Here is a 71,645-nt window from a genome sequence, read left to right as displayed (position 1 = left end):
CATGATCATCAACCTATAGAAAAAATAAAAAATAGAAATTTAACATAGATAAGTGAAAATTGGGTTGCCTCCCAACAAGCGCTTCTTTAATGTCAATAGCTTGACAGTGGCTCTCATGGAGCCTCACAGATGTTCGGAGCAATGTTGGAACCTCCCAACACCAAACTTAGAGTTTGAATGTGGGGGTTCAACACCAAACTTAAAGTTTGGTTGTGGCCTCTCAACACCAAACTTAGAGTTTGATTGTGAGGGCTCTGTTTGACTTTGTATTGAGAAAAGCTCTTCATGCTTCCTCTCCATGATTACAGAGGGATATCCTTGAGCTTTAAACACAAGGGAGTCTTCATTCACTTGAATGATTAATTTTCCTCTGTCAACATCAATCACAGCTTTTGCTGTGGCTAGGAAGGGTCTGCCAAGGATGATAGATTCATCCATACACTTCCCAGTCTCTAGGATTATGAAGTCAGCAGGGATGTAATGGCCTTCAACTTTTACCAAGACATCCTCTACAAGTCCATAAGCCTATTTCTTTGAATTGTCTGCCATCTCCAGTGAGATTCTTGCAGCTTGTACCTCTATGATCCCTAGCTTCTCCATTATAGAGAGAGGCATGAGGTTTATGCTTGACCCCATATCACACAGAGCCTTTTCAAAGGTCATGGTGCCTATGGTACAAGGTATTGAGAACTTTCCAGGATCTTGTCTCTTCAGAGGTAATCTCTGCCTAGTCAAGTCATCCAGTTCTTTGATGAGCAATGGAGGTTCATCCTCCCAAGTCTCATTACCAAACAACCTGGCATTTAGCTTTATGATTGCTCCAAGGTACTTAGCAACTTGCTCTTCAGTAACATCTTCATCCTCTTCAGAGGAAGAATACTCATCAGAGCTCATGAATGGCAAAAATAAATTCAATGGAATCTCTATGGTCTCAGTGTGAGCCTCAGATTCCCATGGTTCATCATTAGGGAACTCCTTGGAGGTCAGCGGATGTCCATTGAGGTCTTCCTCAGTGGAGATCACTGCCTCTTCCTCCTCTCCAGGTTTGGCCATGTGAGACGTGTTTATGGCCTTGCACTCTTTCTTTGGATTCTCTTCTGTATTGCTTGGGAGAGTACTAGGAGGGAGTTCAATAATTTTCTTACTCAGCTGACCCACTTGTGCTTCCAAATTTCTAATGGAGGACCTTGTTTCAGTCATGAAACTTTGAGTGGTTTTAATTAGATCAGAGACAATGATTGCTAAGTCAGAGTGGCTTTGCTTAGAATTCTCTGTCTGTTGCTGAGAAGATGATGGAAAAGGCTTGCTATTGCTAAACCTGTTTCTTCCACCATTATTGTTGTTGAAACCTTGTTGAGGTCTCTGTTGATCCTTCCATGAGAGATTTGGATGATTTCTCCATGAAGGATTATAGGTGTTTCCATAGGGTTCTCCCATGTAATTCACCTCTTCCATTGCTGGGTTCTCAGGATCATAAGCTTCTTCTTCAGAGGAAGCTTCCTTAGTACTGCCTATTGCTGCTTACATTCTAGACAGACTTTGAGAAATCATATTGACTTGTTGGGTCAATATTTTATTCTGAGCCAATATGGCATTCAGAGTATCAATCTCAAGAACTCCTTTCTTCTGAGTTGTCCCATTACTCACAGGGTTCCTTTCAGAAGTGTACATTAATTAGTTATTTACAACCATTTCAATGAGTTCCTGAGCTTCTGCAGGCGTCTTCTTCAGATGAAGAGATCCTCCAGCAGAGCTGTCCAATGACATCTTGGACAGTTCAGACAGACCATCATAGAAGATTCCTATGATACTCCATTCTGAAAGCATGTCAGAAGGGCAACTTCTGATCAATTGCTTGTATCTTTCCCAAGCTTCATAGAGGGATTCACCTACCTTCTATCTGAAGGTTTGGACTTCCATTCTAAGCTTGCTCAATTTTTGAGGTGGAAAGAACTTTGCCAAGAAGGCATTGAGTAGCTTTTCTCAAGAGTTCAGGCTTTCTTTAGGTTGTGAATCCAACCATGTCCTAACTCTGTCTCTTACAGCAAAAGAAAAGAGCATAAGTCTGTAGACTTCAGGGTCAACCCCATTGGTCTTGACAGTGTCACAGATTTGCAAGAATTCAGCTAAGAACTGATGAGGATCTTCCAATGGAAGTCCATGAAACTTGCAATTCTGTTGCATTAGAGAAACTAATTGAGGCTTAAGCTCAAAGTTGTTTGCTCCAATGGCAGGGATTGAGATGCTTCTCCCATAGAAGTCGGGAGTAGGTGCAGTAAAGTCACCAAGCACCTTCCTTGCATTGTTGGCATTGTTGTTTTTGGCTGCCATGGTTTCTTCTTCCTTGAAAAGCTCTGTTAGGCCCTCTAAAGAGAATTGTTCTTTAGCTTCTCTTAGCTTTCTCTTCAAGGTCCTTTCAGGTTCAGGATCAGTTTGAACAAGTATGCCTTTATCTTTGTTCCTGCTCATATGAAAGAGAAGAGAACAAGAAAGTAGGGAATCCTCTATGTCACAGTATAGAGATTCCTTGAGGTGTCAGAGGAAAAGAAGAATAGAAGGAGGAGGTAGATAGAAGAGAATTCGAACATATAAAGAAGGATAGAGTTCGAATTGCACCTTGAAGAGGAGTGTTAGTCCCTTAAATAGAAGGATGTGAGAAGAGGGGAAGAATTTTCGAAAATAAATTAAAAAGATTTTGAAATAATAAAAAGAAATTTTAAAAATTTGATTGAGATTTTCGAAAATTAAGATTGGGAAGGAAATTAAGTGATTTTTGAAAAAGATTTTGAAATTAGAAATCAAAAAGATATGATTGAGAGTTAATTTTGAAAAAGATGTGATTGAAAAGATATGATTGAGAAGATATGATTGAGAAGATATGATTGAAAATCAAACTAAAAAGAGAAAGTTTTAAAATTAAAGTTGATTACTTGACTAACAAGAAATTAGAAGATATGATTCTAGAATTAAAACTTTTGATCCTTTCTTAATAGGCAAGTAACAACTAGAAAATTTTGAAGTAAATCATTAATTATAACAAGGATTTTCAAAAATAATAAAAAATGGAAAGAAATTGATTTTGAAGAGATATGATTGAAAAGATATGATTTGAAAAAGATTTGATTTTGAAAAATTATGAAGATTTGAAAAAAAATTTGAATTAAAAACAAAATTTTCCCTCTAGTGTCATCCTAGCGTTAAACGCCCAAAATGGCATCCATTCTGGCATTTAACGCCCAAAATGCTACCCTTTTGGGCGTTAAATGCCCAGCCAGGTACCCTGGCTGGCGTTTAAACGCCAGTTTTCCTTCTTCACTGGGCGTTTTGAACGCCCAGCTTTTTCTGTTTGATTCCTCTGCTGAATATTCTGAATCTTCAATTCTTTATATTATTGACTTGAAAAGACACAATTTTTGAAAATATTTTTGGATTTTTAATGATGAGAAACAATAAAAATTGCAACTAAGATCAAATAAACAATGCATGCAAGACACCAAACTTAAAAAATTTTCATATAAGAGATACTAACAAATTGAGAATGCATATGAGAAACAACAAAACACACAAAACAAGAGAATTTAAAGATCAGAGCAATGAAATCATCAAGAACAACTTGAAGATTAATGAAGAACATATTGCATATTTTCGAAAAATGCAAGAAGAATGCAATTGACACCAAACTTAAAAATTGACACTAGACTCAAACAAGAAACATAAAATATTTTTTATTTTTAAAATTTTTTTGTGATTTTCAAAACTTATATGGAAAAGAAAATAAAGGGATTCAAAACTTTTAATAAGAATTCTAGGAATCATGCAATGTTAGTCTAAAGCTTCAGTCTAAAAAGATTAGACATGGTTGGCCAAGCTTCAGCAGGACATTACATTCAGTAGCTGAATTGATGAGAATCAATAAGCTTTTGTGATGATAAGAACATCACCTTGAAACTCTAGAATTCATTCTTAAAAATTCTGAAAAATAAAAAGAAAAGTACCTAATCTAAGCAACAAGATGAACCGTCAGTTGTCCAAACTCGAACAATCCCCGACAACGGCGCCAAAAACTTGGTGCACAAAATTGTGATCATCAACAATGGCGCCAAAGGACTTGGAGCTCTTAAATGTGAATCACACTTTGTCACAATTCCACACAACTAACCAGTAAGTGCACTGGGTCGTCCAAGTAATAAACCTTACGTGAGTAAGGGTCGATCCCACGGAGACTGTCGGCTTGAAGCAAGCTATGGTCACCTTGTAAATCTCAGTCAGGCGAATTCAGATGGTGATAGAGAATTGATAATTAAAAGATAAATAAAACATAAAATAAGATAAAGATAGAGATACTTATGTAATTCATCAGTAGGAATTTCAGATAAGCGTATGAAGATGCTTTGTTCCTCCTGAACCTCTGCTTTCCTATTTCCTTCTTCCAATCATTCATATTCCTTTCCATGGCAAGCTTTATGTTGGGCATCACCGTTGTCAATGGCTACTTCCCATCCTCTCAGTGAAAACGTTCCAAATGCGCTGTCACCGCACGGTTAATCATCTGTCGGTTCTCGATCATGCTGGAATAGGACCCATTGATCCTTTTGCGTCTGTCACACGCCCAACAATCGCGAGTTTAAAGCTCGTCATAGTCATCCCTTCCCAGATCCTACTCAGAATACCACAGACAAGGTTTAGACATTCCGGATCTCAGGAATGGCCGCCAATAATTCTAGCCTATACCACGAAGGTTCCAATCTTAGATTAGAAACCCAAGAGATACACATTCAAGCTTGTTTGCATGTAGAACGGAAGTGGTTGTCAATCACGCGTTCATAGGTGAGAATGGTGATGAGTGTCACATAATCATCACATTCATCATGTTCTTGGGTGCGAATGAATATCTTGGAGAAGAAATAGACTTGAGTTGAATAGAAAAACAATAGTACTTGTATTAATTCATGAAGAACAGCAGAGCTCCACACCTTAATCTATGGTGTGTAGAAACTCCACCGTTGAGAATACATAAGAACAAAAGGTCTAGGCATGGCCGAATGGCCAGCCTCCCAAAGAGGTTTCAATCATCAAAACATGATTCAAAGATGAAAATACTATAGCAAAAGGTCCTATTTATAGAAAACTAATAGCCTAGGGTTTACAGAAATCAGTAATTAATGCAGAAATCTTCTTCTGGGCCCACTTGGTGTGTGCTTAGGCTGAGCATTGAAGCTTCCATGTGTAGAGACTTTTCTTGGAGTTAAACGCCAGCTTTTGTGCCAGTTTGGGCGTTTAACTCCAGCTTTTGTGCCAGTTCCGGCGTTAAACGCCAGAATTCTTGAGCTGACTTAGAACGCCTATTTGGGCCATCAAATCTCAAGCAAAGTATGAACTATTATATATTTCTGGAAAACCCAGGATGTCTACTTTCTAACGCAATTGAGAGCGTGCCAATTGGGCTTCTGTAGCTCCAGAAAATCCACTTCGAATGCAGGGAGGTCAGAATCCAACAGCATCTGCAGTCCTTTTTCAGCCTCTGAATATGATTTTTGCTCAGGTCCCTCAATTTCAGCCAGAAAATATCTGAAATCACAGAAAAACACACAAACTCATAGTAAAGTCCAGAAGAGTGATTTTTATTTAAAAACTAATAAAAATATAATAAAAACTAACTAAAATATACTAAAAACATACTAAAAACAATGCCAGAAAGCGTATAAAATATCCGCTCATCAGGCATCTTAGAATTGTACTCAGGAGCCTTAGGCAATGTCGGATGAGTGTCAAGAGAGACTAGGAAGGGATTGTCTGCACGCCTAGGAGGGGCATGTACTACTGTGTCTTCAGTCTGCTCTAGAGCTTCTTTTTCAACCGGCTCCTCAGTAACTTGTGCTTCCATACCTGCCACTTGTTTACTTATCAAGGTAATAGCCTTGCACTCCTCTCTTAGATTTGGAATTGTGTTACCAGGAAGGCTATTAGTAGTCCTTTGATCAATTTCATTAACTTTTGTGGCTAATTGACCTATCTGAACCTCCAAGTTTTTTATTGATGCTCTAGTTTTCTGTATAAAGCTTACCATTAGTGCTTCCAAATCAGTGTTCTTCTGAGACTGAGGAGTTGCTTGCTGAGATGACTAAAACCGGTGGTTATTGAAATTGTTCTGATGGAAACCGCCTTGAGAATTATTATTAAAATTCTGTGGCCTCTGAGGTTGCTCTCTCCACCCTAAATTTGGGTGATTTCTCCACCCCTGATTATAGGTCTTAGCACATGGATCATTATTGGGGTTTCTAAGAGCATTTTTCATGTAATTGACTTGTTCATAACAAGATTGAGTATAATCATAATTCTCACCTTGCATAGAGCTACTAGTCATGTCATAAGGAGCTTCTTGAGGTGCATTATGAGTGTTGACAGCTGAAACCTGCATCTCACTCAATTGTTGAGTAATCAAATTCATCTGCTGAGACAAAATTTTGTTCTGAGCAAGAAGAGCATCAAAAGCCTCTACTTCCAAAATGCCTTTTTTCTGAGGGGTCCCAGAGTTTACAGGATTCCTGTTAGATGAGTATAAATATTGGTTGTTAGCAACCAACTCAATAAGATCAATAGTCTCCTCCGGTGTCTTCTTCATGTGAAATGAACCACCTGCAGAATTATCCAAACACATTTTGGACATTTCACACAAGCCCTCATAAAAGATATCCAACTGAGTCCATTTAGAAAATATGTCTGGAGGGCATTGCCTGGTCAGTAGCTTGAATCTCTCCCAGGCTTCATAAAGGGTCTCACCATCTTTCTGTCTGAAGGTCTGAACCACCACTCTTAGCTTAGTCAGCTTTTATGGTCAGAAAAATTTAGTCAGAAATCCAGTGACCACCTTATCCCAAGTGTCCAGGCGCTCCTTGGGTTGAGAATCTAGCCACAACATTGCTCTATTCCTCACAGGAAATGGGAAGAGCATGAGTTTGTAAACCTCAGGATTCATTCTATTTGTCTTCATAGTATCACAAATCTGCAGGAAATTAGCAATAAATTGATTTGGGTCTTCCTGAGAAAGTCCATAATACTGACAATTTTATTGCACAAGAGTGACTAGCTGAGGCTTCAGTTCAAAGTTGTTTGCAGCTATAGGAGGCACCACAATACCTTTCCCATAGAGATCTGTATTGGGGGTAGTGTATGAGCCAAGCACTTTTCTAGGTTGTTCATTGTAACACTCTAATTAGCCTAAGCTTTACCTCGCGTCATAAAGCAAAGGTTAATCAAAGGTTATGACAGTTCTAAGCTCATACATATACTATATAGAAAGAATTAATATAATCTAGAAGCCCGATGAAGAATACAGCTCAAAAACAGGATTTGAAAAGTGCAAAACGTATTAACGGAGCTACTAATTTAAAGCACAAGATATGGATATAATATAACAAAAGATAGGAGTAGAATATCATAAGAATCTAGCCACGGCTCGCGGAGTTTAAGTCGGCTTGTCATGTATACAGACAAAACAGAATCTGAAGTTTAAAAATAGCTTATACAAGTTTTTCTATCTCAATACAAGCCTCTAGGCAAAATCAAGATACAAAAGTGAGAGATGTATAAACAGAATAATCAAAAGACTCTAAAAAGTGTCATGATCCTCCACTTCTGTCACCATCCAAGCAACTCACCGTGGTGGGTTGTGACCTACATCTGAAAAATAACAACAGAATATGGTATGAGAACCGGAGATTCTCAGTATGGTAACAGTGTCCAGTGATGTAAGATATAAGATCCCAGGACGCCAAAGGCAATCCTAGACTTCATATCCATCACAAGATTTATCTTAAGCATACTAAAACAGTAAAGCATATATGAAACCTTAACATAACTAAAAGGGCATTCTAACTTAAGGGATTTTCTAGTCTAACAATTCTCTGCTGTCCCACAGCCTTCACCAACCTATCCTCCATGCGATCCCGTCGCCACCGCCTTTCGAGCCTCCTCAATCCCAGCAGAAAGCACAATTATATACAATGCAAGTAAAACACAAGTATTGGCATATAAGGCAAGTAATTCAAATATACAATTAGGCATGTTATACAATTAGGCATACAATTACAAGTCGGCAAAGCAATCAAACAGATAGAAGATGCATATGATGAATGCCTATCCTATTGGATGTAATATCACATTGTCGGTTCAACTAACAACTCGACACATCTACATGGAGATGTCGCACTTCGGAATCATCATTGGGAACCCCCGAGATATGGTGCTCAGATCACCGTCCAGGATTTTGTGCCTGCACACTCTATTGATCCGAAGAGATGCGAACAGGATACTCTTGCCACAGACCTCACATCTCAATGTAAGTGGGATTAACCACCGTCTTTACACCGCTGCCGCTACCTCGACAGGCGGGATTAACCACCGTCCCTATCGGGCGCATAGCGTCTCATCATCTTAGTATAAAATGATACATCAGTGGTTTTCAAAAAATATTTTCAGTATATCATGGATCCGTCATCTCATTTCGAGTCATCGACTCATCTCAACCACTGTCAATTCAATATTTTTATTCCGAACTCATTAGTTCGTCACTTTCTCAATCCATACATCTTTTCCCTTCTCAATCCACCAAACCCATCCTCAGTATACCAGAAACCTAAGCCTCCGTTCTCTAATTTTCAAGGAAAAACCAACTAATTTCTCCTAAGACCCTTCCCATATTTCAATGCCCAAAAATAAGCCCAGGAGCCTTAAAATGGTGTCACAGAAGCTTACAAACTTGTTGGGAAAGTGAAATAGTTTAAAAACAAAGTTTAAGTTATAAAACAGGGCGTGTGCGTACGCACAGGAATGTGCGTGCGCACGCCCAAGAGAATTTTTAAACGTGTGCGTACACATAGGGGTGTGTGTATGCACAAGTACAAATTTTCACAATTCTGTTCGCCCGCACAAGCTGTGCTAGCGCCCCCAACAAACAGCCTTTCCCAACGTGTGCGTGCGCACAAGGCTGTGCGTGCGCACAGGTTGTAATTCTTCATTGGTTATGTGCGCGCACAAGCTGTGCTAGCGCTCTAAACAGGAAGCCTTCCCCTACGTATAGGGCTGTGCATGCGCACAGGTTTAAATTTTCACAGGGGTGTGCGTGCGCACAAGGCTGTGCGTACGCACATACCAAAAATCACAAAATTCTATAACTTTCTAGAATTTCAGACTTTTAACACCAAACTTTAAATGATCATAACTCCATCTATAGAAATTCAAATTTTGCAAACTTTATATCAATTTGAAGAGATTTCAACGAATTTTAATTCTAAATAAGTTTCAACCAATTTCAAAGATTGAGACATAAGTTATGATCAGACAAAGTTCACCAAAATTCCCTTTTTACCAAAAGCCACAAGTACTCAATTCTTCCAAATTCTCAAACCACATCCAACCAAAACAATACCAAACTCCCATTTATAGCCCAATCTACCCTCTTGGGTCACTTTCCACAATTCATACCAATTTTTCCATCACACTTCATCATTTCAATCTCAATTATCAAATATATATAACATTACAAGCACATACCCACCAATATATTCACCAATCATCATTCTATCACTATCAATCTTCATCATCAAACTCAACCATGCTTCATATTAACAATTAATAATATTCATTCATCCAAATCCATCATACCTCAACATCATCATTTAACAACATCAACAATATCAATTCATTAAGCGTCATCAACCAACCAATCATCAACAACATATCAATTTCAATCCTATCTTATGGGTCACTAGCCTAAGTGTCCATGAATATTATATACTACATAGAGGTTACCGAAACCATACCTTGGCCGATTTTCAATATGAACCAAAACCCCAACTTGAGCACAAACATGCTTTCAACCACAATCCAAGCCACCAACAATCACCAACGAGCTCCAACAATATCCAATAATCACAACTTCAAGCTATAACACACATAATTCACAACAAATCAACCTAGGGCTCATTATAATCAAAATTTCACAAGGGTTCAAGAGCAACTCACCTTACCCAACAGTTTTGGATGCCAAATCCAGTGTCAATCAAAGGCTAGAGTGCACCTAAACACCCAAAATTACAAAATTTCACTTAATCAAAAGCCCTAGATTTTCGAAATTTTGAAGAGAAGAACTGAGAAGATTTTTTGGTTACCTCACCAATTTCTTGGATGAGTTTTGTAGAGCTCTTCACGAGAAATGTGTGGCCGCAAACGGTGCGGCGTTCGGAGCTCCGTAGCTCAAGATATGAGCTTGAGAAGATGAGAGTGAATAGTGTTTTCTCTTCTCATCTCCCTCTTCTCTTTCAGCTGGATGGGTGTGTTTGTGAGAGTGTTATGATGAAATGAGTTCATTAATGAACCTATTTATATGTTGGACTTGGGCCCAACTTGGACCCGGTCTAACCCGTTAGCGTTTTTAGCCTGTTGGGCCAAACCTTTAAAATTAACGCACGGTTTTCTATTTCTATTATTTTTCTAAGGTTTTCGACCGTTTTCACTCTTTCTCATATAGTACCGAGCAGACTTAAACCAGTTCGACCGGTTCGGTTGCCGATTTACAATTTTTCTCAGTTTTTCATAGAAGATACATTGTCTGACTCAGAAAAATCTATTGAGTTCAAAAATCACATTTAGATCCTCCAATTTTCATTCTAAATTGCCGGATCCTATTTTGGGCAATTAATTATCTAATTAGGCGGTTAATTAGTCGCGGTTCTTACATTCATTCTCATTCGGAATTGCCACATTAGCATTAATAGCCCGATTATGATCCATAGTGGACTCTGCAGCTTTCTTTTCAAAAGTCTCACTCAGATTTTCACTAGCCTTGTAAAGTCTAGCTTGTTGCAAGCACCGCCTCAAAGTCCTTTCAGGTTCATGATCAAAATCAAGAAGGAGCTCTTTATCCCTGTTCCTGCTCATAAACAAAAAAAAATAAAGGAAAGTGGGAATCTCTACATCAGAGTATAGAGAATTCCCAATGACGTGACCTGTGTAAAAGAAATAAAATAACGCAACTAAATAAATAAGAAGTAAAAACTTCGAAATTTATATATAAAAAAACAAACAGGAAAATTAAAAATAAAAATAACTAGGGGACACCAAACTTAATTTCAGAAATTAAAAAGAAAAGAAAAAATAATTGAGCAACAATTCAAGAATTAAAGCAAAATTTTTTTTATAATATTAGTGAACTAGAAAAATAAAAATAAAGAAAAAAAAGTGGATAAGGAAAATGAAAATAAAATGAAATGAATAAAATATATAAAAAAAGGACGGAACGAAAGAAAGTAAAAAAAAAATATAAAAAAAATTGACGTTAAAGAAACAAAAAAAAAGGGGACAGGGTGTAGGGAACATGCTAACGGAAAGAAAAATAAAGGAGAAAAAAAAGAAAATAAAAAAATAAATAAAAATTAATTAAAAGAAAAATTATCTAATCTAAGCAATCAAACAACTAATAGTTGTCAATCACAGTCAATCCCTGACAAGGGCGCCAAAAACTTAGTGCGGAATTCATAACCACAAACTAACCAGCAAGTGCATCGGGTCATACCAAGTAGTACCTCAAGTGAATGAGGGTCGATCCCACGAGGATTGATGGACTAAGCAACAATGATTGCGTGATATACTTAGTTAGACAAACAGAAAATGATGTTTTGAGAGTTCAATTGCATCAAACAATAATTCAAAGAATCAGAAAACACGCAATAAATTGAGGTGAAATATATATGGAGAAAACAGTTAAGGCTTCAGAGATATCTATCTTCCGGATTGACTTTTCTTACTAACTATTTTAATCATGCAAGATTCAATTCATGGTAAACTATATGTGACTAAACCCAAATTCCTTAGACCTTTTTAGTCTCCTCTAACCTTCATCAACCGCCAATTCCTCGGTCACTTGATTCCAATCAGAGGGTTAAGTTCAATTCTAGCTTATATGCCACAGAAACCCTAATTACCCAAATATAAAAGGATTATATGTCACGTATCCCGTTAAGTCCAGATAATTAGAAATTTAGGAGAATTTGTTTTCAAGCTGTTGTTCCAATAAAGAGCTTTTTCCAAGTAATACAAGAACTCAATTAGAACAAGGGTCATACTTCCGTTCCACCCAAATTCATAAAATAAAGAATGAAAACAATTCTTGAAACAGAAATCAGTACATGAATTAAAATAGAAAAGTAATAGTATCAATCAAAATAATAGACAGAGCTCCTAACCTTAACAATGGATATTTAGTTGCTCATGGTTCAGAGAGAAAACAAGGAATCACATGCTGGCTCGTTAGGGAGAAGGGGACCACTCCAAACTCCAAAGCTGGTGCCTAACTTTACAAAAGTGAAGTTAGGTGTGGGTGATGCAGCACCAAGGAAAAGGTATGTGTTTCTTCCAGCGCCTAACTTGGAGAATCCCAAGTTAGACGCCACCAAGACCATACAGATGGAAAAAAGTGTATACTATTATATATCGTTAGAAAGCTTTGGAAGTTAGCTTTTCAATGCCACTAAAATCATGTCAATTGGACCTCTGTAACTCAAGTTATTTTTGTTTGAGTACAAGGAGGTCAGGGTTAACAGCATCATCCACTTTCTTCTCTTCTTCTACAAAAACTCTGTCAAATCTATACGAATGCTACATGAAATAAACAGAATTGCATACGATGCATTCATAGCGGCTAAAAGATATTTAAATCTTGATTAAACTCAACAATTTGAATGCAAATTCACTAGGAAAAGATAGGAAAGATGCTCATGCATCAACTGTCAGAAACAGGGTAAATTATCCCGGCTTCCCAAAGCTTCATAACCTCTTTTTGAACCAGTTATTTCATAGTTGGATTAAGCCGCCTTTGTGATTACACTACCGGTTTAGCATCTTCCTCAAGTAGAATATTGTGCATACACTTAGCTGGACTAATCCCTTTCAAGTCACTGATGGTCCACCCAAGAGCCATTTTATGACTCTTGAGTACTTGTAACAATGCTTCCTCTTCTTCATGCCTCAAAGAAGAACTAATAATCACTGGATAAAAATCATGCTCGCCTAGGAATGCATACTTCAAAGAGGGAAGCAAGGGCTTCCACTCAAGCTTTGGAAGCCCTTCCTCTTTGCTAGTGGCATGTGATTCCCTCTCTTGAGGTGATGAATTATCAATCTCAAGCAAACTATCCTCTAGAGAGGGTTCAAAGACACCATTAAGCTCTTCAGCTTCAAAAACCTCTTGAATTAGTGGCTCAATAAGATCAACTCTCTTACACCCCTAAAAATCAATAGGATGTTACAGAGCCTCAAGTATATTAAGGACAACCTCTTCTTATTGACCCTTAAAGTCAATTCACCCTTTTGCACATCAAAAAGGACTTTTTTTGTAGCTAAAAAGGGTCTTTCCAAAATAATAGAGGCATTTTTTTCCTCTTCCATATCCAGTATTACAAAATCAGCATGAAAAATAAATGGTCCTACTATCACAAGTAAATTCTTAACAACTCCCAAAGGAAACTTAATTGAACGGTCAGCAAGTTAAAGAGAAATACGAGTAAATTTTACCTCATCAATTTGAAGCTTTCTCATCAAGGAAAGTGGCATGAGGTTGATGCTAGCTCCAAGATCACGTAATGCCCTCTGAATGGTAATATCACCAATGGTGCAAGGAATCAAAAAGCTTCCCGGATCACATAATCCTTCTGAATAATAGCACTACATTCCTTTGTAAGCACCACGGTTTCACTCTCCTTCCAATTCTTTTTGTTAGCCAATAATTCCTTCATGAATTTAGCATAAAGAGGCTCAAGGGCCTCTGCAAACAGAATGTTGATTTAAAACTTTTTGAAAACCTCTAAAAATTTGGAACACTGCTTGTCTTTGGAGGCCTACTGAAGTATCTGAGGATGTGTCATCTTAGCTTGTACTCAGGTGCCTTAGGATTTGCTAGATATTTCTCAAGATCAACCGAAAAGGGGTTATCCAGATGTCTTGGAGGGGCGTGTTCTTCTTGGCTCTTAGCCTCCTCTGGAGCTTCTTTTTCAATCGGCTCCTCAATAAGTTTTGCTTCTAAATCGGCTATCTTACCACTTCTCAAATGTATGGCATTGTATCACTGGGGAAGATGTTAGGAGGCCTCTCAGGTGCTTGCTTGCTCAACTAACCTACTTGAATCTCCAAGTTCTGGTTTCCTGCTTAAACTATGAGTGCTCTTGGAGAGTTCTGCAACTATAGATTCCAAGTTAGATGATTTCTAGAATGAGAAGGTGCTTGTTGTGGTTAAGAGGGCTAAAACTGACGGTTGTTGAAGTTGTTCTAATTAAAAATTGCCCTGAAAATTGTTTTTGAAACTCTGTTGCCTCTGTGGTTGATTTCCTTAACCAAAATTTGGGTGATTCTTCCACTCCGGATTATAAGTCTTAGAGAAGGGATCATTATTGGGGAGGTCTAGAGGAATTGTCCATGTAATTAACCTGTTCAGGAGAAAATTGACCATAATCATAACTCTCACCTTGAGGAAAGCCACCACTCATGTCATAGGAAGCATCTTGTGTATTGATGGATGAGACTTGCAATCCATTCAAGTGTTAAGTAATAGCACTAATCTGTTGGAACATAGCCTTGTTCTGAGCTAGAATTGTGTCCAAAGCATCCAATTTCATGACTCCTTTCCTCACAGAGATCTTCTCAGAAGAATATAGATATTGGTTGTTAGCAACCATCTCAATCAAATCCAAAGCCTCCTCAGGAGTCTTTTTCATGTGAAGAGATTTGCCTGTAGAATTATCCAAAGACATTTTGGTGGCCTTAGTAACTCCATCATAGAAAATCTGTAACTAGATCAAGTCAGAAATCATGTCAGGAGGACATTTTCTGAGCATCAATTTGTACTTCTCCCAAGCTTCATAGAGAGATTCACCCTCTCTTTGCCTGAGAGTTTGAACATCAGTCCTCAGCTTAGTCAGTTTCTGAGGTAGAAAGAATTTGGTTAAAACTTTATTGATCAACTTGTCCCATGTATCCAAGCTCTCCTTGGGTTGTGTGTCAAGTCACTCCTTGGCTCTGTCCCGTACAGCAAATGAAAAGAGCAACAACCTATAGAGATCAAGATGAACTTCATTGTTCTTCACTGTATCACAGATTTGTAGAAACTTGGAGATGAATAAGTTTTGGTCTTCTTGCGGGAGTCTATGAAACTGACAGTTTTGTTGCACCAAAGTGATGAGTTAAGGCTTCAACTTAAATTTGTTAGCAGCCACAGGAGGTACAACAATACTATTGCCATAGAAGGTAGTGCTAGGAGCAGTGTATGAGCCAAGTGTCCTTCTAGGTTGTTCAGGCATATTAGGAGCATTGAGAGCATTAGGATTAACAACATTATCGTTGATGTTTGGATCCATAGTAGACTCTTCAGTTTCATTCTCAAAATTATCCTTGAGATTCTCAGTAGCTTTGTAAGCTCTAGCCTGCTGTAAATGCCTTCTTAAAGTCCTATCAATCTCAGGATCAAATTTCAGAAGAGTGAGAATCTCTATGTCAGAATGAAGAGAATTCCTTGTGAAGTACCTTGAGTAAAAGAAATAAAACAAAATAAACTAAATAAATAGAGCAAAAATTTTCAAAAATGAATAAGAAAAATAGAACAAAAAAATTGAAAACAATGAACAGAATAAATAGAAAAAATAAAATAACTAAACTAAGAAAACACTAAACTTAATTTCAAAATTAACGGGAAAATTTTTAAACAACTTAAAACCAAAATTTTGAAAAAAAATTAAGGGAGAAAAATAAACAAAATTAAAACAAAAAAATCTCTAATCTAAGCAATTAAACAACGGGTAGTTGTCAATCACAGTCAATCTCCAGTAACGGCGCCAAAAATTTGGGTGCGGATTTCTGAAACCACAAACCCAAGTAATACCTCAGGTGAGTGAGGATCGATCCCACGAGGATTAATAGATCAAGCAAAAATAATTGAGTGATTTGCTTAGTCAGACAAGCACAAAGGAATGTTTTTAGCTCAATTGCATTAAACAGTAATTCAAAAAATTAAGAAAGTAAATAGTAAATTGATTGTGAAAAATATGTGAGAAAATAGTTAAGGTTTCATAGATATTTATTTTTTCGGATTAACAATTCTTACCAACTACTTTAATCATGCAAGATTCAATTCATGCCAAGCTTTAATTGATTAAATCCTAATTCTTTAGTGATTTAATCTCCTTTAACCTAATCAACCGCCAATTCTTTGGTCACTTAATTTAGATTAAAGGGTTAAGTCCAATTCTAGCTTATTAGCCACACAAACCCTAAATACTCAAAGATAAGGTGATTATATGTCACGTATCACGTTAAGTCAAAGTAATTAGAGAATTATGAGGAATTACTATCAAACTGTTATTCAAGTGAGTTAACTTTTCCAAGATTTAACAAGAATTCAAGTAGAAAAAGAGTTATCTTCCAATATGCTCTAATTCCTAGGATGAATAACGAAAGTAATCCTTGAATTTAAATCAATAGATTAATCAAAGTAGAAAGACAATAGTGTTCATCCATAGAATACACAGAGCTTCTAACCTTAACAAAGCAGGTTTAGTTGCTCATGGCTCAGAGAAAAACTAGGGTTCCAAAAGTGTGCAAGGTACGGAATGAGCAAGAGGGAAGAGAAGAAAAGAGAGCCTGAAGAGCTGAATCTCTTTCCCTTTTATATCTAACTTAATTGATTTGGAACTAAAATAAAAATAATAAAATCTAAACCCTAAAGATGATGTTTTGTTTTAATAATAATGAAAAAAAATAAAATAACGAAATAAACTAAAGCTACGAGCCATTCTTCATATTCCAAATACGCGCCTGGCATTTAGCGCTGCTAAGGCAGAAAGGATTTGTGGAGCTACTGTTTTCCTGGTGCTAAACACCAGGCTCGGCGTATAGCGCCACTAGCGTGTGGTTCTGGCACATTTTACGAAGCACCTGGCGCTAAACTCTGGGTCGTGGCATCTAACGCCAACTCAACAGAAGGCTTGCACACAGCACGAGGTGCCTAGCACCAAATGCCAGGAGCGGCGTTTAGCGCCAGCTTAACAGAGTCAGAATTTCTCCTTTTTCTTCTGTACGAACTCTATCAAATTCGCTTGAATTTTTTCTGAAATAAATAAAACCACAATGCACCTCAAAGTAGTATCCAAATAGGCTTCAAACACTAAAATCTCAATAAATTCACATCTAAAATACTAAAAAAATATAGAAAAGATGCTCACACATCACCAACTATTCCACAACCTTCCAACATATAAATTCATCGATTTCATTCAACAATTCCTATTAAATTCAACTTTTTCATTGAATTCAACAAATCCTCTAGTTTTTTCCCAAATTGCTTAACTCGAAATCAATCAAACCCTAACCACAACCATACCAATTACTCTTAACCTTTATCATAAGCTTCTCAATCACTTTACAAATACAATAGCACCTAATTCATCAATTAAATCCATAATTTCTACACATAATTACTGTAAGACCCAAAACTTTTGAAAAATCTCATTACGAGACAATTTCAAATTATTTATTTCTTAAGAATTTTAATTTCAGAAATTATTTTATTAAGACTGATTAAATCAAGTGTTGATAATTAAATTTGGATTTTTATCTAATTTCATAATTATTGGATAATTTTCATATTTAAATTATAAAATTTAGTAATGGTAAAATAATAAAGATTTTATAATTTACTTGAAATAATTAAGATTTTAGAATTTAATACTTTAATTTTTATGAATAAAGAAAATTAATTATATTATCTCTAATTATTGAATTAGAGCATTTCTTTGAAAATTAATTTGAAATTTATGATTAAATAATATTTTCTTTAAAAGTAATTTTGTTGAATTAAAATTTGTTTATAATTACTCTATTACACCCTAATCTTATTAAAAAATTACCTAAACTACCCCTAACCAAACCCTAATTTTCTAAAAATGAAATCCAACCCTAGCCCTCTCACCACACTCAGCTGCAACCCTTCATTCGTTCAGCAAACCCATCAGAAAAAATAAAAGAAAGAAAGAAAGGGGGAAGCAGAGGGAAGCAGGGAGAATGGAGGAGAAGGGGAGGAAGAGAGACACGAGCTAGCGTCGGTGGGCCTCGCCGTCGCTGCCAAGCTGCTCGCCGCTCGTCGCCATCACGAGGAAGGCCAGAACCGAGCAAGGGGGGAGAAGCCACGCGGCAGAGGAGAGAAGGAGGGAAGCTCACCGCCGCCATACGAGGAGCTTCCATGGCCACTGTTGTCAAGCTCGTAGGTGAGAGAAACAGAGACGACGCGAGGAAGAAGGAGAGCCATCGCGCTCTGTCGCTGCTAGCTCCGTTGCCTCCTGCGCCGCCGAGGGTCCTGTTCTTGTCAGATCCGTCGCCGTCCAACCATTGCTACGAGCTTGCTACTGTCGAGAAGGGAGTGAAGCCATCGCCACCGTTGTCGCACTCTGCTGCTGCCGCGTCTCACCAAGCCGTCGCTAGAAGAGGAGGGCTCGCCAGTTTTGCCTCTGCTTCTAGTTTATGGAATCTGAGAAGACGTCACCGTCGCTCCTGGAACTATTGTCGTTGTTGCTCTAACCTTGCTCTAGATCCATTCTGAGCCATAATCATCGCCGTTAGGCTGATTCTAAGGCTTTCCACTCCCACCAGAGCTGCTCAGAACCACCACTGTGGCTGCCGTGGGAACAGAACGGGTATCCGAATCTGACAACGCCACTACCATCGATCAGAGATACCAAAACTGCCGCCGCTGCTTACTGTTCTGAGCTGCTGCACCGTTATTGCTGTCGTTCTGATCATCGGGTGTAGCAAGGTTGTTTCCGGAACGACCGTTGGGGCTACCGCTGCTTGATTCAGCCGTTCTTTCTTAGTTTCGGTAAGCGTTTTCGTTTCGAAAGCCCATTAGTTACTGTTCTATTATCTTACGCTGAGATTTTACGGCATTAATTGCTATAAGATTGAGTTTCGGTTGTTATATGTCGCGATTAGTGTTGCTGTGGTTACCGCGAAAGTGGCTTGGAGCTGAGGTTGCGGTTGTCGATGATTTTGGGTTGTGAGAGAAGGTTCCTGTGACGCGTTTGGGTTATGGTTTCGACGAGTTGAGGTAGGTGCCTTTTTAGAAAAAGCATATTTTATATATTGAGATTATTATATATGGATATTATATGGTAAAATTGTAGCCTTGAGTGATAGTATAAGTCTTATGTGATGTTGGTTGTCTTGGATGAATATAAATGCTTGTGTGACTGGATTATTGGTTTTGTAAAGCAGACTGTTATTGAAGTGCTTCTTTAAAATTGTTTCTTAAAAAGTTGTTGAAATCAAGTTTAATCTGTTGTAAAGGAATTGAGTCCGAATTTATTTTTCTTGAAAGATGAGAATGATATGAATTTTCGGAATCGGTCTGATTTGAAATTCATTTGGTTTTGAACCTGTGGAATGGTTTGGTTGGGACCCGGAAAGGGTGGCAAAGTCCAAGTTTTAGGGGGGGTACTGCTGAAATTTCTATAAAAACTTTAGACTTTGTTTGAAAAGTTATTTAGAAAGGCTTGGGATTTGAGAAATTGTATTATTTGATTTATTAAGAAAATAGTTATGTTTTTGAGTTTCATTTATTTGAGAAAACTATACGTCTTGAGTTTGATTTACTTAGAAAGGAATTACTTTACCATTTTGAATCACTGAAGAAAAGTTCTATGTTCTAATATTGATTTTTAATATAAAAAGGGCTTACGCTTTTAGTGAGACTTAAGGATTTCGTTTAGAGGAGCTTTTAGTGATTTTGAAGAAAATTGGATTCTTGATTGAATAATTGCGTTTGTGACATTTTGGAAGAAGTCAGAGAATTGGTTTTAAGGAGTTACCTAAATGTGGTTTTGATTTAAATGAATCGGTTCCATTTCAAGTGAATTGGCTTTGGATTGGGTTGGGACTTGTGACTTTATATGATCCGGTTTTATAATAAATTTTGTTTTTATTTACTTAAACCAAGAATCTATGATTTTAAGAGTTTCAATGAATTTTTAAGAAATTGAGATAGGTTGTCCTTCCCTAAAGTCTTGAGACTCTGCTGAGAAATTTCTATTACCAAATTCAGTTTTGAGATGATTGATTTTTGGAGCTTTCATAAGAGGTTTTTAATTTGGCCTAGTTGCAGAATTGTTTGGAAGTTTTAGAAGGATGTTGTCGAAATGTGGCCAATTTCGAAAGAGAAAATTTCTTTTGAGAAAGATGGCTTATAAGCTAGAAGTGATTTGAGAATGCGGATTTTGAAGTTAAGACTGAGATTAATTGAATTTGATTTTCAAAGAAAAGTGCTTTGAGAAAAGTGATTTATGGCTTGAATGATAATTTTATGAGTTTTATGATGTTGGATGGTGGAAGTGCTATTATGTTATGAGCCGGAATGGCTGTATATGATAATGAATTATGACTGTTTGTGGAATATGTTATGAGCCGGAATGGCTGTATATGATAATGAATCATGGCTGGTTGTGGAATATGTTATGATTCGGATGGCTGAGTATGAATATGAATGATTATTGAATTGATAAAGTGATTGTTGCACTTCCAATTATCTGAGATACGAGTTTCCCTGGGTAAAAGCAGTGGCTAGCCACCACGTGCTCCAGGTTGAGACTCGATACTCTGCTGACCCTATGTCGTAAGTGTGGCCGAACACTGTGAAAGTTCCGGATGAGCTCGCCCCGTGAATATACACCAGTGAGGGTGTTGGATGTGAACTATGATTATGACTGTGAATAACTCGAGTTGGGGATGCACGACAGAGGGACAGTTCAACGGTTAGCTACCAGAACTTGTCGGGCTGGCTTTATAACCGACAGATGAGAATCATCAGCCACTAGGACAGGCATTCATCATATGCATTTATGTGACATTGTTTGGGTGTACATATTGTACTTGGTTTGCCTTTGTGATTAATTGTGGTTAACTGCTAATTGTTCTACTTTAAGTAATTGTTTGTTTGTGCTTGAACTTTCATACTTGTGCTTGCGACTAGGACTCTGTTGGACTGTGGTAACTGGTTGTTTGGATTGTTTGGGCATAGGGCCATGGTTTATCATAAGGTGGGCCGAAGGCCATGTCTCGTTGATGTTTCTGGTTTAGAAAAGTATGAAAAACTAATCTGGTTCAGCATAGATAAACCTCTTGAAAAGCTTTTGAATTTTAAGAAATGAACAGTTTCCTCTTTCAGAAAAGATTTCAGATTTTTCTTTTTATAGTAAACCTTTGCTTTTGAAAAGATGCATAAGGCGGTTAGTAATCACTGTAACGGTTTTACCTTTACGTATCCTATTATAGTAATTCTCAAAAACCCTCTACTGAGAACCCTTTTGAGGATGATGTTCTCACCCCTCTACAAATTTCCCTTTTCAGGATATGGACACAGAAGTCATGAAGAGTTTATCTAGTTGTTATCATAATATTTTGTATTGCTTTAGTTACTATTTATTGTTCCCTCGCTTTTATCTTTATACATTCTGTAAGAGGGATAAGAATTGTATTAGTTAATGCTTTTAAAATTATTTAATATATATACATATATATGTACTCTTTGTGAGTTTTCTAAGTTGTATGGTATGTGTGGATATACGTTACCTAACAAAAGTATTTTGGAGCGCTATTGCGGTTTAAAGTTTTAAACAGGCTCATATTTTAGTATGAAATATTATAAGGGTCGTCGTAATACCCGAGCTATCAGAGTGGCGCAACCGGAACCGTGACATTTTGATAGTTAGGGTGTTAAATTATGGTATCAGAGCAGTCTTTCCTGTAGAGCCTGAGGAATGGACTGACTATGCTTCAGTTGCATACTCTGAGTGTCTGTCATGCAATAGTCTTATCGAATGACGAGAATTAGAGCTTTATGCACATGACGGTCTATTGCTTAACGCTGTTAGTCTTGCATTGTATACTTCTTGGTATTATGTTTGGTCGGCTTAATACTAGTGAATTATGTATATGAAAGCACTAATTACTATTGCTTTCATTTAAATCACTATTTTTGTATTCAAATCATCTCAAATAAAGTTTTCAATTGTCTAACTAGAATAATATGTTAACCATTGCTTGCTTAATCCATTAATTCTCGTGAAAATGATAACCCACTTTCGTGGTATTACTTGATACGATTCGGTACACTTACCAAGTTTTGAAAATCTACCATCACAACTCGGTGCACCTCAAATCTAGGTTCACAACACTAACCCAATTTGAATTCCACATCCAAACTTATTTCCTCTTCTTCTCCCAGTTCTCTCATGGTCTTTTCTCTCTCCCCTACACCCAACCATGACCATCGCAAAAGGTCTTTTACTACGTTTGCCACTGCCCCAAGGTTCGGTCGTACCATGTAAAGCAGGCGATGGTGGATATGTAGCAATTTTATGAAAAGATATGAGTTTTGATTAAAAAAAATGAAAAATAATAAATTTGGGTTTTGATTGTCATGTCCTAGATCTAATAAGTTCAAGATTTAATTAAATACAATTTTAGGTTTGGAAATCTTAGGATTTCTTAATTTGGGAGATGGTGGAGATGGTGGATCTATTGGTGATGATAACGGCGAAAATTGTTAGGGAATTTCATAGGAAGAGATAGAAGAAAAGGAAGAGATACATGATAATTTTATTAATAGTATTTTTTAACAAAATTAACCTATGATTAACACTTTTAGTTAATATTGTCAAATAGATTTTATTTTTCATGTGTTTTAAATTAATTTCAACATGTCATGATTAATTTTACCAACGCTCACATCTTTAATGGTTAAAAATAATAATTTACTCTTTATTTTATTTCCCAATTGTTTCTTTTATGTCACCTAAAATTATTTTAAAGCAAACTCTAATTCTAAATAGTTTTTTTAAATATAAAATAAGGGTTAAGTACTGTTTTCGTCCCTAAGGTCTGGGGTGAAAATCAAATTTGTCCCTGACCTTTTTTTATTATTAAAATCATCCACAACGTTACAAAATGTTATAAAATCGTCCTTTTGTCCATAAATAAAATTTTTTGGACAATTTTGCCCTTAAACAAAAATAAAAAAGTAGGAGCCTGAAAGGAAAAAAAAAGTAATATACAAAATTAGAATCAGAACAATACAGAAAGAAAATATGAGAGAAGAGGGGAAAGGACACAAGCCTAAAAATGATAAATAAAGGAAAGCCGATCACATTGCTTAAGCTGCATCTCTGAATTAAAGATGGTTGAAAAGAGAGTATTGCCTGTAAATGCAATCAATATTTGTTTCTATCATTTACAATGGTTAATCTACTTTCTTTAACTAATCCATCTTACGAGTCCTAATAAATTATCAATTTGCAGCAACTAGCACCAAAAAGTGTGCATTGGCCATTAAGAAATACCAAATAAATGGCGTGTTAAACCCTCAAGGCATTTCTTTAAGTCAGCTGCTGCAAATGATGTGCCATCAGATTCAGATGCCTCCCATTCCTCTGGAGCAAAAACACGAAATCCTTCCATCTACAAAAAATTAAAAGTAAAAAGAGGAAATTTTATAAAGTTGATAATTAGAAAAAACCAGCTGCAGTGTAGGGAAGCATACCTGACGGAAGACAGGACAATGAGCTGAATCAATTGAGTCCATACGATAAACATCACTGGTAACAAGGAAATGAGTGTAACCACTTCTCAATAATTCAGCCTGATGAGCACTCATCACATTCTTTTGTCACATGAAATTAGAAGTTGGGCAAGAAGGAACTGGCACATCAATAACCCCTTCAAGCATGAGCACAACACTCAGAAACTAGCCCTAATTGCACAAACAAAACTTAGAAATTGTCACGAATAAAACAAAAAAATTGAAATTTTTTATGAATCCAGATCTATGAACCCAGATCACAATTGCCACCACTGGCCACTGGTCTTCGAAATGGTCGTTGGAGAAGGGAGGAAAGGAGATATGAACCCGAGAAAAGGGAGATCCAAAATTGGAAAATGCGAGAAGGGCGAGGGCGAGGCGCGTTGCTACGACGGCAAGTCGCGGTGCTAGCGAGGGGGAGTCACGATGCTGCAAGGGTGACGGTGAGTCGCAACGGTGACGGCCAGGCGCGGCGAGGCTTCCTTCTCTCTGAGTCTCTGCTTCTCTTCCTCTGAGTCTCTAGTTTTCTTCGTTTCTTGCTCTCCCTCCTCTCTGTTTGTGTTGTGGAAAGAAAAAGAAGAAATGAAGGTAAATGATGAAATTAAGATGAAGAGTAGTTTTGTCCAAAAATTAGGGAAAAGACAATTTTATAACGTTTTGTAATGTTGAGGATGATTTTAATAACAAAAAAAGGTCGGGGACGAATTTGATTTTCACCTCATACCTTAAGGACGAAAACAGTACTTAACCCTATAAAATAATGAAACAGCCCTTTCAGTGGCTAATTTTTCTTATAGGAAAGTGATGTATTTCTTTTGAACTGACGGGTGAAATAATTAGACCGTCTGATTTCTTTGAGGGGAGAGAGTGGCACATAAATCGGATGGTCCGATTTGTGGGCAGGAGAAAATGATCATGATTGGTGCATGTAGAAATCAGTGGGTCCGATTTCATGCATGTGAAACTTTTTAAATTTTGTGTGAATGCTAATCGGATGGTCCAATTTGAGTTCTTTAAGAAATTCAAACGGTCAAAAGGCGGTTGGGCCGTCTGATTTGTTTGGTTATATATAAACCAACTTAGCTGAAGTCTCTTCCCTTCTTCTTCTTCATCTCTAAATTTTCAGCCACTGAAACTCATTTTCTCATTCTTCTTCTCCATTGTTTCTCTCTTTTTCTTCTACATTGTTTCAAACAACTTAGCTGAGAGTGTTCATTGTGAGTATATTATCATGGATGATAGAGTTATGTTAAAAGTATATTATCATGGACAGATTCTGTTACAAACATCTCAAGGAGTAAAATTTGTATGTGACAATCCATTAGATATTGTTATTCTATTCACATTGTCATTTGAAGAACTAAAGGGTGTGATTTGTGAGAAAATAGATTCTCAAATATCTAGGAGAGTGTCATGTATTTTGTACAGATATCATGTATCTGTGTTTGGTGGGTTTGTTCAATTTCAAACCAAATCCGTAACAGATGAAGCGAGCATGCAAGAAATATTTTCAGTGTATATTGAAACTCGGTCCCGAGTATCGTTCATCGAGCTGTATATTGAGTTTGAGCAATCTGAAGCGGACCGAGATATTGAATTAGAAGATTATAATAGTGAAAGCGAGGAGGAGTTTGAAAGTAACTATCAGGTCGTTGATCCGGATGTAGACGAAGATCAAACTGACAGCACTATGGAGGCAGATGTGGCGGATGTAGCAAATGCACTAGTAAACCAGCATCCGTTTGAGGAGCCTACTTTCATGCGCTCGTTGGACTTGGATGCCATGCATACACTTGAGTTTTCTCAATATATAAATGCAGGTATGTAATTTGCAGATTTGTATGATAGATTAATATTGTAAATCAATTAGGGTATAGGATCAACATATGTGATATGTACCTATCAAAATACAACACATGTAACAAAATTCGATAAGGAAGTGGTCAAAATAGACCAACTAATGAATCCAAATAGACTATAAGAAAGTGTTCTAACAAAAGTCGATAAGGAAGTATTTTAAAAAAATTCGAGAGATCAAATAGACCAACTAATCAATCCAAATAGACTATAAGGAGGTTTCTAACAAAATTCGATAACTCAAATAAATTACTTTACCTACACTAGACGCTGGAGCATCGCCACGGTCTTCATCCTCCTCATCATCATCTTCATCTTCATCCTCATCTGGATGGTCTACTAGGTAGTCATCAACCTCATCCTCACCTGCCTTATTGCTCTCCTAAATTAGATCTATCGAAATATACCATGGGTTCCCGCTCTATATGATCCCTCCCGTGGCATCATCACTCCTACTCGAGTCAACAGAAAGTCTACCTCCAGAATTTTTAGAGAAAGTGTAATGTCGAGGCCTTGAATCCAAGGACCTCCTACCTGAAGCAATACCTCGGGTGTGCCTTTTGGTCGGTGGGAATGTCTCCGTAATTACCTGAAAGTGGGTAACCTTGCACTGGAGCCATGAACCCAAGCAGCTGGCTAAACGAAGCTTGATCCCCTATATCAAACTGTGGAACACTCCAATACTGTTGATGTAATAGGACAAATGGTGTAAAATAATCCGTGGAATGCGTCTAAGGAATATATGGTGTAAAATGCTCAGGCGCTTGTTCTGCTTGCGCCTATGAATGTTGCGGTCCTGATTCTCCTGAAATACGAGGTCTGACAAATCCAAGTGGGCTCCATATGTACCTCAATACCAATACATATAAATTTCCATAGGATGCTGTGAAGGAACCAGGGGCTATCGAAGAACATGACTATACCGATTCATCCATTGCATAACCCAGAAAGAGTGGGTAACGGACCAATCTTGATTCTTAGGACCAGTCAATACTTCGTCGTGTGATTCATCTAGATCCCGCTCTTGATGAGGAACACCTTGGGACAAACCAAACTGTCTCATCAATCTATTGAACACATGCCACTCAACGCATTCGAAAGATATTAGCGGCACTGTGGCACTCCAAATAACCGAATGTTGATGGATGTCAATGAGAATCACGTCTGCCTCAATACAATCAACACCATATTCCTCCCAAACAAACTGCACATATTGAAAGTAAAAGAGGATTACACACCTAATAATAGTATGGTTAAACAAAAACAGATACTCATTTATTACAACATACTTGTCCTTCTTGCAAATCATCCAACGACCTCCTAAAGTAAGCAAGAGACTGAAATCTATAAGGCCGATTAGCACGCTCCCAATTACGCCACCTGACGTAAGACAATCCATTAATTAACTTTTATGGTAAAAATACAATACAATGTGCTACACTATTTCAAAGCAGAAAGTAATTAATTTTACCTATTTGCAATCAAGAGCCAAGGATTACTGGGAATCGATGCAAGAAACAGTAGACGGATCTAAGCCCAGGTAAGCAAAAGTGTCAGTGGACCATCGATCTCCTTGCAGTCAACACGAGATGCCTTACACAATGCTCTATACAGGTGTGTCAAGCATGCCGATCCCCAACTAAATTCTATGATACCAGGGAAGTTACGGAGCAACGGCAGAAACTTCAAGTGAACCGTTGCTCCAGACTTGTCTCCAAACAGAATGGTCCCAAATAATAAAATTATGTGGCACTTTACGTACCTCTGAATGTGAATATCATCAGTCAAGACTAAATGATCTTTCAATCCCAGAAACTATGTCAACTTTATGACGCTTCCTCTATAATTTGTCTTCCTAGGTGCAATACTAAATTGGTGCAAGCATTCGGTCTCTAAGACCTCATAACTACTCAAGATCGATCCTGGAACTGGAAGACCATTTGTCAAAAGACCAAGAATTATCGCCACATCCTCCAATGTCACAGCACACTCACCAACTAGAAAATAAAATGTTTGAGTCTCAGGCTGCCATCTCTCGATTAAAGTATTAATCAGTACTGACTGACATTGGACGACTCCAATTTGGGAAACATGATGAAAACTAGTGTAACACCCTACCACACAAAGCCTTATGCTTAAGTCATAAGACAGGGGTGGCGAGGTATTACAACCTCTAAATTAAAAGTTTAGTACATATAGTAGTGTGAAAAATGTTTATAACTAGGAGCCTTTGAATGAAAAGGGGTAAAACAAAATCGTTAACTTGAAAAGCACAACACTCCGATCGATAACGTAACGAAATAGATAAAGGATAAACCACGCGACTACATAAACAAGAGAGGGCCAAAGGTATGAATATCAAAACTCAAGACCCGGTTTGCGAAGGTAACCGGCCCAAGCATAAAAGTACATATATATATATATATATATATATAAACATAAAGTAAGAAACCCAAGGGAAACCCCAAGGACAAACTACCAAAACCTGTTCTCCAAAACAACCTCTAAGAGGAGTCACACAGTATATAATTATTTAGTGGAGATACTAAGTATCTACATAAAACCAAAATAAAGTCTCGAGAACCAAGGATCTTCGCCAATCCAGAAGTCTCCAGCATGCCTCAGCGAGAAGCCTCACGACCTGCATCTGAAAATCACAAAATTCGCATGGGTGAGAACTGGAGGTTCTCAGTATGGTAACAGTACCCACATATCTAACATGTAATGTCCTGGGAAAGCCGAAGGCAATCCTAGAACTTCCAACAGATAATCAAAGCTTATAAACAGACTAAATCATAAATGGCAACTAACTAAAGGTCTTCAGTCTAACTAACACTCCCCTTTCCAAATCCTGCAGACCTCCCAACCACCACCGTTAATTTGATATTGCAAACACAATTATATCAACAAGAAAGTGCACAAATAGGAAGCAGATACAGCATTTATACAATTAGCAAGTATTATGCAGTCAATTAGGCATTCCAAACAATTCAAATATAATGCATATGATGTATGCCTGTCCTAATGGCTGATGAGTCTCACCTGTCGGTTATAAAGCCAACCCGACAAATCCTGGTAGTTAACCATTGGACTGTCCCTCTGTCATGCATCTCCAGCTCAAGTTATACTCAATCATAATCATCAATACATATTCACAACACCCACACTGGTGTTTATTATTACTAACATAATTCATTAATTAAATTACACTACCACTAATTATTATTATTATTATTCCTTATTCGACATCGGTTTCATGCAACTATAATAATAATATACCGTAATTACTACTAACTATGAATAATTAATTATTATATTCATCAAATTTTAAAATTTTCATTTCCACTACAATACAATAGAAAAAACATATTAATTAAATATATAACTACCACACAACAACAAATTGTTAATCGTTAATTAAATATCTAAACACTATTTATAACAATAATTAGCTCAATCAAAAAATTTCTAAATTTATTTTATTAAATCTTTAATTAATATCTAAACACTATTTCTAACAATAAATAATTAAATATCTAAACACTATTTCTAACAATAAAAAATAATATTATACATACAATAATATTTCTTCTTAAATCTATATACATCATTACTATTTTTAATAAATCAAAATATTTAATAATAAAAACTTACATAATTCCAAGATAATTAACAAATGAAACTCCAGTTGATTAACTTCTTTTATTTTTGGTCCTCTAGGCATTGTTTTTGAATTGTTGATGGTGTTTTTGGTGGTCCAAACAATGGAAGAAATGAAGGGAGAAGTGGTGTTGGGGTGGGTTTCGGATAGTGAGAAGGGTGAGAGTGAAAGTGATGGTGGAAAAGAGTGTAACGAAGCTTAAGGAGTGTGATGCACTGGGGAGAGCTGCATGCGCGCCACGTCTTCGGTACGCAAATCGGTCCAATTTGTGCACCCGCCGATTTCAGTAATCGGACCATCCGATTACTTCCCCTCTCATCGGACCGTCCGATTTGTTTGACACCTCCATCACAGCGGCGTGAAGCACCATAGACCCCATAACCATGCGATACACCACCTGCTACCCCATATCAAAATTAAAAAAGTGCCTTTCAGTTTGTAGGTTCAGGACTGCACAAAATGTATACAACCTTTTTTATGAAAAAGGCTTGCATATAAGTTACTCTTAACAAAGATATCAACTAAATAGAATACATACAATAATCTTCCGAAATCCAACTCAGTAATTGTTTTCTAGTACATGCCTAGAGCTAGAAGGGAAAAGCCTCAAAAGAAACGTCATCAATGACCAAATGCACAAAATCGCCAGTGCTTGGAAGGTTACCATCATTGCAAATAAAGCTCCAGTTCGTTCCAGCACTTCTGGTGTCAAAGCAAGTCCCTTCAAAGAGAACATCAACCTCTCCGCAAAATTAGCTGCCCTTGTAAGCTGATACAGTCTGAATAACTGTCAAACCAATTGATCAATGTTAGCTAAAAATCAATGTGAAAATTGCAAGAGAGCGCACGCACACATATATAAATAAATAAATAAACCTCGAAGATAATTGGGACTAGGGGCCAGCATGATGTCCGACGCTTGTCCAAAAATCTCTCAAATGCAATTTGAGCAACACAGCCGACTAAAAAGGGGGTTATAGCCACAACAGTTGCCATGGGAATCACTGGTGAAGTCATCCACAGAAGAGCGAGAGGAACAACAATCTTCAAACCCATTGTGAAGGCGGCAGAGTGACGGTATCCTCTGAGGCCGGTGATCAGATCCCATCTTTTTGAGCTATACTCCAAATATGGCCTCTGGACGCGATCAGTCACAAGCAGAAATATTGCAAGTCCAATGTAGAATGTGGCCTCAACAAAGAATGAACTCATAACATCTGCAGTTTGTTGGCAGCAGAAATGTGTATAAAGAGATACTTCTCACCAACATCTAACAATTTTCCTACATACAAATCCAGAAAATATAATCCAAAAGAATGTGCAATAACATGTCCACAATCCCATGGGATCAACACTTCACGTATCTTGTGATTTCCTCTTAAGAATTTCTTAGCTATTCAAGTAACTAACTAAACTATCTAAGTTCTTTGACTTTTTCTTCCCCTGATGTTACCTTGACATTGAAGGTTAGGTTATTTATTCATAGTATTTGAAGTTCAAACAGAACTAGAGATTGCATCGGCATTAAGAAATATGATTACTTGAAAGAAATTATGGTTTTTATCTTGGGTTTTCAGCCTGCAACTATATGTCTATATCAGGCCAATAACTATAAACTTCCTGTTGACAGAATCAACACATGAATAATAATATGCAAAGAAAGTAAGAAAAATGCAAAGGTCAAGAAATATACCTACTAGGATCACATCGTTAAAGAAAGTTTCAACTACATTTCCAATAAAGAACTGTGGCAAAATCAAAGAGGATATGAGCACAACAGGAGCTAAAAGCCAGAAGTATGAGCTTTCCTCTTTTTCAAAGGGTGCAGATTCCAACTTCCCTTCTTCAACAGACTGGAATGTAATACCGTAGAACGAAACAGAGCCTGGTTTACCTCGAAATGGTTCTATCCCATTATAACTAGTAACCGCTACACTAGAATTTCGGTTTGGGCGAACCTCCAACCCACCATTTACATTTGAATCAGAAGCGTGCATTAGAAGAGGCCTTTGGAATCTATCCAATTCCAAATATGGAGGCCCTTTACTCACCCATTTCAAACCTGAAATCAAAGAGTTTCTATGCTGAATGATTTTGATGTAAATGCTAAACAACAAATTCAATAGAAAAAAATAATCTTAGAAACTGAAACAGTAGAATGCAGTGAAATTAGTGGGAGAAAGAAGAAGAAGAAGAACGTACATTTGGATGTGTCTGCAAACCGAAATCCGAATGGGGCGCGGGTTCGAAGCGCTTGTGACTGCCAAGAAACGGTGACAAGTGAAAAAAAAATGAGAAAAAAGGAAGAGAAGAGTTGCTATGGAAAGATGAGAAATTGATAGGGAGGCGTGGATTAAGTTTTACAATATGAACGTACTGAGGTTAAACGACGATGATGATTAGAGAATTGGAGAGGCTGAGAGGTAAGACCACAACAAAGGGTTCGAAGTTCCATCCCTTCTTCCACCTTAACCCCTTACCTTACTATCCTCACTCAGTCGTTAGTCCGATACTTTCAAGTTTCAGTTCTAGTGTTTACTAGTACCATTGTAAAACTTTTCTCACCCAACAAATTTTATTAAATTTAAATTAAAAATTATTTATAGTTACTTCAAATAGGGATTTTACTTGTCGATTTTTCGTGCAAAATTTTTAATTTAAATTTGTATGCTTTCAATCATGTTGGTACTAAGAGTTATAGTTCAAATTATATATTTTTTTTATATTTTCTTAGAAATTGCAAATTCAAATTTCATTATTTTTGAAAAAAAAATCATGTTTGTGTTAGAAAATTTTATTATCCTAAAAGATTTCAAAAATAGTAAAAACTTAGGTATAGTAATTTTTAAATAGAGTTAATGATTTAAAATTATTAATTGATAATATAATTAGGTATATTAAATTATTTAATTATTAATTTTATATATTGATTAATTTATCTATTATTTAAAAATAATTAATTTATTTAAAATTTTTTATTACATATTTAATTATTTTATAATAAAATTTATTAAAAATTTATTTAAGTATTAAGAAATATTGACGAAAACCATTTTCAAAAATTTTTAAGATAATAAAAAATTTAATTTTTATAAGACTTTTCTTTTGGGGTGTAGATAATGGACAGAGACGAAAAACAAATTTGCTTTCTTGACATTACTGTGCCCGTGAATTACTTACGGCAAGTGAATGGTGACAGGGGTGAGGGAGTGAGAGGTTTAAGGTGGCAAAGCTCGTTGTTTTCTAAAACCCTAAATTGAAGGGATGGAACTTGGTGCCCTTTGCTGTAGTCTTCCCTCTCAACCTCTCCAATTCTCTAATCGCCGTATTATCTCAGTGAGTAGTAATCCACAAGCGCCTGGAACTCGCACCACATTCAGATTTCAGACACCAAGTTTGAGCTTTGCATGCGCGTCCAAATGTACACCTTTTTTTTTCTCTCTTTTTATTGCATTGCTTATGCGCTGCGTTGAAATAAAATACTAACATAAATAAATAAATGAGCTGAGTTTTTTCTTCTTCTTTTTTTTTTTTTGTAGCGTTTTGGGTCTCCCAAGTCCCAATCATTCATCAAATTTAACATTTTGATTTCAGGTTTGAAGTGGGTAGATACATGGCCTTCAATTTCTCTTATGCATGCATCTGATTCTAATGTATTTGTTACTTCTGATGATGAGGTGGAGCTAGTAAGTGGTAAATCAGGCTCCTGTTCTTTTCATGGGATGACATTCCCGTCGGTAGAAGGAGGAAAATCGAAAAATGCCTCCTTTGAAAAAAAGGACAACTCTTTTTTCTGGCTTTTAGCTCCTGCTGCATTCATATCCTGTTTGATTCTGCCGCGATTTTTTCTCAGGGATGTGGTTGAGGCTTTCATTAAGGATCCGAGACTAGTAGGTAAAAGAACTTTGTGCCTTCTGTTAAATGTGTTTGAGTTAAGACCTATTACCTTTCTGTCTCGTGCTTGAAATTGGGTTGTTTGAAAGTAGAATTGTCACAGTTACTTGATCTTGTTGATAGAAAACTATTGACTGCCATCTCATTATTTCTATTATACTTGTACTCTGGGTTTTGTTTTTTGAAAACTTGTATAGGATGGGAGAGAAGTTTTATTTTATACACATTTGTTAATATGTTGCAGATATTGTGAGTTCATTATTTTCCGAGATCTTGTTCTACATTGGATTTGCTACATTTCTGCTCGTGGCTGATAATGTCCAGAATCCTTATTTGGAGTTTAGCTCAAAAAGATGGGGTCTCATCACTGGCCTCAAAGGATACCTATACTCTGCCATCTTCACAACGGGTCTGAAGATTATTGTTCCTGTCCTTCTGTTGTACATGACCTGGTCAGTGGTTTCCCTGGAAGCTATTGTGACTATAGGTCCATTTTTAGTTGGTTGTGTTGCTCAAATTGCGTTCGAGACATATTTGAACCAACGCGAGTCATCTTGCTGGCCTATAGTCCCAATTATATTTGAGGTTTGTCTGTTTAATGAGATTCCTTTTCTGCCTGATGAGCGGAGAGTATACTTGAAAAATTAAAACCTATTCAATAATCCTTATTGGTGTAATTGCTTTTGAAGATTACATGATAATCAAATTATGTTTGCATATTTTAGCTGAAAAGTAGTTAACATAATCAATTGTGTTTGGAATATATGAAAACTGTTTTCTGAAATGGTATAGTTACAAAAGTAGATATGAAATAATTTTTTATATTATGTAATATGTGATACTTTGGGTCGAAATGGTAAAACCTACAATTTCAAACTAATCAACTTTTGCTTGTTATTGTTAAGTTTCAAAATATTGTTTTTGAATTATAATAGTTTTCATATTATAATATGTTTTTCAATTTTTACCCAAACATGATTATTTTCAAGGAGAGGTCTTATTGCAAGTTTCCCAAACAAGTTCTTTTTCCCGGTAACTGGTTTTATTAACGCTACTTTTTGAATTGATTTGGCAGGTATATAGAATGTATCAGGTTTCAAAAGCGGCTAATTTTGCTGAGATATTGTTGTTTGCTATGAGGGAGCTTCCTTCCACACCAGCAGTGAAGGAACGAAGTGGAGCTCTGTTTGCAATCATGGTGACCTTTCAGTTACTAGGGATGGTGTGCCTTTGGTCATTGATGACATTTCTTGTGAGGCTTTTCCCTTCTAGGCCTGTAGCAGACAATTATTGAGTAGGCTTGTAGAAGAGTATATTGCATGAATTTGCGGGATATCATTATTAATTTATCAATATCAATGAAATCCTTTCCATTAAAAAGTATCCTTGTGCTCTCCTTTCATCTTTAAATTTCTTGTTAAGGTATGTCCTTTTATTCATGCGTAAAAGGTGAATGCATTTTTTTTTTCTCAGAATATGTAAATGCAATCCTTCTTTTCAGAGAATTTCAATTCATCTTTTCTCAAAACCATCGGAGAAAATGTGTCATAACATTAATAACTTGGTTTTCTTTGCAAACAATTAGCATTCTGGATCAGAAGCTAAAGTAGCGACTCCATTAAAGGAAAGAAGGTATATATATCTAAGGACTGATGTGCACATCAAACAATGAATTTTTTGTTTATGTAACAAGAGAGACTTGATTCCTTTCATATATCATATAGCATATAGCATGGGTACAGCAATAGTTCTGTAATGGTATTCAAGTTTTGAGAACTCTTCAATCAACGACTTATATAAGAATAAGACCGCATCATCTATAGAATGCAAATCATTTGTTCCATCTTCAATGCTTCCAACCCGACGATCACATATGGCACATGAGATGATCCATTTGACGGGAAACATTAAGTGCAAACTCTTGGTAAGGAGTCCAATGAGTCGCTCGTATCTTCAACAGCCACTTTCTCATTTCCTGGAAAAAAAGTTGACAATGTTTTTTTTACTAATCAATCCATCAACTAAACCTTGTTTTGTATCACGTAAACCATACGGTTTACTCAGAAATGTATAAGAAATCAAACTACATTGCAAGGAAAAAAATGATTAGACATAAAATAAAAATGGGAAAAATGTATATACACACACGAACCTTTACATGTTGGCTAAAAGGTCTCTCATCTCTGTTATAGAAGGGATTGATTCGGTAGGGTATATCTTACCGACAAGAAAGGCAAAACTTTCATACTTAGCAAGGAAATCTTTCTGCAATAGTTTTGGGGAGACAATAAAAAATTGTTGAGTGTTACATAGTTTTAGGAGAAATGTTCCAAAATCGAAACAAACAAATTTCATTTTCTTAAATGTGAATCAACTTGAGCACAAAAAAAAAAAAAAAAAATAAAAATAATTAAAATAAAGAAGCAAAAAGTGTACTATCTCATTTATACTTTTTTCTTCTTTTATTTTTTCTCTTTTTTGGCTTTTTTCTTTTTTTGAAATAAGAGGAATTTTTATTGGTCTATTTTTAGACAATAAGAGCAAAAAGTGTACCTTGCATTTTTCCCACAAGGAAGGCAGCAGTTCCTCCGAAGTTAAATTTTTTTGCAATTTCTTGTACATTGCAGCTACGGACTTGTCCACCTATATAGGATAGCAAAGATATGATCCACAATTTTGCCAGTTTGAAAGTTTTTTAGAGCAAAGATAGGCCATGTTGTAAGAGGAATAATGTTTTTATTATTTTTGTATACAATTTTTTTGTACATTTTTTTTTAAGTATAATAAACAATTTTTTTAATTTTTATTTCACTTCTTATCAATCACTTTTATTATAAAAAAAGGAAGATATATAAAACATATATGCACAATAGTGATACATATAATATTCCTTATGTGGCAAAGGTACTTTTTAATGGCTTACAGGCTTAGGTATTCGACCTTTTATACAAATATTACAATAAAATAATATCTAAATATAAATTAATATTCATAAAATGTCTAATCTTATAATTAAATTACTCATTTTATGTTTAGTTGAAACAAATTAGTATACAATTCTTTCAAATTATATCTTAATATAGATACTTTTACTCGAATATTATTCAAGTTATATTTGTATATTAATTAATTTATTTTTTCTTTGTAATTTACAATTTTATATAATAGATCTCTTGGAAAAAATTTGCACCCCATATCTGTATTCATATTTGGCACTAGCAATGCAACTTAGAAGATAGGCACCAATTTACCCCAGATAAACTGGCTTTTAGCGTCTTCCGTAGATCTGATTTTGACATCCCAACTTGGAAAGCAATCTGAAATTGATGCAGAACATCAAAGAATTGTCAAATTAGAAAATGAGTTGTCCACGATAGAAATGTAGAGTTTAGTATCAAATTCAAACTACAACTCTCTTTTTTGGAGGGGGTATTTAAATGACAACTTTGGAGATACGGATGTACAACTATGTTCCCTTTAAGCCCATATATATTATGGTGTGCACTAAATCTGATAGCACTCATAAGGGGATAAGAAAATAAAAATAGGATAGATATCAGGTCAATTTGAAGATGATTACAACCATCACATAACAATATTATATTTTTAGGAATTGGATCGCAGAGAAGTGGAAGAGGAGATGACAAATGTATAGCTCAGTGTAGCGGCCTAAATTTTACAAGCTCGCTCATATAAACAGAAAACTACAGACTGATTTGAGCAGTAAGAAGGGAAGGTGATCCATGATGCCGAGAAATTAATGTTTGAACTACCGCAATTAATGTAAGAGATGCTATATAACAAACCTCTTCGAGTTGAACATTATTGCTTATGTGGTCCTCAATCTTTCGAGCAAACTGGAAGAGGCGTTCAAATTGCTTCACAGTGCAAAAAATGGAATGATGAATTGTGTTCTAAAATCCATAATTCATGATCAGCAAAACGATAGAAATAGATAATAAAATCCTTACATAGTAGATAATCATACTAATGTGGCGTGAGCAAGCTTGCTCGTAGGCTTCACTAGCCTGATGGTAAAACTTGGCCAAAGTGGGCACAACATTGGCAAGGTCATACAAACTGGGCAAAAGTGAACAAATAGTGAAAAATGAAAATTGGCTTCTGTTTCCCTGACAAATTCAATATAACGAGAAGAAGGAAAAATTGTATGACAGCCTTGAGCCTCTTCCTGAAAAGAGGGAATGAATCAATGATAAAAGAACTTGCCTGTTTTGAAAGGCGGCATAATTCTCAAAAAGAAATATATCTGCATATTTTGGCTCTGCTTGTGCAACTTTTTCTAAAGTTACAAACATTATGGTGACCTGTCAAGCAACAATCCCACCAGCAAAAGTTATAGCAAATATGTTTTGGATAAAAGAAGAATCTTATCGAGATGAAGAGAAGAAATACACAAGAAATGATACACTCCATAGAAGAATAAAATCAAACGAAAGAGTTTGGAAATAAAATAAATGAAGTTTTAAAAAGATGATTAAATACTTCAAGCGCAGACAAAGAGGGTAATCGGTAAACAATATTCACTATAGTATCTATCAACATGATTACTGAAGAGGACTAGAACTATTGATTCTTCATTTGCAATGAACGCATCAGTATCTAAATCGATAATGAATAAATAAAAAGTACTAGTTTCCAAGGGAAGGAATAGACGAAAATTAAAATTTAGCAAACTAGATCCAAGATGAACAATTTTTTACTTAGAAACTATATCAACTTCTTGTCAAACACAGATCATATGGAAGCATGGTATATCATATGTTAAAAAAAAAAAAAGAAACAGGGTCTATTCCTTGCATGATTTATTGAATTTAACCCCCTTTTTGTAAGGAAAAGGACAAAACTTCTTATACTTTTCTCTATAAAGGAGAAAAAAAAAAACTATACACACGCACACACACAATTAATGTGAAGGAAGACAACGTTTCATATTTAGTTAATCAGCATTCTGATGCTTGTTAAAGGAGAAAAAAGGTGGTGCCAACCATCGTTAAATTTGTAATCGCTGGACTATATACCTCTGCTTGATCTATGCACCTTACTGTTAAATCCAAAATAGTCTAAGCTCTGCCACTTATTTTACTATCAACTTTGGGAAGCAAATGCCTAAGAGAAACCAACTAGATTTCTAGGTTTCTAAGGGAAGTATTATTAGAGTCATCTCAAGAAAGGACAGTGCTCACTTACAAATTTCATGTATGCTTGGTCAACGAGGTCTCTCGACTGTCCTGTGATGTACTGCTCCATCCGTGTTGCAAGGGTTGCAAATCTATGTGCAAAATTAAAAAAGTATTAGTACCTAAGTTGATGTTAGACTTTACAAATTAAATAGAGACTGGAGGTAAATGTGTAGCGGCCTTTAAGGGCTACCTAAACAAAGAGAACATAGGAAGGATGATTTCGTCTTCCAGTTTTGTTCTTAAGAAGAAAAAAACAGAAGTCTAATTTGTTTCACATGATTTCCAACTAAACTAATAGACAATATGGGGTTGTATATGTGCACACGTCTACAGGCATTCCTTACTTGACATAATATTACAGACACATTGCTGGAAAACAGTACCTAATTTTCCGCACCCGTATCTTTGCCATTTTTTCTCTCTCAACCCATTTTCTCTCCACCTCTATGAACACACATAATTGGGTGCTCATAGCTAGTAAATAAGGATGATAACTTAGCCTAATTCCAACTAGCTGGGGTGCATTGATCTGCTAAAATAATGTCGCGAATATTGTTTTTAATCTTGAGGACAGACCTAATTGATTACAGTAAGGCCATATCTAAATTCAGTAAATTGCATACATATTAGTTTAAGTATGAAAGGAAATCAGATGGTAAAAGAACAATTTGGTCATTAAATACTTATTGATTGTTTAATTGATTTCTGATCCTGCAAATTGATTTTGATTCTAAAAAGTAGAATGCAACTACAATAGCTCCAAAAGCACTGACTCTTCATGAAAATCTGAATTTTGAGTTTCATAATTTTAAGTCCGAATTTGGGTGGAACCATTACATTTCCCAAATCCACATAAACTAATGCCTGATGGGCCAATTTGTTGACACCAATACACCATCAACAATGATTCTCTGTAGGCAATGATTCATTAGTTCACCTGGGAATGTAGGGCAAGACACCTGTCTGGCGAGTATTGCGCTCAAACTTTTCAATATGATGGCAAGCTTCATCAACATACTGAAAAACAGAGACCCAAGTTAAATGCTTTAGATTAGCAACTCAATTTTTCAATCGTCTAAACCTCTAAATTCATTAGGCAAAATTGTATTGCTTATAAATCTGCATACACGGCTGAATTGCATAGATATACGAGACTCCAGGTCGCCAAGCAAAATGCGTACAACTCCCGCTGCATCAGCTTTTGGACCAAAGAGATAGCGTTCTGTTATTCCGTGCATTGATATGCAGCGTAGAGGATCGATCTTGAATGCCCAATCTATAACATTATAGAAGTCTTCCTGAAATCATATAAATTAAAAGGAAACTTATTAAACAGCATGAAATTGTATGATAAACATTCAAAAGTGTCCAATTGACCAATTATAGTGAACAACGTTGATAACTACTAGACTTATAAATGAAATATTCAGTGCTGCTCTGGAGAATTCAATTGGCTTTATCACCATATCTTCTTGGATTTTGATCCTAACAGCTATGCTAGACAACAATACAATATATTAAAACACACACATACAGCCACACACACACACACCCAAAATAGGGGAAAAAAAAGGGAAGAAAAATAAAAGAAAGAAAGAAAGAAAGAAAGAAAGGAGAAAGAATATATATATATATATAAGAAGCTTCTTACTATCATGGCTACTATTTAACACGAGAGGATTTACACCCTTTCATCTCAAAATTATCAGAAGCTAAAAATTACATTAAAAAAGATATAGTGCACATTCTGTTCATACTTGCATTCCATCAAGCAAATCTTGAAGTGAATTATTTAGAGCTGCAAGCTCCTCAGGATTTGGAGGATTTGCAGGATTTTTCCCTGTCAGTAAATAAATGGTTAAATCATGGAACAACTGATTACAACAGATGAAAGTCAAACCGTATTTACATAGCATATTTGCTGAAAACAAAGTATATACCAGATTTACCGTCTTTCTCGTCAATGTCCATGATTCCCAAATCATCATCATTATCATCATCTCCATCAACTCCTCCTGGAGGAGCATGTATAGGAACTTCAAAGCACATGAATTGTGCAAAAAATGAACACTGAAAATAAGTTGTGAACAGTTAAACATTCAAAATATTAAACCAGTTTTGAGAATTAGTGAATATCAAGAACTTTCACCTCATCAACCAGAAGTGGAATAAAAACTGTGAGCATTCTTGTGTATGCATCAGAAACTACAGAAGTGTCAGCAGAATTTACGTTCTGACCAGCACCTGCAGGGCTATCAAGCCAAACAGCTACATTTCTAGGCGCTTTGGTATTAGCACGAATTTCATTAGCAAACTCACAGGCCTGGAAAAATATTCATGAGACTTTACTCTGTATGTACTTTATACAAACAAAATAAACAAATAAGTATTTGACCTCGAACACAACTAAAAACTACAAGGCACAAAACACGAATACTGAAGATGCTGATCGGCTCACGTTGATACCAAGGAAGCAAAACTCAAGCTGAAAGCTAATTATAAAACTTAATTTCAATAACATTGCATTCATGAGCACCCCAGTTATACCTAAGCCAGGTCATCCAAATTGCAAAACTAATAATCAGCCATAAGGTGTAAGACTGCCACAGCTTCAGTGGCCTCTCACCTCTTTACCTGAATCAACCTCAAATTTGTTATAACTGCAAGGAGAGATTAAATTGGGATTTTTTTTTTTCCGTCACTGGGTTATTTCACACCTTTCATAATAGTGATGGATTACCCCTTCTTTTTTCCTTTTCTTTTCTTCTTTTTTTCAAATTAGCTGTGTTTAGATCTTGATTATAATACAATAGTCACACCAATGAATATAATTCTACGCCTGCAGCAACTTCTCGGTTAATAGAAATTAAAGTACACATGACAGCAAGAAATTTACAATCAGATGAATAAGAAATAACAAAGAATCAGATCAATGTGGCATGTGATAGATTGTAATCTCAGACCTCCCTGCGAAGAAGTAAGTTCATAGAAGAGCAATAATTTTTCCTCAATTGAAGCAAGCTGTTCTTATCAAGCATCTGCAAGTTTACAGCAAGATAATTTAAGGATAAAAACAAAAAATAATAACCCAACAGGAATATGTGCGCAAAATAAAATTCTTAGAAGGAATTGATTTTCATCCATAATTGAACCTTTAAATGTTGCAAAAGACGTGCATATGTCCTGCACTTGTACCGTAGTTCAGAATGATCTGGTCTTTTCAACTGTCCACGCTGTTTTGAGAAAGCAAACAAAATGAAAACCGAAGATTCCAAGACCTTGAATTTTTTTCAATTCTATAAAGAATTCATGCAAACCATACCTGAGAAAAGTTATTTTTATCCTTTAACAAGAATTCCACAAAATTAGCGAAATAATTTCTTAAGAATGTTGTAACTTTGAAAACAAAAGTAGACTTTAATAGTTGAAGCTCCCCTCGCTTCTCGTGAACCTGTAAGAATAGCAGAAACCACCATCAAAACAGATGACTTTAGGTGCTGTGCTTATTTGCCATGCTAGTCTAAGCCAACACTGCACAATATGACATCTTAAACAGCTTCTTGCACCCATCAAAATTTTACCAAGAATAAAAATCAGTTGTCTTTCACCCTAAATCAAATTCCTTTTACTTTACAAAAACCTAGTCGGATAAGGCTTTGCTGCTGTTGTTGTACTTTATAAAAAAATGCAAACAGTACCATGAATTTCTCAAGATATCAACAGCTTGCTTTTCTATGTTTTGAGCAATTGGAAAGTAAGGAAGAGAACATACAGCTGTCATATTTCCATAAACAGGATCTACTTTAGTTGCAACGATACCACGCATAGCATCACTCAACCACTCCAATGCTCCTGTACTTTGAAGCATTTGTTGTTCTTCAAATTTATCTCCTGTCAAAAATGCTTCATGCTACACCCAAAGAAACATCATTAAAATAAATATCAAGCAAAGTAAGCTTTCATCAAACCCAAATCACAATAGTTAGCAAGTGGAAGGCTTACTTCAGGAGGGATTTTCAATATCTGGAGAAGCCCATCAAGCTCCTCCATGAGACGTCTGTTATTTACTGATTGCAATTCCAACTTGTTATTACGGGTTTCGATCTGAATATCATAAAAGCATTGGATAAAATGCAAGAACTCGGTATTATTTTTAAAAGAAATTCGCTAAAGCATAAAGAGGATAATTATGAAGGGATAGGAAGATAATAAATTCAGCTTATAAATATAAAAAGAAAAACAGAAAACAGAAAGAGAGAAAAGGAAACAACAATGGAGTAAAAGGTACACATCTTCTCAACAAATATGTAACAAAAGCCCTGAATTGACCATGACCTTTGAAACAGAATGCCTAAATCTTATGCAAAAGAAGCTGTTCGGAGCTTGCCAAAGAAATCAACTTCAAGACAGGAGGATTATGCTCCAATCAAATTGTAGAGAGTTTTTTTATTATTATTATTATTGTTTATTTTAAACTAACACAAACTACTCCATTTGGAAAGGACATACCTCAGACTGAGATTCACTAAAAATATCAAACTACATTACTACAGGTAGTATATTCCTGGTGAAAGTGGAAGTTCGAGTGTAAACAATTAAACATGATAAGAGCTATGCATGACACAAATACCAGGGAATATAAGTTTACTTAGCTTGATTCTCCTACTTACTTTTTTCATTTTCACATCACTCTAGGTACTGATTCTGGGAGAAGAATTTTATAACACAAAATAGAAACTATTTAAAAGAACAGTAATGCTGATATTAAAAGGGTTGCCATGCAATGTTACATAATATTTCCCTCAAGTTTTAGAGATGTAGCTATCTGAGTATAACTTATCCTCTTTACATTACATCTCTGATATAATTCCTTTTATGAAAATAAACGCAGAGGTTGGATCAATAATAAAACTACAAAACTGTTGCATGTGTCAGACGGCGTTTTAGACAAGAAACTATGAATGGACGATGAAGAATTAGAGTAAAAAATGACAAGTTAACTAGAGAGTAATTTCTTACTAAGCAAACTGTTCTCCCAACATGAAGTGCTTACCGATTCAATATCCTCCCTCATGTGTCGAAGTTTCACATTGAACATGCCTAACCATTCATCCATGTCTTCCACACAATTCGTTGCTGCCTCAATCCCTTTCAATACCTGAAAGGCACAAATTAGTATGTGCTACATTAAAACATGTTCAAATATACTCCTATCTATAACTAATTTTGAGAAAAATGAATACCCGTAAGACGAAACAGCTGAGATTTTTAAGTGAAAATAGCAACATGAAAGTACAGCTTAAAATACCAGCACTAAGTTTGAAGGTTTAGAAAGGGGACAAAGCAATCGATGAGCAAAATAATTCAACACAAGATGGTGTTTAAACAATTATGATAGCTTAGGCAGAACAAAGGATTTGTTCAGTCTGTAATCTATTAATCAAGTGGTCTTTTTACAGTAACATGCGGTAAATGGTATGGTAATACCAGCAAAAGAAAGGTGATCAACTCAAATAAAAATTATACCTCATCTATTAAAGGTTCAGTTTCTAAAATGGCATGGACATTTGCTGCTTCAAGAGCCTGCAGCTCCCTCTTCAACCTTTCAGTTAATACCTCTGCTTCACCAATTCCCATGACATAACTGCACAGTCATGAACTAAAATAATTTATTGAAAAATAACAGTTATGGCATGGACATAACTGCAAATTGGTATTGAAAAAAGAGTTTTGACTTGACAAAAGCTATTTTAACAATAGAAATATAACAGAACCCCTGTATGTACATAATTTCATTTGAACTTTTCCATTTCTGCCACATTGCAATAAAAGCTTGAATGATGAAGCCTTAGCTCTAATTATGTTCTTAGTCATCTCAAACACTTAACCTCAAAATACAATTTAAGTCAAAGAGATAGCACCTACGTCCCCAAAAGAGCCTCCATGTCCTCTTCCTCTGCCTGGGAGACAAGTTCCTTTTCGACATTGACATTCAGTTCTGTTTCTGTCGTAAAAATAGCAGCAGATTCAACAGGACCATCTACTTCTGTGTGGGTTTGAGTGGAAACTGTGGATGTATTTTCCTATTTCACATTGGTGAAAATAAATAAATAAATAAAATATAAGAAACCAACAGTATACAAAAACTATCAGTAATTTATTCTTGAGTAATAATAATTCATTGCAGTTTAACCATTCTCAACTTGAAATCAAGGACTGCATATGGCCAGTAATGAGTTAAGTCCCAATTCACCCAAACTCCAGAGTAATAAAAGACTAAGTTATTTTCATTAAACATCCATCTAAAAAGGAATGCATCAACAAACAATAGCTGCAGCATGATTGTAAAGCAACTTCTAGTTTAAGAGATTAGAAAATCATTATGCACCTTAGCCCAAAGAGCCATCTCCACAACGTCAATGCCAACAACCTTAGGAATGCGACCTCCAATATCTTTGCAGATATTTAAGATCAAAAGCAGGAGGCGATTCCTAAGAGAAAATTAATAGACATGATGAGCAAAACTCCACTCCTAAGATAAAAACCACATGCTTGGAGTATACATTTCCCTCAATTATACAACCTGTCATCAATATTGCGCATTGTCCACTCCGGAGGAGCCGTTCTCTTGGTTCTCAGGTTATCAAATCCCTAGAAGGCATGAAGTCAATCAGCTCAGAAATATATGATACAGAAAGACATCAAGAAACAAGCTTCAAAACTAAAAATAGTTACATAGATGATACAGCAACAAAGAACATTATCTTTAGAACATATGGATATCTAGGACAGCAGGAAATTATGAACACTACCAGTGTAAATGTACATCCACTGGGATCCTCTCTTACAACTTCCACTTTTGAAAGGTGCTTCAGCTTGTATATCTTAGCAGGCTACACACAGAAAAAAATCTCAGGCACAGCAGGAAAAATATGATGGAAGCTATGAACAAGAGAAATTCAAGGACGAGAACGACTATGCTACCACATATTCTGAATGATCAACCTAGCCAGCTTCAGTTATTTGTTTCTCATACTAACAATAAAAAGGTCTAAGATTGCTTCACTTTTAATGATACACCTGATGGGGAGTAGCTAGATTTAATAAATTATACCTCATGAGTACTTTATGCATTGATGAAGAAAAACAAAAACATGCTTTCCAACTAATATGAATGAGATATCGGGAATAATTCACAACCAAGGGAACTTGGCTAATGATACTACTAAAAGTACGGAGGCCATTTTGTGCCTCAATGACGGTTGAATATTATTTGAATGGACCCAAGCTTCAACAAATTGAGGTGTTAATTCTCCTTCCCCTCACAAATTTTATTCCTCAGATTTCAACCTGAAGTAGCGGTTGGTCAGGGAAATGCTTAATGCTTGAGGATGCATATTAGGTTGCATCCCTAACCTTTCAGCCAGATGATTACCTCGAGAACTCCTCCATTGGAATACTTCAAAACTCGAAGAAACGCTTTCGTCCTGTGACCTTTTTGTTTTGCTGCACAAAATAGCATGTTGTCACCAACAATGCTTCAAAGCTAGAATCAACCAAATCATTACAGTAGTCTCACACAGTGAAGTGATCACATACAATTACCGAACCTGGAATTAAGAAACAAAAAATAAAATAAAAGCACTTCTACTATTTTCCTGCTCATTGTTGGTTCGGAGAATCTAAAGGGGAAAAGAACTTGCAATCACTAATAAAATAATGCTGCGGCGCAGGGAAATGAAAGTGAATGAATATTATACTTCTCTGTTAGTGTCTTCTTAATCAATATTCATACATCAACGACGCAACAAAGTACATACATATATTTGTTCAAGAATATATAAATACCAGCTACCTCGATAACGTACTAACTTTGGGATTGAGATTTAAGGAGAAACGTTGCAATGTTAGTGAGTTATCAATCGTCCAAATTTGGCTCTATACGTGAATGTTATTGGTAACGGCAATATAGATCAAAATTCATAAGGTTCAATAGTGATTCAAGATTTTGTTCATATACGAGTAGCCGCATGCTAAATGGAGAGAGAGAGAGAGAGAGAGAGAGAGAGAGAGAGAGAGAGAGAGAGAGAGAGTACTCGAGAGAGCGAGGACCCTAGGCTTAGCCATTTGGCGGCCAAGCTTGGAAGATTTACCCCATGCAGAGCCCCCGCTTGTCTTTGCAACTCTGATCGAAAGCACCACCTTCTGCTTCCCCTCAATCGCAGCCTCGCATGCTCGCCGGAGCTCAGCATCGTCGGCGCTCGATTTCGCCATTTTTTCTCAAGAGAAGGGGCTTGCGGCGGCTTTGGTTCGGCGACGGAGATGGGTGAATGCTACGGTGGATAAGGCTTGCGCGAGGAGGAGAAAAAGAAGAGAAGAAGGGGGGAAAAGGTGGAACCGTGGCGGCAAGAAGGGTGGCCGGCGGAGAGAACAGACTGACGGGAGGAAAAAGGGAGAGCGCGCGGCAGGGGCTGATTAGCGGCGGCGGTGCTCGGTCAAGGGAGAAGAAGAAAAGATGAGAAGAAGGGGAGGAAGAAAAAGAAGGGAGGAGGGCCGCATTGTTGATCTCTGGTTGCAAGGTGATGGTGATGCGAGGTTATGGTGATGGCGAGGGGTTGGGTATGGCTGCGCTGGGAAGAGGTGAGAAAGAGAGGAAGGGGGACGTTGGCCCTTAAAGCATGCATGTGTTGTGTGCACACCATACTTGTTAGAACCCAACTAGTAATTAAACCGGTACTGAATTACTGATTTAATCCATGGATCACAAATTAAACTGGGTAACTCAATTTTATATAAATAAAAAATATAAAATAATTTAAAATAGGGCAATTTACGTTATTAAATTGTTTCACCTTCAATATTTACGTAAATGCATTGTTTCCAATTTTAATACGCAAATACATTGTTTCACTATTTTATATAAACCGCTACTGGCAGTAGCAGTTTACAGGTGTGCATAAACCGCTACAACCAGCCGCGGTTTATGTGTGTGAGTGTGTGAGTGTAAACTGCTATAGGCTATAGCAGTTTACGTGTAGTGTGCTGCCTATATAAACTGTGGTTGTAGCCACGGATTATGCATTTAGAGGGTTTGTAGAGTTTTTTAGAGAGAGGAAATTCTAGAGAGAGGTCAGAGCAAGTTGAGAGCGGGTCCGAGGTATCTCAGCGGCGACTTCTGGCGAGTTATCATGGCAGGCAGGACCCTGTACCGACTGAACGGTGTTGCGCATATTGCCGGTTCTATTAGTGACGAGGTTAGTTAACATTTATTTTTTTCTAGGCTTTGCATATGTTAGTCAGAAAAATGGTAGGTTAGGTAGACGAATTAGAATTTATAGATTATTCTCTCTAGTTTGAAATTAGGCTTCGCATGCTAGGATGTTAGTTTACTGGTTTTGGTTTAGTATTTTGAGTTTTTCTTGTTAAGTTATAAATATGACTACTTAGCTGAATTTCAAATCCCTTCAATGAATGTTATGCTACATGGTGTTGGTTTAGTTTAGGGAAAGGGATAGTTGACGTTAATGAATTATTTTAGTTTGGTTAGGGCATTTGTATGATATGAAGTTTTAAATTTTAAAGCTTTATAATATTTTAACATTTCTGGCTGTTATTTATTAAAGTATGTGTGTTGTTATTTTTACTATCGTGACTAGGGATTTTTTTATATATAGGAGAATTTGTTGATGGTTTAAGATATTTGTATCCAGTTAGATATGAAAATTTTTTTAAGGATAGGAGAATTTAATTGGACTCTGTATTTCTTTGTTGTTCTGTGCAGCCCACTAGGTGTATATACAGTGTGAGACGGCAATAGAATATGCCCATGCATGAAAGGATCATCCCGTATTTAGAGAGGGCTGGATTGTACCATTTGGCCAGGCTAAACAGCCAATGGTTCTGGTTGGATGAGCCACTGGTTAGTGCGTTCGTTGAGAGGTGGCGTCCTGAGACGCATACGTTCCATATGCCTTTCGGAGAATGCACAGTGACATTGCAGGACGTGGCATTTCAGCTAGGGCTACCCGTGGATGGGGAGGCTGTGAGTGGTTGCCTTGGTGAGTTTGAGAAATACATGGAGGGTGGCCGACCAGCTTGGGAGTGGTTTGAGGACCTATTCAGTGAGCGGCCTCCACCGAATAAGGTCAAGCAGATGACAGTACACTTTACATGGTTTCACGAGAGGTTTAAGGTGCTACCACCAGATGCGAGCGAGGAGACTGTCCGCATCTACGCATGGGCCTACATCATGATGCTGTTATCGACCCAGTTATTTGGGGACAAGAGTGCGAACCGGGTACATATACGGTGGTTGCCATTTGTGGCAAACCTTGATGACATGGGGAGGTATAGCTGGGGGTCGGCCGCTTTGGCATGGCTGTACCGATGCATGTGTCGGGTAGCGAACAGAAATGTGACTAATCTTGTGGGCCCGCTCCAGTTGCTACAGAGTTGGATATTCTGGCGGTTTCCGTCTTTGAGGCCGGCCGGGTTTGAGGTTTTCTCTTTCCCGCTGGCATCCAGGTATGGGTTATGCTTTTTTAATGTTAACAACTTTCTTGGGTGTTTTTTTAAGTTTGTGTCTCATATGACTTAAATTTAGGTGGTCTGCCTACTTACCTCCTAACGATGGAAAGGAGCAGAGGGTCATAAGGTATCGGCTTGCATTGGATCGATTGACCGCTCGTGATGTAAGTTTTATAGCAGTTAGAGTTTCATTTTTGGTTTGCTCTCTAGTCGTGACTAGATATATACTTGTTGTTGTAATGTATGATGAGTTCTGAAATTTCAGATTGTATGGGAGCCCTACTCCGCGCTTGATGTTCTTACCGTGGTCCATCCGGAGATACTTACAGAGGAGCATAGTCGCATATGGCGAGCGGTGACTACTTTGATATACTTTGCGGTCATCGAGTGGCATCAGGTTGACAGGGTTGTTCCACAGCTGGGTGGAGTACAGCATATCTCCGAGGATGCTTTGAACGTAGACTGGCTGCATGCTAAGGACGGGAGGGGAGGGGATAGGTGGTTCCCCCATTACTATCAGGTCTGGCTTTTGCACTGGGGGAACCGACTTGATGCAGTCATTTCCATTGAGCGAGTGGCAGATCCTGGCCCATCTGCTGATTACCTAGATTGGTGGTACCGCGAGGCTCAGCAGTTCCTTAGCCCGAGGACAGCATTCGCGGATCCCAGAGGCACCCAGATACCTCCAGAGGCATTTCAGAGAGGGTCGTCCCAGGTCCCACGCAGATCACAGCTACCTGATATGCCGGATAACCGCCGTGTTGAGAGACGCCGTCGTGTTGGTACTAGGGACACCGGTCGAGAGTGGCGATGGTTACATGATGCGATGCAGGAGGATGATGCAAGCGGAGAGGCTAGAGCTGAGGTCGATCACTGTGTTCGTCGGTCTAGTGCCAGACGTGGGAGAACTCCGGATCCCACACAGTTCGGTGGTGGAGTTAGTGGGACCGCAGCGACTGAGGCTGGAGGGGAGACATTCACCAGCAGATCTTACTCTCCGATGCCAGAGCCCAGCCTGAGACGCCAACGATGACTATGGATTTAGATGATCAGCTGGTGAGTCCACGGTTTTATGCAGAGTTTGCTGATTTGATTAGGGATGATGCTGGCACGTCCAATGTGCAGTTTGGTGGCCAGTCTTACCAGCCCCAGATGCCGGAGGTGCAGTTCGAGACCGCAGCTTACCAGCCACATATGACGGAGATGCATTCCCAGCCACCTGATTATCAGGGTCAGTATGTGGTGGATCTGAACGTGCCTGCAGGTAGCCCGTTGGATACTTGGTTCACCATGGGGGGCACCCCCCCAGTCCGCGATTGGGTTAGACCATCCAGTTGATGACATTGGATAGGTGGCGGCCCGACCAACTCGAGTCAGGCGTCCCGCTCGATGTGGGACAGGATCTCATCTCCTTGGTGACTTTCATGATGCAGCCCGGGATGATAGCGATGATTAGCACCATGTGTTGTTGTTTTCCATTTCTCGTTATGTTGTTTATGTTACGGTTATGGACTTTATGTTTATTCTCATTGGATGACTGTTATTTTGGTTAGTTTTTACTTTATGTTTATGTTGATGGACTTTATGTTTATTCTCGTTGGATGAAAGTTATTTTGGTTAGTTTTTACTTTATGTTTATGTTGATGGACTTTATGTTTATTCTCGTTGGATGAAAGTTATTTTGGTTAGTTTTTACTTTATGTTTATGTTGATGGACTTTATGTTTATTCTCGTTGGATGAATGTTATTTTGGTCAGTTTTTACTTTATGTTTATGTTAATGGACTTTATGTTTGTTGATCGTACAGCTATGACGGAAATAAAGCACGATAAATCTAGAAAAGTGATAAATAACTACTTATATTAACATTAACATTTAAACCAAGAAGACTTAAAACTCATAACTGATACAAACAAACACATTTGTAATCACGAAGACTAACACAAACGAACTAAATCATGATAAATCTAGATGCCGCTAGTAGAACCTCGCTGAGGGCAAACCCTTCGAGTATGACCGGGCAGCCTGGACAGGCGACACCTCATCGACATAAGTGGCCCAATCTAGCCGTGACTGCACACAGCATGCGAGGGCATGGCAACAGGGGTAGTGCAGCGCCTGGAAGTATCCACAATCGCAGGTGCGATCCCTTAGAGAAACCCGATAGCTACCCAAAGAGAATTTGTTGGTGGGTGTCGTCTCAGCCACTGTATAGTCAAGGTGATGTCTATCAAACACAGTCACGGTGAAGCACCTCGAATCCTTCAGGTTACGCTCAATGGCCTTAACTACTGCCTGTGAAAACCGGTGCCCGGACCCTAACTGTGCCTCTACCGTGTGCCCCCGGACAACAAACAACTCCGCCAGCCGGAGGTATGTCGACTTAACAAGAGACGTCACCGGTAGGTTTCTTGTGCCCTTCAAGACAGAGTGCACACACTCAGAAATGTTGGTCGTCATGTGACCATATCTTCTCCCCCCATCCTTGTGCTGTGTCCACCTCTCATACTCCATTCTGTTTGCCCAATCGCACATGGCCGGGTTTTCCGTCCTCATTATATCAAACCAATAGTCGAATTCTGCTTCCGTCTTCGCATACGCGGCATTTACCAGCCACCTCCTCGCATCCTGTCCCTTGAAAGTGAGGGCAAAATTTGCAGCAACATGCCGAATACAAAATGCCCGATAAGCATGGGGAGGTTGCCAACCACTATCGGGGGACTCTAGTGCAGCCTTGATGCCGTTGTGTCTATCAGAGATCACGAGAATACCTTGTTGTGGAGTGACATGCCTTCTAAGGTTCGAAAGAAAGTATGACCAAGACTCTGCATTTTCCCCCTCCACGAGTGCAAACGCAACAAGCAAAATATTCGAGTTACCATCCTGAGCGATCGCCAACAATAATGTCCCGCCATACTTGCCATAGAGGTGCGTTCCGTCGATGCTTACGAGCAGCTTACAGTGGCGGAATGCCTCAATACACGGAGGGAATGTCCAAAACATCCGATGAAAGTAGACTCTATCTTCATCAACTTGGTCACCCACCCTAACCGGGGACGTCTTCAGTAGAGCAACAGAACCTTCCATCGTGCATGTGACCCCAAGGATCCACCGTGGTAGATTAGCATATGACTCCTCCCAATCGCCATATATTTGCGCTACTGCCTTCTGCTTCGCCAACCACACCTTCCGATAACTAGGCTTGAATCCATAAGTCGCCTCCGTTGCCTCTTGCAACACCTTAATCGACACCGACGCATCAGCTCGAACCAATGGATAGATTCTCGCACAGATGACATGATAATCAAGCTGCTTGTGTTCGCTTGATATCGATGTGGCCATACACGTGTGCGGACCGTTGTACCTCCTAACTTTCCATGTGCTCTTCCTTTTCCGCATGACTATCCGAATCAACCACGTGCACCCGTTACCAAACTCCTTGCATCTCCCTTGGTATTTCAGATTGTCGGACTCCATAACCTTGTACTCAACTCCACGCCGAATACTGTAATCTTTTACACTCAACATGGCTTCCTCTTTACTCTGGAACGATTGGCCAATCTGAAATTCAGTCATAGGTATCCCATCATGCATCCCCTGCCCATCGAATGTTGCATCTACATTATGGTGTTGGCCGATGGCTTCCAAGTTCAAAGAAGAGAGGTGGGGAGGGTACTCTTGTGTTCCAGAACCGGAACCTCCATGGGCTGAACGTCCACCTCTTGGAATATCATCATCACTGTCCCCACCAATATCGACAGGCTCCTCATCCGAATCATCATCAAACAGTGCATTCTCAACTCGATCCGGTCCGGCATCGCATTCAAAATCAGGAACAACAGGAGCAATATATGCATGAATAGCCCCAGCTTGTTCGGGCTCAGCATTTGGAACTGCCGCTGCTACCACAGGCATTGATGTTGATGCACTACCAGCTGGGGTCGACTGAGGATTCGGTGTCGATGCCCCAGAGCTATCCACACCATCTTCCAACTTCGCAAGCAGCTCAGGTATCCTCACCTCCGGAAAACTACGCCTGTAGTGAAACAAGACCTGCAAGTCTTCATCCGACCCGATCACGAAGGTCTCATATCTCACACCGATTGACACAACGGCAATGGAAATCTTGTAAAATATTTTTTTTACCCACTTCGTCCCATAGGTACCGAGCTTCCGTAATATGCTTAGCTTAATCTCTGCCAACGTATTCGACGATCGGATAAAAATATTAAGCGGTTCTCTATCTGTGAATTTTACACCATGCCTTTTGCTCTTTTGAATTTTTCCAAAGCAATGAACCAGAGCCACAAAACTATCCTCCCCCTCCATTTGTGAATAACACTCTACCTCTCCAAATTTGGCCCCTCCATGGTTTATATAGGCAGCCCCATTCAGCACACTACACGTAAACCGCTATAGCCTATAGCGGTTTACACTCACACACGCACACACGTAAACTGCTGCTGCTAGCAGCGGTTTACACTCACACACTCACACACATAAACCGCGGCTGGTTGTAGCGGTTTATGCACACATGTAAACCGCTACTGCCAGTAGCGGTTTATATAAAATAGTGAAACAATGTATTTGCGTATTGAAATTGGAAACAGTGCATTTGCGTAATATTGAGGGTGAAACAATTTAATAACGTAAATTGCCCTTTAAAATATATATTTTTATTAATATTTAATAAATATTAAATTTTAAATTCTAAAAATAACTAATACAAAAATAAATATAAAATTTATTAGTATTATTATTTTAATATCTCAATTTAACATAATAAAAATAATAATTTATAGATTATATCTAAAAAGTAATTTTAAAGTCTGAATATCTTTCTTTATTTGATAAATCTAGAACAACATTTTGATTGGTTTCATTCTGATTTACATTTTTTACAGAATTATTATTAACTTCATCATCATTTCAATCATCTTCCAGATTCAATTCATCTAACATTTGAATAATGTTTCACAAATTATATTCAATAATAAGACAAAATATTTGGTTAAAGTATTACAAAATCATCCCTAACAAAAACAAACCTAAATCATCTAAAACTTATTGGAGAAACATATTTGTAAGATCATTTTGTAAAGTATCAACTTCTTCCGAAATTAAAAATGGTAGTTAATCTTTCATTATTCATTTCGAATGATCCTCAAATGTATCAAGATAAATTGGATCATAACTTTGCTTTCTCATTTGGTTCCTATATTATCAATTAACTTGATTATTCTTATGATGACTAAAAATTTAAAATAATGCATTCAAGAAAAAATAATAAAAAAGTATATTTGTTGTAGTCTTAAGTTGTAACAAACATAAATATGATCATTAAGTTTTTTATGCTCTAACATATATTTGTTATATATATATATATTAGTGAATATGTTAAAAAATACTCCAGTTGCTCACAATCCGAAGAACTACAAGTTTGACTCAAAACACGAATCGCTAAATTTTGCAAATTTAGTGCTCCACATCCATAAGATTTCTACCATTGATATTAACATAAAAAGGAAATAATATATCACAATCATAAAAGACTAATTTTAATAAAAAAAAATTTACCTGATATCACTGTGCTTCGCTCACGTATTGCAGACTATCTTCCAAAGTCTTGTTCAACATTTTTAAAAATTCTCATCTCACTTGTCAATTTAGAATTCAAATCTACATCATCGTAAGCATGTCTCTCAATGACATCTAATAGGCTAGAAGTTGTTTGCTTGTGCATTTCAAATTGTCCATCATTAGATCGAAAAGCTAAATTTAACCAATAATCAGTAGTACGAAGGATTTTTCAAAATTGTGAATCCCAATGTGTATCTAAAATCTTCAAATAAGGATTAATAATCCTCTTTCTTTTTTGAAACCTCTTCACCATTTCTTTCATAACCTTATAAATAGCTTGATAAAGAAAATTCATTGCAGCTCTGTCTTCACTATCCACAACACGCAATACATGAACAAGTGGCTCAATAAGTTTAACAATATAAGTGCATTGATTCCACAATACGCACTGCACACGCACAAGGGGTGCGCAGGCACTAATCAGAGGCCATGAAAAAAATATGTGAGCACGCACAAGACTGTGCTCACGCACAAAGACCTTTTTTTTTCAAGACTTACCTAAGCCTATAAAAAGGATTTCCTAGACTAGATTTTAACATTCTAAATTAAGTAAAATTTACTAAAAATTCTAATAAATTTAATAAAAAATAATTAAATTCAGAAAAACTATAAACAAAAGATTTTTTTCATGTATGACCTCTTACAAAATTTTCAACCTCCATAAAGTATTTCCATCACTCAAACATGCAATTAACAATAAAAATCTATCAAATTGAGCTAACAATGAAGAAAAATATTTACAAGAGTGACAAAGTAAGTGAGTTTAGGAATATTTTACCATGGTAAAGTACCTCCTACCTAGTACTTTTATTTATTGTTCTTAAGTTAGATAATTGGTGAAATTTTTGTTATGGAGGCTTGTGCTTGAATTCATCCTTGAATCTCCACCAATGTTTGATCTTAACTTGCTCTTCAGGATTCCAAATTATATACACCAAGCCTTGAAAATTTGTTAAACAAGTATGGAGCTCCCAAAATTGTTGATTATTGAAGTGTATTTTGGGGTCCCAAACTTTATTTTGCCACCCATTTTCTTATTGATCTTCATGCTTCTATTTGGGTGATGCAAAATTAGAATCCTTCTTTAAGCTCAAAATCCTCATTCGAAATCCCATGAATTTAGCCTTGCATATCTTTGGACTCCAAATCTTGATATTCTACCCTTAGTAAACCTTGATTCACGTTGTCACCCATTATCCAATTCCTTTTTACTTAGCATCCCAAGAAGAATTCTAAGTTGACCATCTGTTTCTAACAAAGCATATTAATATGGGTCAAGAAAGTTAAAGGATAAAATTTTTACCCACTCAAATTGTATTTTAAATGGTGAGTTAGGAAAGGAGATTTTGAATAGATGTGCCATGGTTGTTCTTACTCTCTTTGACCTTTCTTCAATAATCTCCATCTCTTGACAAGCTTTTTTGAATTCCATCTCTTGTTCACCAACTTCTTCTAAGTCATCTTCATTGCTTAGGTTGTGTCTTGGATGTTGTGCACATTCCTCCTCAACATCATTTTTATGCCAAACAGAATAAGGTTCAACAAGTTCAATGGGATCATTGATTGTTGCGGAATCATCCTCAATAGTGAAGTTTGTTCCTTGCTCAACTTCTCTTAAACCTTCAACCACTCCTTCCGATTCAATGCACTCAACATCCTCCACTTGTTGTAATTCACACCTAAACTCCTCTTCTTTCTTTTGAGGCTCCAAATTTTCATCCATACCATGTTCTTTGGTTGGAGTTAATTCTTTACATTCATCCATGGAAGTGTCTTGATTTTTGCATGAGTGTAGTGAGGCTAAGCGGGTAAGGCTTCGGCTAAGGTAGCCATGAAGTTTTCTTGCCTCTTTTAGAATTCTTCTTGCTCTTGAAGAATAGATTGAAGATCTTTTTGTTGTTGGATTAATAGTTGGAAAGCTTCTTCTATCGAGAGTTATGGAGAAAAAGAGAGTGGTGCTGAGGATGATGCTGGATCCGACTTCCTCCTCTTTGTTCCCTGATTTGCCAGCTCATCCCACTCGCCATGTCCGCTCGATATCCGAAATATGACATCATCTGGCCTTCTTTCTACTCCGACTGCTGGCCAACCTCATGACGAAAGATGGGAAGGGAATATTAAAGTTCTGCTACTGATTTACCTTCCACATGGATTCCCTTATGAATGGCAGGACAACCATCTTCTTTCCCTCAAGAATTGCTCAAACCAAGATGGCAACATGCATTCAGATATAGGTCGAGTGGGTAGTAGGCAACAAATAGTCAAAAACTATCTGCTGCCACACCCTTGCCTCGGGAGTCAAGTCCGAGAATGCTATGCTTACTGATATAGAGTGATCCCCCGGACTATATTCCAATTAAGCATTAGGGAGCAATCGGTGAAGGTATGGTTTTGATTTCTCATATTTTTGGTACTTAAAGCGTTAGTGGAGCGGTAATGTTGTGACATTCCAGGCATTAGGGAGGAATCGGTGAATGTATGGTTTTGATTTCTCGTAGATAATATATAATGTCATGTGCATAGGCTAGACGACCATAAGATAGGTTGGAGCATGCATGTACGTTGAGGGTTAGGATTCTTAATGAGATTGTTAAGTTATCTTAAAATGAATGTTGATGAATGATGATTTTAATGATGATAAATGAGGATAATGAATGTGATAGTGTGAATGTTGATAACTTGATAATTGTGTTTGTATAAATTGAGAATTTTTGGAAGGAAGTTGTCCAAATTGAGGTATGGTAGGTTGTGATAGAATATGGAGCTGTATTGAATGTATTTGGAGTCATTTTGAGGTATGAAGTTTTTGTTTTGTAAAGGAAGATGGTAAAATAGAGGTTTGGAAATTCTTTGTAAAAACTTGGTTTTTGATCGAACTTTGGCGAGCCATAACTCGGCCTTCGGACCCTCAAACTTTTCCAAAATTGTTTCAATTAAAAATTGGGTCCACGAAGTTTACTCCGTTTGAAGAATAAACTAAAAATAATTTTTAATGAAAGAGTTATGCGCGTCGAAAGTTTGGTGTGTAAAAAGGAATACTGCAGCACTTAACAGCTTTTTACAAAAATTGAGAGAAATGCATACACGACACACACACGCGACACAGACATTTTGCTCTGTCCAAAAGTCTCGCGTATGAGGGCATGTGCATGCGTACTCAAGAGGTAATTTTTCAAGTCCGTGTATGCAGGCAAATGCCACACAACGCGGGATGTCATTGCTGTTTGAGGGGATCGCATACGCAGGGTCGCAGAGGATGGTCATGTACGCGAGTTGGGCGAATTACACCCCCGCGTATGTGAGGTTATGCATGCATACGCGAAACCTTGTTTTTGGAGAAAATGCATTTTTGTGAATTTAAACCCATTTTCTAATCTCTAAACCTCTATTTTTGCTCTCTAAGACCATATAGCTTAATTTCAACCTTGGTGAAGGGGTTAAACCTTGAGTGGGTGATAACTTGGAAGTGAAGGAAGATTGTAGAATGGTGATTCAGGCTTGAGAAGTGCTAAAACATTGAATGTGTGATGAACAATGGCTAAAATGATATTGAATGATTGAATCTGAATGATTATTGAGCTTGTGCACATCTTTTTCTATCTGAGATACGAGTTTTCTTGGGTAGATGCAATGGTTTGCTACCACTTGCTCCAGGTTGAGACTCGATACTCTGTTGACCCTACGTCACAAGATGTGGCCGGACACTTTAACTCCCCGAAAATTCCCCCAATAAGCTGAATTTGATATATGATTGAGAAAAAGCTATGCATAGACTCTTGGGGATGCGCGCACGAGGGACTATCCAGGATTAGCTACCGGACATGTCGGGTTTGGCTTGATAACCAACAGATGAGACTCATCAGCCATAGGGCAAGCATACATCATATGCATATGTTTGTTTTGTTTGGTTGTGCATTAATTGGGTTTGCCTTCATGATCACTATGATTATTTGCTATACTTGCTACCTGCTGTATCTGAATCCTACTTGTGTTTTATTTGTTTGTATTAGTTGTCTGTGCAACTGATATGTCCCTTGTCTAGAGGAGGAGTGAGAGGGCAGTTCCACCGGAGTTTTGGAGGATTGGAGGAAAGGGTGAAATGAGGGATTAAGTTAGAAATTGGATTATAACCTAAGCGCCCTAGATAGATTACCTTGTTATGGTTTTAAATTATAAATTTAAGTTTTAAATTTGAGTGTCAGAGTTCTAGGATCGCCTCTGGCTTTCTTGGGACCTTATATATTATGTATGTTGGCACCATTAGCATGCTGAGAACCCCCGGTTCTCATTCCATACATATATTTGTGATTTTCAGATGCAGGTCGAGAGGCATCTCGCTAGGCGTCTAGAGTTCCTGTCGTAGCGGAGTTAGGATATTGTCTTTTGGGTGTTGTTATTATATGTATATATATGTATAGACTTCTCCTTTTATATGTTTTACTTTTGTCCCTCTTAGAGACTTTTGGAGAACTAGGAGTTTACTTTATGTATTTTGGATTACCTGGGTTGTATATATATGTACACAATACTCTTCGGCCAGCCTTAGCTTCGCAGGTGGAGCCTGGAGCTTGAATATTCTATACCTTGGACACTCTGATCTTATTATATGTATATATTCTTTCTTTTCTTCGTACCCAAGTAATTGTTATCTTGAGTATTGCGCTTTTATTTTTCACGAATTTGCTTAAACCAACCTTCAAGGCTCCTCGAATATTATATTCTTTCAAGTATTGTAAGTAAGTATATTTTATTTTAGAGGTCATAATATCACACCACCTCTGTTTTACGGCTTAAGCATAAACCTCTGTGTGGTAGGGTGTTACATGACCGAACTACTTATTCATCCCAAAAGAATAGAATGGTCACAAGGATGAAGTACTTGTTGAGAGAAAGACATGCTTGATGAGAATCAAGTCAAGGTAAGTCAAGTTATTCAAAACTAACACTAAAAAACAAGTACCTTGTTATGTGACCATATTAATTTCAAAAGCTTGATGAATAAGAAACCTAATTTACTTCACTAAATTAAGTGCACTTACTAAAGAATTCACCCAAAATGCAACAAAATATGAATGTGCAAACTAATTAGGTGTTCATAAATCAAAACAATAAAGAAATGCTTTGATGAATCACTAACTTAATTATCATCAACATCATCTAAAAGTGCATCATTCATGAACAAATTGCCCCAAAAAAAATGTAGTTTAATGAATACGGTAGCTACAACATATGAACTAAAATTATAGCATACACAGGCATTTAATTGAACAGTCGGTAAAGAATTTTTATAAGAATAATCACGTTGTAAGTATAGTTTCTAAATCAACAGAGAATCCATTCGTACAAAAGTTTGGTTGTCACTTAAGTAAACCCAATAAAAATAATAAACCGAAGTATTTAAAGCTCGCGTCATCTCTCAAGGAATTGTAGGGAAGTATGATTTATTATTGGTTATGGAAAAAGTATATTTTGTTTTGGGTTTTTTGAAATAAGGAACAAGTAATTTAAATGGCAAGAAAAATAAATTAATAATTAGAAAAATTCTTGGCAAGGTATAAGAACTGAAAATTCCATCCTAGTTATCCTTATCAGGTGTGATGAGAATTGTTTAGTGCTCCCACTTAGTTAACCCTTACTAAATAAAGAAAAGTCAAGTGGACTAATCAACTTGATTCCTCAAGTCCTAGTCAACTCCTATGGAAAGGCTAGTTTTAGAGGGATCCAAATCAATCAGCAAGATCTAATTTTCAATCAACAGCTGAGTTTGACAACCTAAGTGTCACCAATTACTCAACCAAAGCCAAAAGGAAAAAATCCAAATTATTTATATCATAAATAAAAGAAAGCAGTCATAAATCTGAAATACCTCAATGTGTATTAATTAAGAAAATTAATCCTAACATGGAGTTCATAAACCAATATTGGGAAAATAATTAAATTAAGTGATAAAGTAAATAAAAGTAGAAGAGAAATTAAATTAAAGGAACATTGAACCTGGAATGAAGAAGAAATAACCATAAACTAAGAGAAATCCTAATCCTAAAAACCTAAGAGAGAGGAGAGAGCCTCTCTCTCTAGAAAACTACATCTAAAACCTAAAAATTGTGTATTCCCAATGAATGAATGATGAATGATTTAATTCCCCCATTCTCCAGCCTCTATTCTGTGTTTCTGGGCTTGGATCTGGGCCGAAAAGGGGCCCAGAAATCACTAAGGGCGTTCTCTGCAGATTCCTGCACGTGGCGTCTATCACGCGTTCGCGTGGGTCACACGTGCGCGTCATTTGGAGATTTTCCTTTTCACGCATACGCGTTGCTTGTGTTTTGCGCTAGGCACACGTCCGCGTCGTCCATGCGTGCGCGTCGCTGCCATTTTGCGCTAGGCACGCGTCCGCGTCGTCCATGCGTGCGCGTCGCTGCCATTTTCTTCAAAACTCCATTTTTGCACGTTCCTTCCACTTTGGTATGTTTCCTTTCTGTCCTCTAAGCCATTCCTATCCTTTAAAGCCTGAAAATACTCAACACACAGATTACGGCATCGAATGGTAATAAAGGATAATTAAAATTAACATTTTTAAGGCCTAGGAAACATGTTTTCACATTTATCACAGAATAAGAAAAGAATTGTAAAAACATGCAAATTATATAAATAAGTGGGTGAAAAATTGATAAAAACACTCAATTGAGCACAAGATGAATCATAAAATAGTGGTTTATCAATCTCTCCACACTTAAACATTAGCATGTCCTCATGCTTAGCTCAAGAGAAATTGAAAAAGAGTGAAGGTAGAATGGTGGAATCTATGCAATGCAATCTATCTAAATGCAAGCTACCTAAATAGATTATGCAATTCTAATTACTATCCACTTATATACACATAGAGCTTACATGTGGTTATATTGAGTCAAATTTTTCAAGGAATCATATATGCACAACAAAGGGCCAGGCCATATTAAAATATGTTCACAATTGAGTTGAGTTAACCAAAAGATTTGACAAACTTGCAAGACAAGCAATAATTAAGCATGGATATATGGAATTGAGCTATTGTACACTCTAATCACTCAGTGTTTTAGGGTTAATCACTATATTCTTCTCTAGTCATGCTTTCTAAAACTTTGTTCTTCATCTAACCAATCAACAAATATTTAATGTACACATGCAAACATCATGAGGTCTTTTTCAAGGTTGTAATGGGGCTAAGGTAAAGGTGAGGGCATATATATAAGGCTAAGTGAGCTATAAATTGAATCCTTGATTAGTCTAAGATCTCACCTAACATATACATACTCTATACAATTAAAATTATGCTTAGCTTCCCATAATTTTCCCACTTTCTTATCACATACTCATGCATCAAATTATTTTTAATTTTATCCTATGTGCATTGATCTTTTTACTAAACTCATTATTGGGATAATTTTGTCCCCTTATTTATTTACTTAAATTTTTTTTTCACATAAAATATCAATGCACATGGTACTTTAATTATTTAAGTCTTGCATGAGCATGCACCCAAATTCCAAATAATTTTATCAATTGAATGCCTTTCCTATCATCCTATGTTCCCACAGTTTTCCCACACTTAGTGGATGCAATCTCTATCTTAAGCTAACCAAGGATTCAATTTGGGATATTTAATTTGTTTTTTCGCTTAAGGCTAGTGATGTGGTTATAGAACAGAATAAATGGGGATTAAAAAGCTCAAGGTGGCTAACAATGGTGATGTAAAAGGTAGGCTTATTTGGGATAAGTGAGCAAAAATTCAAATAATGGCCTCAATCATATGCAAGTATGTAAATACATTCTATATTGGACATATAGACTGAAACAAAGTAAAGATTGCAAGCATAGAAAAGAAGGGCGAAACACACAAGAATGAAAACTATGGTTAAATGTAACCATGCAATTAAGCTCAAAAACTCACGGGTTGTGTGTTCTTTGGCTCAAAAACCATATATCAGTTATGTATATCATGCAAGTAGAAATCAAGAGTTTCCATTCAACTCAATGTGAATCTTTGAATGGCTCATATAAAAATAAGTATATTCTTTGAAAAATATTGTCAATTTACCAATATTTATTGCTATATATATATATGGTGGGTGGATTGTTGTGATTCTGAAAAACTAAAAATTCCTAGTTAACTCTTTATTTTCAATTAAACCAATTTGTCATATGCTAAGAGGGTAAACTAAACTAAATAATCAATATTTTCTATATTACAACTAATAAGCTAAGAGTGAAAATTAAGCTAAATATCTAAGATATATATAGCCCAAATGCAAAATGTAATAAAGTATAAATAGACAAAAGTACAGTAAAAGAAAATGTGCAAGTACTGAAAGACAAATAAGATAAGATAAAATAAAATAAAAATACAAAAAATAAACAAAATAGGATAAAAAGAGTCTGAAAGTAGTTCACCAAAATAAGATTCGCCAGAGATGGAGACCTCCTCACACTTAAATAATAGCATCGTCCTCGATGCTCAATCAAGTTGGGTGTGAAGAAGTGTCATCTCCGGAAGGATGTGCTGCTGGTGTCTCTGTGGGCTCTGGTAGTGAGAGTGCCTGAGGCTCTGCCTGTATCGGTGCCTGTGGGTCTGATGGCTGTGTCTGCGGAGGCTCCTCATGCTGGGGCTCTGCCTGCTGGTGCTCTGCCTGCTGGGATGCTGCCTGCTGGTGCTCTGCACGTGCCTCCTCCTCATGATCACCCGCCTCCTCCTCAGATGGCTCCGATGGTGTGTCAGGCTCGGAGGGGATGTTAGGGTTGCCTGACCGGATCATCAGCTTCAGATGCTCATAACGCCACTTGTCGCGACACTCCATCCGATCCAAGCACTCGAAGAGTCTGTGCACAAGGTGGTAGATGGGCTGGGAAGCAGGTGAGGGTGCTGTGGGTGTGGGTGGTGCAGCAGGTGCGGAAGGGGCAACAGAAGACGTGGCTGCATCAGCGGAGGTAGTAAGAAAAGACGGTCTGTAGCCTAGAGCCGTGAACTTCCTGCCATGTGGGATGATCTTCTTGTAGTCGGCTGCTGGTGGTTTCTCATCCTCAGACTCCCAGGGTACCTCAGCTCGGCGGCCTAACTGGGTAATCAGATATGGGAAGGGCAGAGTGCCTCTAACATGGACTTTAGCCATGGAGTGCCTGATGAATCGAGAAAGGTACAGGTCCTTGCCTTCCATCACGCACTAGATAAGAGTAATCATGGCGGCTGGCACCTCAGTCTCGTTAGTGCTCGGCATCACATAGTTGCTCAGAATTTGTTACCAGAGCCGAGCCTCATCATTCAGATAGATGATCTTGATGCCTTTAGGGTTTACTGTCGACTTACCCATAACCCATGGGACTGCACGATCAATAGCTATAGTGCGCTTCACTGCCTCCCAATTAAAACGCATAAATTTCATATCTTCCTCAGCCTGGTGGTAGCCATCTGGTTTATCTGATTTAGGCTGGAAGTTGAGGATGTCCTTGATGGCCTCTTCAGTGACTAAGATCTGTTTTCCTCTTAGTTGTACTACATCCAGGGTCGATTAATAATAGTTGTAGTAAAATTTCCTGACCCAAGATGCATTAACCTCAGTCAAATTCCTTTCCAGAAAGAACCAGCCTCTCTGTTTTATCTGTTCTGTAGTGTACTGTTGTAGTTCAGTTGGAATCCTGAGGGTCTTTTCCAAATATAGGTGCCTGTTAGTCCCAAAGACCTCGTATTTCAGTTTACAGTATCAGTTTGCGAACTTGATCGGATCAGTGGCAGGCACTAGTTGATCGGCCTTTTCTTGTGGAGTAAAATTCTTCTCCCGCTAGGAATCATCATGTAGTATGTCTAAAATAGTGGTAGATGATTCTCCTTTTTTTCTTTTGCCTGTGCCTGCTTTAGCTCTACCTTTTCCTTTTGGATCTGACATCCTAAAAAGCAGAGGTTTCAGGATACAATTTATTAAACTAAAGCAGGAAAAATAGGAAGACAAATAGTATTCAAGCAATACAAGCATAGGTGAGTAAAAGAGGAATGAAGATCAAGGCATGAATTGAGTCAGACAGATGTAGAATTTTGGACTGTATGCAAGACAAAAAATCAAAGAATTCAATTAAAAATCACAATCCAAAAACTGTGAGATGCAGAATGTTTGTTTGTCAGGAACAACAATAAACATGCCTTGAAATGAGTGAAAGTAGTTAGTTGAAAACTAAGAGAGAAGTTAAAAAGTCAATGCAGTTAAGAGTTAAAAAGTGAAGTTAGAGTTAGTGGCATGGTATTGTAGCTCCTGTTTAACAAAAATTACACAAGCTTGAAGAATAAGTAACTCACATTCAAGCCAATATTGCAGATTATTGATGATAAATGATGTAAATAAAAGAAGTGCAAGATGAATAAATTCATCAATAATGCGATTTAACTAAGAAGAGAACTAGAAGGAGTAGGAATGCTAGCCCATCCGTCCATGAATTGGCTTGGAAGAACCAATTAGTACAGAATGCAAAAGTGTCAAAGCAATTTATGAATGGGAGTTGAATGAAACAATTTGCAGAAAAATCGGGCAGCATTCCGGCGAAAAATTGGACGTTCCCGGATAATAAACAGCAACAGAAATTCAGTTCATATGACGTTAAAGTAGTGCATAAAAGAGTGGCAATTAGCAAGTCACATGAATTCAGAATAAACAAACTCAATTTGCTGCAAAAAATGCATTTTGGGTGGAATAATGATAAAACAGCAGTAAACAGTAATGAACAACATATTAGCAGCATCAATAGCAAAGTAATTTCAAAATTGCAAAACAGATAAAGCAAACAGCAAGAACGACGCAATTATCAGACGTAAATCCACTAACCACATCCTAGCTACCTAACCACCTAAAATCCACTACGAACATGCATCTCTAACTATCCTAATTTGAACAGAATTGAAAAATATGCAACCTAACTAACTGGAACAGGAAAGGAATCGGAGTGCAGTGGAACCTGGTGTGCGCAATGAAAGAAATTGAACAAAAAGAGAGGGTGGTGGTGTGGTGGCGTTGGTGGGCGGCACGACAGCGCTGGGATGCGGCACGATGGCGCTGGGAATCCCGTGGTGGTCCTTGGTGGAGGCAGGGGGTGAAAGAGGGAGAGGAAGAGAAGGGAGGAGGGGCGAGGAGGGGAGGGTGGCGTTGGGGTGGTGGTGGCCGGTGATAGGGTGCGGCGGCGGGGTCTGGTTCGGCGATGGGGCAGGGGGCAGTGGGGGTCGAGAGGGGGAAGGAGAAGAGGAAGAGAGGGGGGGAAGAGAGGGGTGAGGGTGGTGCGGCGAGGGGTGGCGACGGCAGTGGCGCAATGGCTGGGTCGGCGGTGGTGGTTGGGGGGTTGGAGGAGAGGAGAAGACTGTAAGGGAGGAGGGCGGAGAAAGGAAGAGAAGGGGGAAAAAAGGGGGGGTAAGGGTGGTGCGGCGAGGGGTGGCAACGGCGGTGGTGCGGTGGCTGGGTCGCCGGTGGTGGTTAGTGGGTTGGAGGAGAGGAGAAGACTGTAAGGGAGGGGGGAAAAGTGAGCACGCGAAGGCTAGGGTTTCCGCGTCAGGGGGGGTTAAGTGATTTCAAATCCACGGGTCGCGCGAACGCGTGGATCGCGTGAAAGCGTGGATGAGGTGGAAGTGCAACGACGCGGAAGCGTCATTGACGCAAATGCGTGAATGAGGGATAATGAAAATGACGCGTACGCATGAAGCATGCATACGCATCGACTAGGATTGTGCTAAACGCACAAATCCAGCGTCGTTTTGGCGCAACTCTCTGTTTCATTTAAGAGGGGGCAAAAATTTTCACGCGACGCGTACGTGTCGCCCACGCCCACGCGTGGTGTGTGTAAGTGAAAATGATGCGTACACGTCATTGACGCGCACGCGTGGCTCAAATTGCGCCTAACGCATATCAGCCGCATGATTCCAGCCCAACTTTCTGGGCGTTGGATTGTAACGCCGATTTGGAATCGACGCCCACGCGTGGTAAGGCTTTTTTTATCTGAAATATGCAGAATGCAAAATGCAGATGCTGACGCTATGCATGAACTCTAAGAAAAATAGAATAATAATTAAAATAGAAGTGAAGAAAAAAGAAATAAAATGAAGACTAAGAAAGAACGATCATACCATGGTGGGTTGTCTCCCACCTAGCACTTTTAGTTAAAGTCCTTAAGTTGGACATTCTGGTGAGCTTCTTGTTATGGTGGCTTGTGTTTGAATTCATCCAGAAATCTCCACCAATGTTTGCAATTCCAACGGCCTCCGGGGTCCCAAACTAGGCACGTAAAGCCTTCGAGTAAGTCAAAGTAGGGTTTCAGGCTCCAGGGGTGTTGATTATCAGAATAGATTCCAGGATCCCAAACCTTGCTTTTGTACCCGTCTTTGTCTTGATCTACATTTTTCCAGCCAGGCGGTACGGAATTTGAACTATTACTAAGATGACCAAACATCTTCCGAGACCCATTCAATTGGACTTTATACCAATCCTTGCACCTCAAATTGAAGCGTGGAGCCGTATTGAATCTCGCATACCAACTCTGATTACGAACTATTTCCCTCTTACTCTTAAAGCCACAAAGAGCTCTAAGCTGGCCATCTGTTTCAAGCAAACCATATTCAAGTGGAAAAGTAAAGATAAAGGCTAAGGATTTTACCCACTTGAAGTTTGTATTGGGTGGTAATGGCCTTGGGATAGGTGTTTCCAGTGGTCTTGCAAGCTCCACTCCCTTGTATTCTTCTGTGAATTCTTCCACTTCCTTGCAAACTTCTTCAACTGCGACCATGTCTTGATCAAAGTCTTCGATTCTTCCTCATCACTCAAGTCATAATTTATACACTTTTTGGAATTGTTTTTAAGTAGTTTTTAGTATGTTTTAATTACTTTTTAGTATATTTTTATTAGTTTTCATTCAAAATTCACATTTCTGGACTTTACTATGAGTTTGTGTGTTTTTCTATGATTTCAGGTAATTTCTGGCTGAAATTGAGGGACCTGAGCAAAAATCTGATTCAGAGGCTGAAAAAGGACTGCAGATGCTGTTGGATTCTGACCTCCCTGCACTCGAAATGGATTTTCTGGAGCTAAAGAAACCCAATTGGTGCGCTCTCAATTGCGTTGGAAAGTAGACATCCAGAGCTTTCCAGCAATATATAATAGTCTATACTTTGCCCAAGTTTTGATGATGCAAACTAGCATTCAAACGCCAACTTGCTGCCCTATTTTGAAGTTAAACGCCAGAAACAGGTTGCAAACCAGAGTTAAACACCAGAAACAGGCTACAACCTGGCATTTAACTCCAAAACGAGTCTCTACACATGAAAGCTCAATGCTCTGCCCAAGCACACACCAAGTGGGCCCGGAAGTGGATTTCTACATCATTTACTTATCTTATGTAACCCTAGCTACTAGTTTAGTATAAAAACTACTTTTAGTTATTTATTTCACATCTTTTGATCATCTTTTGAATAATTCTATGTTCAGAGATCACGTTTAGGGGGCTGGCCATTCGGCCATGCCTGGACCACTATCACTTATGTAATTTTCAACGGTGGAGTTTCTATACCCCGTAGATTAAGGTGTGGAGCTCTGCTGTTCCTCATGAATTAATGTAAAGTACTATTATTTTTCTATTCAATTCAAGCTTATTCCTATTCTAAGATATTCGCTTGCACTTCAACATGATGAATGTGATGATCCGTGACACTCATCACTATTCTCAACCTATGAACGCGTGCCTAACAACCACTTCCGTTCTACCTTAGATTGAGCGTATATCTCTTGGGCTCCTGGTTCAGATCAGAGTCTTCGTGGTATAAGCTAGAATCAATTGGCAGCATTCTTGAGATCCGAAACATCTAAACCTTGTCTGTGGTATTTTGAGTAGGATCTGGGATGGGATGTCTCTGATGAGCTTCAAACTCACGAGTGTTGGGCATAGTGACAGACGCAAAAGGATCAATGGATCCTATTCCAACATGAGTGAGAACCGACAAATAATTAGCCGTGCGGTGACAGCGCATTTGGACCATTTTCACTGAGAGGACGGACGGTAACATTGACAACGGTGATCCCCCAACATACAGCTTTCCATGGAAAGGAGTATGAATGATTGGATGAAAGCAATAAGAAAGCAGAGGTTCAGAAGCAACACGCATCTTCATACGCTTATCTGAAATCCCACCAATGAATTACATAAGTATCTCTATCTTATTTTATATTTTATTTATATTTTAATTATCAAAACATCATAACCATTTGAATCTGCCTGACTGAGATTTACAAGATGACCATAGCTTGCTTCAAGCCGACAATCTTCGTGGGATCGACCCTTACTCACTTAAGGTTTATTACTTGGACGACCTAGTGCACTTGCTGATTAGTTGTGCGGAGTTGTGAAAAGAAGAATTGAGATTACAATCGTGCATACCAAGTTGTTGGCGCCAGTGAAGATCGTAATTCCGTGCACCATGGAGATACTGCTACCAGCCCCCCTTTGTTCCTGACTGATGGCACCGAGGACGGTGCAAAGCCTTAAGTGTGGGGAGGTCGGTCAGTACCTGACTTTCGGAGGTAATTTCTCTTTCTTAACACCAATAAAATAGAATATTTAGTTAGTTTTTCTTTTGTAGAATAGGATAGATTGCATATAAATAGGTTATTTGCATGCATGTTCTATTTGGTTACACATATAATAAGTTTCTTTTTAGGACTCTATCTTTGAAAAATTTCACTAATTTAAATAAAAAAAATTGTGTTAAATTTGTTTGAAGTTGTATTTGGAACATAGTTTAAAAAGCTAAAAATACACAACCGGTGAGATTTTGAGCCTAATTACATGGTTACACTATTTAACCATAAATATTTTATTCTTGTGTGTTTACTTCTCTATGATTGTAATCTATATTTTGTTCCATCCGATATGTCCAATGTTTAATGTGTTATATGCATGCATATGATTGAGGCCATTACTTGTTTAGCTTAGTTATCCCAAATAAGCCTACCCTTTTAATTACCTTTTGTTCTATATTTTACCACATCACTAGTCTTAAGCGGAAAAATAAGTAAATACCCCAAATTGAATCTTTGGTTAGCTTAAGTTAGAGATTGTGTATCAATTAAGTGTGGGAAAACCGTGGGAACATGGGTTAATAAGGGAATGTGTTATGTTCTTACTTTGATAAAATATTGGAAATTTGGGTGCCTACTCATGTAAAACAGAAAAATTAAAAATCCATGTGCATTGATATGTTATTTTTGCTTTTATATTTTCAAAAAAAAATCCAAAAATATTCAATAAATAAATAAATAAATAAGGGGACAAAATTACCCCAATGCTAAGTTAAGTTAAGGAAAAGATCAATGCATATGTGATACAAGTTAAAAGAAAAGTTGATGCATGAGTATGTAATGCAAAAGTGGGAATTTTGGGTAGCTAGGCATGAATTTAAAAAGATAATAAGTGTATGTATAGGTGAGAGCTTGGGTTATTCAAAGATTCAATTTATAACTCACTTAGCCATATATATATCCTTACCCTTACCTTAGCCCCATTACAACCTTGAAAAAGACATCATGATGTTTGCATTGATACATTAAATATTGTTGATTGGTTAGGTGAAGAACAAGGTCTAGAAAGCATGATTAGAGAAGAGTAGAGTGATTACCCTATACTCTAGAGTGACTAGAGTGCACATACACTATCAGTGAAGGTTCAATGTTTAATTCTATGTTCCTTGCTTTCATGAGCTGTCTTCTTATAATTTTACCTATTTTTACTATATAATTTGAATTAGTGGAATTTGATTTATGTTTGTCTTGAAAAACTTATTTGCTTTTAACCAAGTAGACAAGAATCACATAGGTTGCATTGCATTGCATGAGTCTTACTTTTCCCTACTCATTTATTTCATCTCCTTAAGTTAAGCATGAGGACATGCTAATGTTTAAGTGTGGGGAGGTTGATAAACCACTATTTTATGGTTTATATTGTGTTTAATTGAGTGGTTTTATCAAGTCTTTACCCACTTATTCATATGATTAGCATGATATTATAATTCCTTCCCAAAATTGTTCTATGGTTGAAAACTTGCTTCCTAGAGATCTTTTATTTGTGTATTTTAATTTTCCTTTATACCATTCGATGTCGTGATCCGTGTGTTAAGTGTTTCAGGCTTCATAGGGCAGGAATGGCTTAGAGAATAGAGAAGAAGCTTGCAAAAATGGAAGGAATACAAGAAACTAAGGAGATGACCAGCGAGCATCGACGCGCACGCATGGCTCACGCGTGCGCGCGAAATGGAGAAAATCGCAGTGACGCGTGTGCGTGCCTGACGCGAACGTGTGGATTGGAGTCTGCACGAATGACGCACACGCGTGGACAAGGAAATCACTGAATGACGCGCACGCGTGGACGACGCGTACGCGTGACCTGCGCGATCTGCAGAAATAACAGAATATGTTGGGGGCGATTTTGGGCTGCGTTTTAACCCGGTTTTCGGTCCAGAAACACAGAATAAAGCTAGGAAACATACAGAGACTCAACACACATTCATACACATTCACATACATTGATATTAGGATTACTTTTAGTTTTAAATCTGAATCTGGAGAGAAACTACTCCTCCTCTAGGTTCTCTTTACATTCATAATTTATTAGTTTTATGCTTTTGGATATTGAAGAGTCATCACCTCCGTTGAAGATATTATTCTAGTTTGTTTCCTAATTTCTTACTCTTTTAAAATACCGTTTATGTTATCTAGTTTGTCACTTACTCTTCCATATCCTTATTTACTTTATTTAGAGTTACAATTGGATTATTTTTATGGATTGTTGATGCAAAGGATTACTTTTATTTTTAATTAGTTTTAAATCTCTATTTTATTTTATTTAATTTATCATGTCTTCTTATATTTTTCTGAGTATTATATCCATGTCAATGGAGTAGATCCCAAACTTGACATGGGGATTGATTAAGAGGAGACACTTGAGTTGGAATGCTCAAGTGCTTAGTTAAATTGGACGTTGTTGGCTAATTCTGTATTTACTAACGCTAGACCTTCCCAAGGGAGAGGACTAGGATTTGCGAATAAGAGTTAGCTCAATCACTTGACTTTTCTTTATTTAGTAAGGGTTAACTAAGTGAAAACAACAACCTCTTTACACTACACTTGAGAAGATTCCAACAAGGATAGAACTTCCA

At 37.5% G+C, this 71,645-nt stretch overlaps 4 protein-coding genes and 2 non-coding genes across 10 annotated transcripts; 3 read left to right on the top strand and 3 right to left on the bottom strand.

The window, feature by feature from the left end:
* Positions 1-1,821: 1,821 nt before the first annotated feature.
* Positions 1,822-1,929, top strand: LOC148554020 (small nucleolar RNA R71). The gene has a single exon (XR_015893415.1). It is a non-coding gene; the product is annotated as a small nucleolar RNA R71 (small nucleolar RNA).
* Positions 1,930-6,711: 4,782 nt separating this feature from the next.
* LOC148554019 (small nucleolar RNA R71) lies at positions 6,712-6,820 on the top strand. The gene has a single exon (XR_015893002.1). It is a non-coding gene; the product is annotated as a small nucleolar RNA R71 (small nucleolar RNA).
* Positions 6,821-29,343: 22,523 nt separating this feature from the next.
* Positions 29,344-31,709, bottom strand: LOC107610168 (uncharacterized). Of its 4 annotated transcripts, none has more exons than XM_088494341.1 (6): positions 31,561-31,709; positions 31,386-31,443; positions 30,877-31,245; positions 30,060-30,400; positions 29,722-29,970; positions 29,344-29,583 (listed from the first exon to the last, which is right to left on the bottom strand). In XM_088494341.1, the coding sequence occupies exons 1-5, from the start codon at positions 31,636-31,638 to the stop codon at positions 29,743-29,745; spliced, it is 1,074 nt and encodes a 357-aa protein (XP_088350467.1). In that variant the 5' UTR covers positions 31,639-31,709; the 3' UTR covers positions 29,344-29,583; positions 29,722-29,742. The 4 variants fall into 4 exon arrangements, with proteins under 4 accessions (XP_088350467.1, XP_016167748.1, XP_088350466.1 ...); XM_016312262.3 differs by having other exon boundaries at positions 29,344-29,580; XM_088494340.1 differs by having other exon boundaries at positions 29,848-29,970.
* Positions 31,710-32,288: 579 nt separating this feature from the next.
* On the top strand, positions 32,289-34,457 carry LOC107610167 (uncharacterized). Its single transcript, XM_016312261.3, has 4 exons — positions 32,289-32,604; positions 32,778-33,077; positions 33,322-33,662; positions 34,153-34,457. The coding sequence occupies exons 1-4, from the start codon at positions 32,448-32,450 to the stop codon at positions 34,369-34,371; spliced, it is 1,017 nt and encodes a 338-aa protein (XP_016167747.1). The 5' UTR covers positions 32,289-32,447; the 3' UTR covers positions 34,372-34,457.
* Positions 34,458-34,620: 163 nt separating this feature from the next.
* LOC107610166 (exocyst complex component SEC3A-like) lies at positions 34,621-46,947 on the bottom strand. Of its 2 annotated transcripts, XM_088493460.1 has the most exons (26): positions 46,375-46,947; positions 45,714-45,784; positions 45,091-45,171; positions 44,862-44,929; positions 44,667-44,769; positions 44,204-44,361; positions 43,805-43,922; positions 43,332-43,436; positions 42,281-42,382; positions 42,051-42,188; positions 41,601-41,729; positions 41,431-41,511; positions 41,242-41,316; positions 40,428-40,601; positions 40,219-40,348; positions 40,036-40,118; positions 39,406-39,576; positions 39,216-39,295; positions 38,286-38,367; positions 37,305-37,402; positions 37,049-37,157; positions 36,884-36,955; positions 36,329-36,394; positions 35,631-35,720; positions 35,230-35,342; positions 34,621-35,052 (listed from the first exon to the last, which is right to left on the bottom strand). In XM_088493460.1, the coding sequence occupies exons 1-25, from the start codon at positions 46,550-46,552 to the stop codon at positions 35,232-35,234; spliced, it is 2,673 nt and encodes an 890-aa protein (XP_088349586.1). In that variant the 5' UTR covers positions 46,553-46,947; the 3' UTR covers positions 34,621-35,052; positions 35,230-35,231. The 2 variants fall into 2 exon arrangements, with proteins under 2 accessions (XP_088349586.1, XP_088349587.1); XM_088493461.1 differs by lacking the exon at positions 35,230-35,342 and having other exon boundaries at positions 34,704-35,052.
* A 3,835-nt stretch (positions 46,948-50,782) lies between these two features.
* Positions 50,783-53,134, bottom strand: LOC107607610 (uncharacterized). The gene has a single exon (XM_016309542.1). The coding sequence runs from the start codon at positions 53,132-53,134 to the stop codon at positions 50,783-50,785; it is 2,352 nt and encodes a 783-aa protein (XP_016165028.1).
* Positions 53,135-71,645: the final 18,511 nt, after the last annotated feature.

This window comes from Arachis ipaensis, chromosome B7 (assembly GCF_059453495.1).
Source record: "Arachis ipaensis isolate K30076 ecotype BB chromosome B7, ASM5945349v1, whole genome shotgun sequence".
NCBI classification, from domain to species: Eukaryota; Viridiplantae; Streptophyta; class Magnoliopsida; order Fabales; family Fabaceae; genus Arachis; species Arachis ipaensis.
The sequence above is the reverse complement of the archived record's forward strand: the minus strand, read 5'-3'. Positions and strand labels throughout refer to the sequence as shown.

Excerpts from the sequence above, each read along its gene's own strand:
- LOC107610168 (XM_088494340.1), bottom strand. The coding sequence starts at position 31,638 with ATGGAACTTCGAACCCTTTGTTGTGGTCTTACCTCTCAGCCTCTCCAA. Across the intron at positions 31,246-31,385 it reads GTTTGCAGACACATCCAAAT|GTTTGAAATGGGTGAGTAAA; the intron begins GTACGTTCTTCT and ends CTTTGATTTCAG. Across the intron at positions 29,584-29,847 it reads GAGCTTTATTTGCAATGATG|CAGGTGGTGTATCGCATGGT; the intron begins GTAACCTTCCAA and ends GATATGGGGTAG.
- LOC107610167 (XM_016312261.3), top strand. The coding sequence starts at position 32,448 with ATGGAACTTGGTGCCCTTTGCTGTAGTCTTCCCTCTCAACCTCTCCAA. Across the intron at positions 32,605-32,777 it reads CTTTGCATGCGCGTCCAAAT|GTTTGAAGTGGGTAGATACA; the intron begins GTACACCTTTTT and ends TTTTGATTTCAG. Across the intron at positions 33,663-34,152 it reads TAGTCCCAATTATATTTGAG|GTATATAGAATGTATCAGGT; the intron begins GTTTGTCTGTTT and ends TTGATTTGGCAG.
- LOC107610166 (XM_088493460.1), bottom strand. The coding sequence starts at position 46,552 with ATGGCGAAATCGAGCGCCGACGATGCTGAGCTCCGGCGAGCATGCGAG. Across the intron at positions 44,930-45,090 it reads GTGGATGTACATTTACACTG|GGATTTGATAACCTGAGAAC; the intron begins GTAGTGTTCATA and ends CATGCCTTCTAG. Across the intron at positions 43,923-44,203 it reads ATGGAGGCTCTTTTGGGGAC|TTATGTCATGGGAATTGGTG; the intron begins GTAGGTGCTATC and ends ATGACTGTGCAG.
- LOC107607610 (XM_016309542.1), bottom strand. The coding sequence starts at position 53,134 with ATGGAGGGGGAGGATAGTTTTGTGGCTCTGGTTCATTGCTTTGGAAAA.